Raw genomic sequence first — 60,948 nt, 5'->3', positions numbered from 1 at the left:
TGTTGTGATGTTTGGCTCAGATCTTGTTACGGTGGTTTGGTTTGACTTCGTTTGGTTCAATTCTGTTTGTTTTGTTTGTTTGATTGATTGTATTGCACTTCTTCTGAATGTATTGCACTTCTCCCCCTATTGCACTTCTTCTGATTGTATTGCACCTCTCCCCCTATTGCACTTCTTTTCTAATTGTATTGCACTTCTCCCTCTATTGCACTTCTCTTCTGATTGCATTGCACTTCTCCCTATTGCACTTCTTCTGATTGTATTGCACATCTCCCCCTATTGCACTTCTTTTCTAATTGTATTGCACTTCTCCCCCTATTGCACTTCTTCTGATTGCATTGCACTTCTCCCCCTATTGCACTTCTGATTGCATTGCACTTCTTTTCTGATTGTATTGCACTTCTCCCTATTGCACTTCTTCTGATTGATTGCACTTCTCCCTATTGATTCTTATGATTGGTTTAGTTTGAATTTGTTCGATTGATTTGGTTTTTGGTTAGCTTGGACTGCATTGGATTGGATGTTGGATTAATTTGATTTGGTTCTCCCCTCCTTGATGGTAAATGGCTGCTCTTAGTTGATCGTGATCTTAATTGGGTTGATTTGTTGTCAGGGCTAATTTGTAACAAGCTTAAAGCTTAGTAAGCTTTAGCTTGAGGGGTGATGTTAGAAGTTTATTTTATTTGGTAGTTTATTTTATTTTTGTATTTTGTTTGACAAACTCATAATGCTTCTTGTTGATGCATAATGAGTTTGAGAGTAGGTGTTAGATAATAAAATAATAGTCTATGTTATTGGGCCTATTAGGCCTATTAGTTTAGAGTCCATTAGGTTTTATTATATATTCTCTAGTAACCTTTTTGTAATGTCAAGCAATGCAATAATATTCTATTGAAACCCTAGCCGTCTCTTTCTCTTTTCCTATTTGTGTATCTCTAATTCTAACAAAAATAAGGATTAAAATAACAAAGAGTCAATATGATAACATTAGAAATAGATTTAGTTTATTATTTTCTGATGGTGCACTAAACAACAGATTTAATCCCGGGTTCTCCCGAAATCCGTCATTTTTTATAAAACTCATTAACTACTTAAGCTCAATGACTTAGTTGAGCATCTTGTTTTCAATGTACTAAGAAGAGAAGATAATATATATAGAAACGTACTAGACAAGAAAATAAGTTGTTACCGGAGTTTAAAAAAAAATATTTTAAAATAATTTTTAGTCATCGAAAAGATTATTGGGATGAGTTACAGACTAGATCGTTTTGTTTAAAATATTTTAAATTTAAAATTGTGTAAGCAAACTATCAACCAATCGTCATTTCCGGGATAACAACAACTACTACAATATCAAAATCCTACTGCACTTGTAGGATCGGTTCTAAAAATACACCCTTAAATATGCCATATAACACTTGTTGGACTATTCTAACAAGACACTTGAACCATTCTAATATTTGTGTAAAATTAACTTAATGGTGCATTTTTTTTTTGACACACTCCATAAAACCATAATAATTATAGATAACAAAAATTGTTTGACAAATGTTATAATTAGTGGCAATATTATTGCCAAAAAAAATACCAATAGTCCAAGACTATAGTATAAAACTAGAAAATAATCAGCAGTCATTAATTTGGTATATGTTTGGAACTTGGAAGGGATGAAAAATAAACATGTGACATGTCCAAATACATTATTTATCAATTTCACTCCTCTACTCTACTACACCTATAAATTCGATATTTTTCACCTTGAATATTAGAAAACAAATAAGCAAACATATATGTAGCACTATTATTATGATACATGTTTTGGTGTATGCATGCACTACCATAAGAAATCATGAGATTGAGTTTGAGAGTCATGAAGATCATCATTTGATGGAGTGTGTGCATGTCTTCCTTCATATGTGGTTATTACCATCCTTGGATCCTCCGCTAAGCGCTCCACGCGCTTCTTTACATGACAATTCTCTTGTGTGCAACGGTAATAGCTTCTGCACAATCATTAATATTCACTAATTAATATCGAACTCAAGTGGTTAATTAGCTAGAATGAATTGTTTGAAAAAGAGTTCACATGTAATGTTTTTTTTTCTTTCGGAATAAAACATGTAATGAATTTATATTAACATTGGAAAAGTTTCTTCCTCTCCTTGGAACAAATTTCTTTTTGCATATGCATATGTAAAATTGAGAGGAATCTTCAATTATCCTTACATTATTACTGAGAGAAAGAGAAATTAAAACCTTCCCAAAACCACTAAACTAAAGCCAATTGATTATGATAGGAAAAAAAAAAACAAATAATGAAAGAGGGGTGTGGAGATTGGAGAGAGAATATATGTTGCAAGATTGGGACACAATGAATCAAAGGTTATGATCAAATATTAATTCTTTCAAATTATTACTCAATCTCTACTAAAATAACGATCACATTTGACAATTTCACACAAATTGAAAAAACAATTAAAACTATACATTAAAAATTGAAAAGAGATACTAATTAATGAGTGTAGAAATAATTGCTAAGTAAAACAAAAAGAGAGAACCTTTGAATTATAGTAATATTGTACCTGGGATGTTGTGTGTTCTTGACAACTTTTTGTCCATACTTTCTCCACTTGTAACCATCATCCAACACATCCAAATCAGTACTCAAGGTCTTGAAGCAAAACCTAGGCTCTCTTACCTTCTTTCTTCCCTTCATTTTCTTCATTTTCATGCTAGAAACCCCCAACTTATGATCATGATCTATTCCACTTCTTTTACTACTATCATTCAAGCAATCACTTACTCCTCCCAATATTGCCCTATATATATACATGAAACAAAGTAAACACCCATCAAATAATTGATTATATCTCAATTAGCAAGGTATATAAATAGAAAAGTCAACTAATTTTTTTTTGAAATAATAAAAAAAATTGAGACCCAAAAAGATAAACCTGACCACTAAATTTTGACACCGAAAAAATATGAAATTTGTCATTAATTTCTTCTCTAAGCGTGGTGTCAAATTTAGTGGTCAGATTTATTTATTTCGGTCTCAAATTTTTGTCATTATTTCTACTTTTTCTGGTAGATATATATATAATAAAAAGAATATATATGAGAATTGAATTGTTTTAGTCTCACCATGGATTTACACTTGATCTATGCAAAGATAGGAATTGAGTTCCTCCAAAGCTAGGAGTGAGGTATTCTCTTGATGGTTTTTGAAGATTGGCACTTGAGAGTAGGGTTTGTGTTAGATTTGATGTAGAATCAGCTGATTCAGATGTAAGTGAAGAAGCTATGGAACTTAAAGCTTTCAAAGATTGATTATTACAACCCAAAGAAGGGAAAGTAATTAGGTTTGTTGGGAAAGGAATGAATCCCATTTGTGTAGGAATCTGATTTTGCTCCTCAAATAAATTGTTATTAATAATTTGAGACATAATCACTTCTTCTTATTAATCTCACTTTCTCTCTATCTTTTTTCTACCCAATTTCTGTCTATTAAGAAGTTTGGTGATCTTTCTAGAGCAAGAGGTTAGGTGCAACTTATATATATAAGGGTTTCTCTCGAGCCTTTAGGATAGATTAATACATATACATACATATCATATATACACATGTACTAGGCATTTTAATATGGTACTCAAAACAAATATATTTTTCTTTTAGTAAAATAGTGGATTTATAATAAATAATAAATAAAAAAAGGGGAGGATGCATGTAAAGTTTACTAAGAATATAACTATATATATTCCTTAATTATACTAAAAGGATTGATAGGAAGGCTTCTTTACCAAAGGTAAAATTAACAAAATTTAGTTTCACAAAAAAAAAAAAATAGCAAAATTTAAATTCATTTAAAAATTAATTAAATACAAATAGTAATATGTGGTGTTAATTAATTGAATAATAGGTGTTATATCTAACAAAATTCCATGATATAAGAAGACCTGATTCTATGCAGTTGATTTTTTTGTACAATCGTACAGTCGTGCTATTTATAGTCGTACGATCAAATTTTAAAAATTGTATTTATCGACTACATTTATTTAAATTGTGACTACACAGATTGTACCTAATTATTTACATATAAGAGTTCTAGCAAGTGACCGGAAAGTATTGCAAAAGGAAACCTAAAAATATGCTAAAAGTTAAGGTAAAAAGAGAGGCTTATAATTAGTAACACTATTCAACCAAAGCTGGCGGTTTGCTGCATGTTAAATAGTGATAGTGATGGTACTATTTGTCTAAAAAGCTTATAAATTCCCTCTCATAAATTGTGACAGTGAAATTCCACTAAAAATGAAGGTAGGCTAGGTCAACAATACACGACAAAATGGCTCAACATATATGGTACTAGTAGATATATTTATGGGTTTTGCTTTGCCTAAAATTGTATGAAATCTCATGCAATATCCCAGTTACTATAGATAATAATTACTAATACATGGCTCAAAGTGAAACTTGTTGAGTGCACAATAATAGAAATGTGATAGTAATATAAGTAAAACTTGTTGAGATCATTATATTCATCTATTCAAAACATATAGCACTAGTTTCTTTCTTAAAAAAAAAACATTTTAATACTTATTAACAACATCCTTATTACAAAAAAAGAAAAAAAAATCCTTAAATAAAGTTAAGACTTCATTATACTTTATAAATAGTGACACACAATTTTTTTTGTCAAGTAGTCTAGTGACTATAAATTCCACTATTAAATAAGGTGTCCGGCCTCTGTATATATAATACAATGTCTGTACCAATTGAGTTAAGCACACGAGGACAATAACGACACACTCTTTTATATACAAATTGTAAGAGTATCCGAATAAAGATTAAAGACGTAAAAGATTTCACTCTTTGTAAACCAGCTATTATGCATAGATGATCTATATTTGATCTAAAAGATTTACATTCGAGTAATTAATATGTACGATTGTGTGGAGAATATCCAATTTATTCTGACAAAAAAAATTCCATTCTTTGTAAGCTTTTTTTATGACTTTATTTATTTTCAGTATCAAACTTAATTTGATATTTCCCTCCTACTTTTCTTAAACCATTTTTGTAAAAGGAATATCATAGTCATGATGAATATTGGATACATATCCATCACTACATTTCACCATTGGCGGTGAATTATCATTATGAGTGGTGATTGCTTATTTGACTTTTCACAGCTAAAAAGCTTATTGCCTTTTTTCCATACCCCTTTTGCTCTTTAACCTTTCTAAACTCTAGCTAAACCCTACATACACCAACATTTTTTCTCAAATTCCAAACCAAACTTATAATATTGTTATCATTTCTTGAATTAATTAAGTGTAACAATCATGATTAACTTAGTATTTTCTCATGCCTAAAAATATATGTGGACCAATCTAGCCATCGAAATCATATCTAGTTGATTTATTTACCCGTTTGATAACTTTGTCATTTAGTTGTTTAACTAAACACTAGTACTAGAATGATGATTTCATTTGTAGAAAATTGATGAATCAAGTGAAAAGTATAGCTGCTGAGTATAACAAATCATATGGTAGATTGAGTTGTGTATGACTTATTCAGATTAACTTATTTTTAAACTTATATAAATATTTTACTTAAATAAATATACTTTTATGTATTATTTATAAATTTGTTAAGATAGTTTATAAAAAAACATATTATATTCGTTAGTAAGAACTTATGAAATAATGTAAAACAAAAATTATTTACATTAACTATTTTTTATTAGTTCAAAAATAATTCAATCATGATCCATCATTTTAAGTATGTGGTCCATCATTTTTTTTTAATTGGTGCTTTAAATTATTAATTTTTAAAAATTGGTCTTTTAAATTACATTTTGTTTGCACCGTTAATCTTTTTTCTTCAAATATAAATTTTCTCAAATTTAAAAATCTTATAATCAAAGTAGAGGATTATAAAGATATATAAATAAAATTAAATATACATATAATAGGAGTTCAAGATAATTAAGATGATGTTTTTGCTTACGTTGGGCTAGCGTGGTGATGATGTAAGAGTTGATACGTACCATGGGAATAGTATATAATGCATCATTTACAACAAGATACCTTAGATTATTAAATGATTTATTATCTTTTAAAAATGGCAATGCTTTTCCATTTTTTATTTGAGCCCTAATTAATTAAACTGAATATAAAAGGGCATGGGGTGGCAAACACACATCATTTCTTTTTGTCTCTGCTTGTAGGAGTCCATTATGACATTTCAAATTACCATCTAAATAATCTACACTGTTCTTCAATTCACTTTTACTTTTTTAGTCTCTTAATTTTTTTTTCACCTCATTAGTTTTATTTTTTTGGGTGCATATATATCTCATTAGTTTATTTAAATGGATAAATTTGTATATCATGCAAGACTTCAATTATTTCTCATCACATATTATTTATTTATTTTTATAAAAATTTGATATCCGGCTCTAGGACCGACTAATTCAAGGGAATCAATTTCACCGCTCATTTACGGGGTCTCATTTAAAGTCAGAATTTTTCTCGCCACATATTATGTATGACTTTCTTTAAAGTTGTGAACCAAACGTGTGACTCTTACATGTGAGTGTAATTAGAGACAAAAATAATAGCTCCAAACCATCTATATCCTAAGTTCAATTCAACCTTTTGTTTTATCAAAACTAAGGTGTTTTTAAATTTATTTTCATAAAATTGTATGTAATATTTTTTTAAAAGACCACACAATAAAAATTACTTTGAGCCCCAAATATGTTGGATCTACCCTGTATTTGATTCTATTAAAATATAAAACAAAGAAATAGGAAAATTTCTTTTACCGCTCTATTAATTTTGTCATGCGTCCTACAAAATTACCAAAATACTCTTCTCTGCTACTACTTAAGTAGCAAATCATGTTTGCTATACAAGTAACACATGTTATAAAAATGGAAAATTTGAGAAAAAAAACACCCTCCTAATATAAAAAATTTAAGCTTTTACAATTGGCTTAGATTCAATAACTGCCGATGTCCGCTGCTTAGCCGAAGAGTAAAATACAAAAATAGAAGAGCGCGAGAGAATGGTAGGGTGGAAAAAAAAAATCTCAAGTAATAGTAATGATGAGGAAGGAGTTGTACTGTATATAGGAAATGATTACCCCATGCTCCTGTCCTGACCATAAGTCTCCTCCGGTGTCTTGTGTGCAATTCTTGTCGTCCGTATTCTGTCTGGTCTTCATTATTCTCGCTGCTGTCTTTGCCAGAAAACGCCCCATGCTCTATGCAAGATAACAAAGTTGCTGTGAGTTGTGACAAGACAGTGCCTCCTGTGTGCAATTCTTGTTGTCTCTTTCTAAACTCTGCTACTGTTATCACTCTCGAATGCAATGCAAATTATGCACAAAAATACTAATATTAATATTACCACGAAATGATCAAGGTTTTTTAAGTTTAACGTTTATAATAGAGTTTTCTATAATGTACTATAGATCATTTAGTCTGTGTTTAGTATTACGGGAGAACAGATCCCTTCCTGTCGTGTAGGGAGTGCAGTTCATTGATCCACCATTTGATTTAATTATTTTATTATATAATTATTGTTTATAAATGAATTGGATGGTCAGGATTCTACTTGAGGAAAATTTTACTGGAGATGATCCCCTCTCGTATTACAGTGTATGTGTAAAAAATTAGTGTGGGTTATTGTGATTCTGACATACCAACCGTGATACCAAACATAGACTTATTGAGTTAGGCTAAAGTTTTTAATGTTTTTGGGACTATAAAAATGATTTAAACCAACTTAATGATATACTTTTTTATTTATATATAGCCAAAAAACTATAGTAATAGAGGAAATAAAAATAGGAAAATGCTAAATAGTGTCTCCGGGGCACTAGTTAAGCATGTTAAAATAGAAATTCTGTCTCGAAATGCGTGCATTCAACACCTCAAAAGTATAAAAAGTTGTCTTTTCAATATAAATTTTATTTTTTATTTCCTTTTTAGGTATGCTTAACAAGTGCCCCGGGCGCACTGTTTAGCATGACCCATAAAAATAATAGAAAATGAAGAAGATTCTAATTTTTGAATATGCTAATGCTATACACTTTGGTTGGGAGTTGAGAGGGAATACTAGTTTTGGCAATGCATAATTAATTTGAATTGTAAATAAGAAAAATGGTAATTTGTGTCATCAAGTCGCATTTTTTTAACAACAAATATATTATTATTATTATTATTATTATTATTATTATTATTATTATTATTATTATTATTAATAATAATCAGGTCTCTGCACAAGATATACCGAGACTTGTAAAAGAGGAACTACAATACAAAGACGCCGTATATAAGCGGAATACCAATAAAAATACAAAAACAAACACCACCTAATAGAAGTCTATTTATATTCTCATTCTTAAAAAGACACTCCTCAAATTCCTGAATCAAGTCACATGTTAAAGAATTCAAAATTGAAATATTATCTAAAAAATCGTGCATTATAGGGCGTGTGAGAAAATTAATAGAATGATAAAAGAAATTTTCCTATTTCTTTGTTTTATCTTTTAATCGAATCAAAATAGAAATATTATCTTAAAAAATGTTTTCAATATGAAATTTCTATATTTGAATTTCTTACACATCCTCTAACACTTGCTCTTACGACACACATTAACTAATTGCTTTGTTTTGGTCTTCTGGATTCCAAGAATAGCATGAGAAAATAAAACAGATACCCTCAACAACAAATTAACAACCTGCAGGTCATGTTTTCTAGTACTCCTATCCTACTACTACTACTTGGGGCATATCAGAGAGTAGAGACAGAGAGGTTCACATGCTAAATCTAGCTTAGCTGAAGAAGAATTCAAATCATATCGCACATTCTCTCTGCAACAAAAGAATAAAGTGATGCATAAGAGAATCATGCTAGTTTAACTCTGTGTGTGACTGAAAATGACAGTTCAATACATTGCTGTCTTATTATTAGTGTCAATAATGAAACTTGATAGTATGATTAATCTGGATGTCATCTGATATATATGTCACCAACTCCAAATCATGACTCAAACCTTGTCCTTTTGCTGTCTTTTGAGGGGGAAAAAGTTTGATTTCTACTAAACTTCGGGATACCAAATTCAGTTCTTACTAGTAAAAAAACAAACATAAAAATATTTTAAATATGCGTCTGATATTTTCACAATAATATCATAATACTATTACTTCTTTTTAAATACCTCACTGCATAGATATTTACTACACATTTTAATCAAATGGTATATATAATATGGCAGTAACAGAGAACAATATTAAATGATATACAAATTGGGGGGAAATATTTTCTCTAGAAAAATGTAGCACAAAGTTTCTCATCATCTAGATTAACTGTATCTTCTGAATGCGACATAGTCCATTGACATCGTGTTTCAATTACATATACACATTTACTGGTATAAGACAGCTTCATCATTACCAAACCTATATATTTTGCATACTGTTTCTAGAATAAATATGCTGCTAATCAGAAGAAAAATGAAGTAGATTATAAATAATAAATGGGGCATAAACCTATTAGCTGCCCAAAAAGAACCAAATGAATTGTAATTGAAGACTCATACAATGTAGGTCTGCTTCAAATTTTTCCTCCCTCGCTTTCCTTTTGGATTGGCAGTAATCAAAGCTTTCACAAGATCAGAATCTTCTTCAGTTATCAGTATGTTTGCTTTACTTGGGTCTGCAAGCAGCATCTTTGACACAAGGTATCCTGCAATTGACCATGTCTGATAAAGTTGAGATTGTTTTCCAATGAATCGAGATCTTTTCGTATCATAATATTCTGGCCACTTGTCTCTTGATATACGTCTCTCAGCAATTTCAACAGTTTTTGCAGCAATATGTGGTCTGTTCATCTTTATGCATGCTGCTGTGAGCTGCAATAGACATATTTTATGTTAATTTTTTACAATGCGTTAATCCAAACTTGCAATGCTTAGGTGAATAAACAAGCAAAGCTATGAAACGATTTTGTTTGTGCTTGTTGAAAAAGATTCAACAGAACATATTATGATAAGAGGTGAGGTGAAAAAAGTATGGTAGCTATAAATCAGAACTGTTTTGTCATACACAAACAATATCATTTTTTTGCAAACTAAAAAATAATAATTAGGGATGCAAGTGCCCCAAACTTTGTCATTGTAACAAACCTGCCAAAGCAGTGATGGCCAGGAGCCTCCATTATGATAGGACCAAGGCCTGCAAAAAAAATTAAATAAAATCATTTCATGAAAAATATCATTATAAAGGAAAATATAAGCAGAGGAAAGTTAGATTTGGTACGTGTTCTTAGGATCACTGCCGGTGATTATCTGCCACTCCTGACCTTGAAGAGCGGGATAACAAATTTTGAGTGGCATCTCTGCTACCAAATCTGACCATTTGGCCTCAATAAGATCCAATATGGCATGTGATTGTTCTTCTGTGGCCATACTACTTACCACAGACCACAAGTTTCCCAGTGAAAAAAACCGGAAATCCATGTGAGCTGGTTGTAAGTTACCGATTAAGTAGCCTCCTTTGTTCGGCATCCATTCCACTAACCAAGGAGAAATCTGGTCTGGGTATATGTTGAATTTATTTACTGCATCATATGAGTACTCCTCTGTCTTGTAGCGGTAAATTTCATTCAATCTTTTCATATCAATCCAATAATATTCTCTAATATGAAATGAGAGAGCGACCAGCCGATTGTTCAATGCCCGTATAAGGTCAGCTGATCCATCCTCAGGAGTAAGCATCTCACGTGCACAACGTAAGGCAGAATAAAACAGTGCCTAGAAACAGAAAAATAAAACAAAAAGCAAAAGAAAATACACATTAGATAAGATTATTCAATCGCTAATTCCAACTTTAATTGTAACTTATAAGCATCTCAGGTACACAATGTTTTCTATAAAATAATAAATTTATTTGACAAAAGTGATAGATGCAGGCAAAATTTCGAAACACAGTACATGATGCAGCGCAACATCAAATCTGATCCAGTAACGTTCTTATATGGCTTAACCAAGGCAGTTGAGAAGGAATGGTGAGACATATAAGAGGAAGGTGGAAAATTTTGGTGTATATGTATAAGCACCAATCTATGTAAAGAGATCTGTCCTATTTGTAGTTTCAACAATTCAGTGGTTTAAATGTATAAGCACAAATGCACAATAGTATTCTAAATTTCTAAAATCTATCATACCAATGGGCCAGCTTTGGAATATAGAATGCATTTAGTTTATTTACCACAACTCTTATCCAAAAGTAATACAATCTATTTCAGATATGACTGTTGTTGCTGCCTACTAATATGAATTCACCAGCACTCCAACCTCATCTTCAATCCATTCAAATTCCTAGGGCATAAAGGTTAATGTTTCACCTTTCATGCAAAAAAAGATATCACTAAGTCACTTTCAAATGAGTAAGTACCTAATACCCCAACTCCGTTAACAAAAATAAAAGACAAAGCTCAGTCACTACTAAGAATAAGGAACAGAAATGCTGCTCCTCAATCTAGCACAGGCAAATTTGTTCCTTTTTCTTGCCAAAATGGTGCAGAACCGGGAACCGCAGATAAGTGTATCATTTACCCCGCTATCTAAGCAAATGCACTGTTATGAATAAGTCAATAAGCAGCAAAGTTTATTGTCTAACCTTAATAAGAAATGGTTAATAAATAAATAGCATGCTAATGAAGAAAGACAGGAAATCTTAAACACCTGAATCTCCAAAGGATGCCCATGTATGCCCATCCTTCGATCTATCATGCAAGAACCGTCAGTTACTAATAATGTTGGGAACATGTCAAAACCATCAGCAAGACACAGCTTCAAAATCATCTTAATTCCTGTTTGCACATCAACTCTCTCCTGAACAGACAAATCCCCAGAGCATTTTCCATATGCTCGTAGTAAAATAATCCACCACAACCCTGAGATTACATGTTAAATAAGTTAAGCAATACACGAAGTATTATGGTAAGTTTCTTTTGCTATGTAAATAAGATTTTATATATCCTATCAGTTATTCTACCAGAATCAACAGGAGCAACACGTCCAATGGCTGCCTCTCCAAAGTCAGGATCCAAAACCTCTTCCGTTGCAGAGTCATCACCTTCAAGAGGAACTGTACGAACCTTAAAACTAGCAGGCATCAAACCTTGGCCTGGACTATGGCAATCCATTGTTTTCTCCCAGCTCTGAAATTGGATATGTTTGTTCAATGTATAAGTGTATCAAAATCAACAAAGCTACCACATGAAAATACATATGGATCTTAGCCAAAGAAGTACTAACAATGAAAAATTACTAATGAAAAGTGTTATTTAATGTCCCTTCCTTTAATTATGCATAGCTGATTGGTCTCACCTAGGAGGGACAATTAACATCAATTGTAAATTTCACACAAAAGCTTTTTCAGGATCCTTATAATAGGATCCTTAAATTTGTTGACAATGGTATTTGTTTTACAAGTTTACCCTTCAGAAGAGAAAAAATTAGTTAATGTTTCATCAAAATATTTATTACAGATAGCAGAAGAAGATGTAACATAATTTACAAGCAGATAGAGTTGATTAGTCGGGCTTTGAACTGTAATGACTAATGAATAAAACAAGTTTGTAAATCATAACACAAAGAATAAGCACATCAGTTCAACATCAAAAGAAAAATGAACATACTCATCTCAGACATGTAAACGTGCAAAGTTGTATCAAATTTAGTTCTGTAGCCAAAACATGCTATCAGTAATATAAGACGAAGAGATTACCTGCAACTGAAGTGTATAAAGAATGAAATTACGAACAATATCATACTCTCCCTTCAATAGGAAAGCAATTCCAGAAGGAATGAAATCACGAATAAAGACCTGGTCATAATTCAAAACATTGGTACTGTTTGGATCCTTTGCAGCAATAGTTCCAATAGGATTGCCACAATAATTAACTACAGACTCCCTCAGTAGATCCCATGCTTCTTCCTCAATGGAGTTGTAGCTAATTGAGTCAAAGTTTTTTGTGATAGTTCCATTTGTAACATTAGATGACAAAACCTCCTTTTCCTGTTTCAAAGGTTGAACATCTTTAAACTCTACGGCCGACTTTGCACTGATCGCATTACTTACCAAATTTGATTTTTCAACATCACTCGCAGACCATGATCCATTTCCATCCCCTGAAGTTATGCCACTCACATTTTCAGCCTTTTGGCATTTGCATGTCTGCAACCATGGATGACTATAGGTCTTATAGTCACAGAAACTGACACTGGTCAATGGAAATCGATGAGGTCTTAACTGGCTTTGAAGCATCCTAGAACTCTCGATTAAAAACCTATGCCTTGATGATCTTTTCTTCATATATTTTGTTCGCAACTGGGAAGTGTTCACAAAAGGCTCATTATACCCAGATTGAGGCACAACACTGGACAGAACCTGAAAAACAGCTTTGGAAGTACCCAAAGACATGCTGCGTTTAAAAGAACAAACACTACCCACTAAAATTTTGCCCCCTGTAGAGAAAATTTATATTACAACCAGCGAGAACAACTTAACAAAAATTCCAAAAAATTCGATGATGATAATAACATTGCAATTTCAATCATTAAAATTCTACAAATTGAACCAAAATCAATCCAATTTATTCATAAACACATAATTCAAAGACGAAAACAAAAACAATAACATTAAGGAAAATTCTACACATCGACATGTAAACCAATTAGATAAGTGGTCCACGGTGAACCGGTACAAAAAACCAAACTCCAATGATGACAGACATAGAAGTTCATAGTCCTCCTCGTCCTCATCATTGACACGGTGATCTGATAGGCGTCAGTTCGACAAAAACAGCATAAAACAAATGTGTGCCTAAAAACTCAATTCACATTTGTTTTTCCTTATTTTTGTCGAACAGACGTCAACCAGATCACCGTCTCATTTGTAATTATTGGCTAATATTAATGCTAACTTGTTAAGTAATGCTAACAAAAGCATAACACAATTTAACTGCAATACATGTATAATTAAACAGTGCAATTATTATGACCTAAAATAGTTTATAAAATCTGAAAAAACATAGAAAACTAATCTGAAGTATGAAGCAAAGTGTTTTGTATTGTTTCAATTTGAACGAACCTTTGACCAGAAAAGCAGTCAGATTCTGTGAGATACTAACTGAATATCGTAATTAAACTGACAGAAAATGCGTCGTTATAAAAATCCGCACGATTTTTTTTCGTTCGTTCTTTCTTGTGAAGAGTGATTTATTTTTGTTTCGTTTCGGGTTTGCTTTCATTTTCTTATCTTGGATTGCGTTATTTCCATTTCCAAAATTATCGTTTTTTTTTTTCCTTTCTTGCTTATAGCACGTGACATTATTTTGGCCTCAAAAATATATCAAAGGAAAATAGAGATTTTTGTGTGCCACAAAATGACTTTTTAAAATTTTGGGTATGCTAATCGGTGCCCCAAGCACCAGTTAAGAAACAAAAAAAGAATATTTTAAATTAAAAATAATTTTTTTTAGACTTTCGAGAAGTTGACTGCACAAACTTTAATGTCATATTTTTTTTAGACTTTAGAGCATCCACAATGGAGATACTCATTTTTGAGTACTTAACTGGACCCCACATGTATACATCATTTATTTATAATTTTTTAATGATAGTACCTAATAAGTACTCAATCCCTCCAACCCAAATCTCTTAAAAAGTTCTAAACAAGTCCCACCAATAACACATTCCACCAATAGCTATACATCATTATAAATGGGACCCACAAAAACAAAATAGGTACCACTTCTTATTTTAGAACCAGTACCTATTAGGTACTCTTTGTGTTTTGCTCCAATGGGAGTACCTATTAGGTACTAGTACTTAAAAAAATAAGTACCCACTATTGGAGATAGTCTTAAACAGTGCTTCGGGGCACCATTTAGTATTTTCCTAAAATTTTCCCAACCTAAGGAAGTCTGTATTTCATTTTATTATATTTTATTTTTTATAATAAGTCTGTATTTCTTTATGTTATTCATTCGTCTTATATATTTATTGGATTAACTTTACCTTTAATTTTGTCAAAAAAATAATAATGATTTTAAATTAATGTGTTTTTTGAGAATAAAGTGATGATAACATATCATTGATTAAAAAATGTTCCATAGAATATGAGATTATCTAATAGAATTTGAAGACTAACTAAAAATGAGACGTCACACACCATCATCAAAGAAATAATACTAGTGGAATGATCAAAATGGACTCTCTTTGTTGAAAAAAAAAAAAACTTGAGTAAATAATGCCAAATTTTGAGCATTGATATGATCAAAATCTCCTCATTATTTGCTCAAGTCAAGTGTTTTTTTTCCAATGGCAGAATCGTCATCAATGTTGTTTAATAATGTCAATATCTTGCAATCCACTTCAAAATGTTAAAATTGTACTTTTAAAAAATGCTAGTACATGATTATTATTAAGAGGAGTGCTAGCAACACACTCTTTAACAAACACACTCTAACACACTCTTTTCTATTAGTCAAAATTTATATGGGTCCCATAAAAGTTATATGGGTCCACATTTTTTTATGGGACCCATGTGAATTTCAACCAATAAAAGAGAGTGTGTTGGAGTGTGTTTGTTAAGAGAATGTGTTGCTAGCATTATTTTTATTATTAGTTCTCATTGTCCTAAAGTACTTTTCATTTATCTTCTGATTCTGTTATTTTCTAGCGCCAATTTCTCCTTTTTTCTCCAAGTCCCTTTCGATAAACCCATTTCATTTCGTTCAACTCAATTTCATCCTATACCACCAACCCAAACAAACCTTTAAAGTGATCTAAGTTATGGAACCACAGGTGCAACTTAAGCTAAATTTGTTGCCATACCATTGAAATACAATATTTCAGCAGCAAACATTTGTTATGAAGCCTTAAGAATCAGAGATGATGTTACAACGTACAGACAAGAATTTAACAGCTTCTTACATTACCAACTTTGTAGAATAAAGTTAGGATATGATACACGTGCATGCACAGAGAAGATGCGATTCAATGTTGCAATGAAAAGCAAGGGAGACTCTTGCTTAGAGAACGCTATCAAACTACTGCCTGAATACAAGAGTGGTTGCAATGCTATGTAGTGATAAATAGAGGCGGCATGAGGCTAAATGAATGGGAGAGAAAGAAAGACAGACCAAAAAACTGTCATTGATCGAATTTTTAAATATTTAGAGACTAAGAATTAAATCTCAAGCTAAACCCTGTTCAACTCAATATTGTGTTTGTCCAACTGATCTGTGAGCTCTTTTTTCCACTCCTGAATCAATTGTTCTTGTTTTTTAATCAGCTCGTTTTTTTCGTTAAGCTCATCTTCCATTAGAGCAATCTCCTGCTTAGACAACACATACAGCTGAAGTTTAGATACAAATATTAGAAGGTCTCTGATTCGAGAAAAACATTATTTCAGAGTAGTCAGTATACCTTTCTAAGCATTTCAGCTTTTGTTGGCTTCTCCTCACGTTGCAAACTAATAAAATAAAGTTGAAGTTTCTTGGAAGCCTCCATAAAATCTCTAGCATGTCGATCCACATCGACTGATAGAAAAAACCCAACCAAAGAAAACCACATTAAGATCATTTTACAAATATATTAAAATGTGTTTAGTGTTTGACTGTCCTACTTACATTTTCTATGTTTGCAATAATTTCAAACAAAACTAGAGCAAAGGAGGATTTATTTTCTCATTGTAAATTAAGGACCTGGAAAATAAGCAGACATTAATTCATATGTCATCTTGCAATTGCTGTTAAACTTTATAAGGTCTTCGCAGAGTGACATCATCACCTCCTATTTAACTTCAACCCTAATTTTAGTACTACCATTTTAGTGATGTATTACATATTAAAATAGATCCGTTCCAAAAAAAATAAAAGGAAAATAGATACAAACACTGAACTTCATCTAAATATTAGTACATCCCATTTTCACTCATTTCTGTGGTTAGATTGTATCATGTTAATAATTATTGATTAAAAATATAGTTCATTGGTTCTTTATATATTTACTTATCTATTTCAAAATCATCAATCAGAACCTTTTACCACCCTTCTTTTCTCCCCATGGATGTTTGGTGTGCTCATAACTGCACATTTAACAATGTGTCAACAACTGAATTCCACAAGGGAGGCAATTTTGTTGCAAGGTTGCTCAACATCGACATAAAAAGTTTTGTTAAATCACTTTAACGGTTTAAGTTTAACCTAACAACTCAATTATCACATGGTACATCATATTCATCCATTTATCACACAAAAGGTCTCAAGTTAGCAACACAGATAAACTAGATATAAACTGCAATTATGATTCCTCACAAGCTGAGGGTATCACCACACATACCACATACACCGTGCTTTCACAAGTTCCTTGCGGCCCCTTAAGGAACAACAATTTTATAAAAGAGTATACATACAAGGTTCATCATTTATATTCCCTAAGATTGTATTCAACCACAAAATTATTCCCTAATTGGCACCAAAACCCAATTTCAATAGAGCTTGTTCGAAACTTGATCAATAGTAAGTAACCGCTTGACTACTAGCCTGTATCTAATGACACATGTTGCTTTCACTCAGGAATCATTAACATATTTTATATTAGCATTGATCATTCTCGTTCCTTTAAACTTAAATTATGATTATCATTTGGCTTTGTTAAAACAAGTCAACCTACTTAGTCACAGCTTGTAGCAAGTCATCCTATTGTATACATAAAGAAATATTACATTCACGTTTGAAAACAACTTGATTAAATTATCAATCACTTACATCCCAATTAATAAACTTCAAAAATTTATTATGAGTAAAACAACTTTTCAGTCAGAAACAGAACCATTAACCTAACATGCAATATAATTTCTAATAAATGTCATGAAAATAAGAAATTGGAAAGATTTGAAGAAACTCACTTTGATGGGAAGGATGAGGAGAACGATCTATCGCTTGCAGTTCTCTGGCCGGCAAACAGGGAAGCAAAGCAGCCTCCAAAGCCATAACACACGAAATCATATCATCCTTTGAGGGAGGTGGTGGAGGAGGAGAAGATGGCAGCTGTGGATCAACTATGTGCTGGTTGTCAACTACTTGCCTATCACCCATATGCCCTTTTCAACCTGCTAAATGAAAGATAAGACCATCAACATGAAATAAAATTAAATGAATGCCAGTAATCCAGAGTTCGACTGAGACACGATGTAAGTAAAGTCTGGCCAAAAATTGTTCCCACCAGAATCGAACTCGGGTTCTCCTCGACAATTGGTTATAGAGGGAGCTCATTAACTACTTGAGGCCAATGCCAGTAAAATTGCAAATATCTATCTTAGAAACTTAGTCTTAATTTTCCCTGGTCTTCCTTTACCTCTAACTAGTAACTAATATATATTTTCAAACAAAAATAATGGTAAATCTTAGGAATATGTGAAAAACGAATCACACGAAGGTTTGTGATTCATGAATTGCAAGCTTGTGATGTTTGTGCGGTTTGAATAGCAATCAGAAAGAGAATAGAATAATAGCTATTGGAAACAACAAAGTAACAATAGACTGACCGAGAGGGAGAAGTCAGGATCGAGTGGCAGTGATGGAGAAACAGCGACGACGGACGAAGGACGGCGTACGGCGAGGCGAAAGGGTTGGGTTCGTCGATTTTATTTTGCTCACTCCCTCACTCAACTACTCTCACTTTCAATTATTTTTTTTTAATTTTTTTTAATAAAAACAAAACAAAACGACATCGTTTGAAATAGTCCTAGTCACTCCTAAATTCAAAAGGTAAAAAACACACAGAAAACTAATTTTCTCATTAATCATTCTAAAAGTTTTATGTTTTATTCCGAAAGGAACATTGGACTAATACGGAGAATATGTCTCTAATTAATGCTAGTGCATTGAAATGAAGTATTTGATTTCATTTAATAAGGGTATAACTAGAATTGTTTATTTAATAAAGAATAAATTTAAAGAGTGTTTCTTATAAAAAAAAGACCAAATAAAAATTTTAAAGTGTTCCTTATAAAAAAGACCGGATGAAGTATTATCCTAATGTTGGAAGGAATTGTCTTCAATATCTCACAATAAATTAAAGGAGAATGTTTTTTTTGAACAGACATTAAAGGAGAATGTTAACATGTGCTCTTAGAAGATAAATGTGTAAAAAAAATTATTGAACTTGTGGTATATTCAATTATCTATACATTAAATTTTTTGTATCATTAAATATTATATTTTTATTTTTAGGTATCTTAACATGTGCCCTAAGGACACAAACGACACGAGTTAACATGACAAATGCATAGGAGAAACATAACAGAGACATTCTTGCATAGGCACAACACATTTAGGCACAAACTTAGACACACAAACATCGATCAAAAAAATTAAAAGAAAAATAAAATGGTCACATCAATTAATATAATTTTAATCATATCTTTTTTTTAAAAAAAATCACTTATGTGAGTGTGCCTAAGAATAATTCATTTGGGCTTCTGCCCATGTTAGCATTTCTCAACATAACATAACCATACGGGGGTAGTAGTGGTAATAAAGGAGATAAATTATAGGTAAGACAGTAATAACAAATTAATAGTAGTATAATTCTTGTGTTTCTTTTCTTCTCATTTGGTTTTGTAACATTTGGAATTTCCCAAAAAAAAATTGTCTAGTTGCCAAAATTTTACCGAAAAATTAGTGAAAAATCTCACATTCCCTACGTATTAATGTCTCAGTCAATTGAACTCGAATTTAATCATAGCCAATCAACATTAAAAAAACGTACTACACTACACCTTAAGTTTTGAGGAAAAATATAGTATCAGGCAATCAGGATTAAAAGAAAATTGAGGAAGATTGGATCATCAGTGTAATCTTGTCTGTCTCAGAAATTAGTTATGTAAATATGAATGGAAAAAATAGATGCAGATGGAGCTTCTTTGTGTTATTGTCTTATGAGTTATGAACTATATATATATATATATATATATATATATATATAAAAATAATTGAGCAATTCCTTTTACATCATATAAAGATAATGAACCAGTTGGCCAAATTAACACCTGATTTTTCCAATGTACTTGAGAACAAGTTTCACCTCCCTTTACATTTCCATTTAGTTCTACGCCTTTTTTAAAAAAAATTGTAAGAATCGAACTTGGTACTCCAGAGTTTATTCACACTTCCTCGTCACTGTGACCAGTTTCAGCAGATGCAACTGGTAGTAAATTATACTCTTGTGTTTTGGAGGTAGGAATAGGAATCGACAAGCTACTACGAGACTCTTTCCCTCCTGGCTTAGAAGATGCATTACCATACCAAATCATTCCCATTATAGCGATGATCATGCCTACTATTACTTGTAGATTGAGACCCTCTTTTCCAAATAAAATGAATCCTAATGTAAGGACAAGAATAGTCTTCATATGGCCAAGGACTTGGAATGATACTGCTGTGAACCTTCCAATGCATATGAACTGGCTAAGGTTTGTTCCTACCGCGATCGAGCAAGACAAAACAATGAACAACTGCAGACAAATGGAGAAAAACATCGATAAAACATGTGTTATATATATTTCAGAGATGTATTTGTCAATTCAATATTAAACAACACAGAGAAGTGAGACATACAATGGATGTTAAACCGTAGTTGTAGGCATCAACTCGTTTGTTTGTTAACCAATAGTCAAGAAAGGGGCCAACTAGCAATAAACTTGTTGCCTGTATTGGTGCTGTATGGCCCAACAAATTGAAAGATCCGAGAGAATACTTTTTCTGAAGAAAATGCACATACTGCATAGAATAAAAGTAAAATATCAGCTCAGAAAACTGTTGATCATGACACTCTAATAAAATAGTAGAGTAAGAACACAAGCTAACATATGATGCAAGGCACGAAGTCTCGAACCAGAGCTTTTAACAGAAAAGGAGTATTATAAAAGAAGTTCAGGGCTCGACCCCTGCTACTACTAACAAATCCATGTCCTCCTAACAAATTAACCACTAACAATTTGTCTATCAAAAAGTGTTATACATATGTCTAACTCAGAATATGCATTTGAGAATAGTACTAATGAATAAAGATATAGCTCCTCTAAAGTGAATTGGCAATTAAATTTACATGGTAAAGTAAACAATTTCAACTAGTATTAATGAGAAATTCAATGAAAAATGTTTTCAAATATTCATGATTTGTTATACATGTGTAGGTAACGTCAACCGCTGATTTTCTCATCAACGATTTAAGTTACATAAATTGGCTGGTTTTGTCAATTTAGAGTTATGACAAGCTGAATTACTATGAAGCACGGACACTCCTCGGATTAGGAGTGTCCCAGTGTCGGACACTAACATTTATGATTACATTGAATTATGTCATTTTCTCAAATTTTTATCGGTGTTGAAGTATCATTGTCGTGTTGGATGTTTGTATCTGTGTCCGTGCTTCATAGGAATTAATTCTTACATACATGACAACAGGCGTCAAGCATCTGACAGAACACATCTACCATTTCCAAAACCACCATCATGACAAGTAATTCAAATTTGATCTATAGCAATCTTCCAACTAAAACTCGGAGTTGATATATAATTTTATATTGTAAGAATGTTAGTATGTAACTTACATATTGCTGCAGTGCGGTGCTCCAAACTGCCACTGCAGCAGCTATGAAACCCTTAGCGTTGACACTCACATCAGTGACAGTACATACAGCAACTCCAAGGAGAACCAAAGAAATGCTAAGCTTTGTATCCCTTGAGTATTTCACATTGTCCAAGACAATTTCCAGGAAACAAGATACTGGAATCATACTCAGCTTAGCAATCTGAAATTTGCATCTCAAGGTTAAGAAACAATATACTAAATAGTTGTCTTTATCACATGGAGATATAAATTTAAATTGTGATGATACTTTTACAAAAGCTACCTGATAGAAACCGACAGAGTTCCACATTAAACTAACATTCATTCCCACAATAGAGAAATTTGCAAACATGACATATTTGATAAGATCAGGCAAAGGAAGATGAGTGTCTTGGATATATCCATTCCACTTAAGAAACAATGTCAACAAGGTTGTTGTGGCAAAATGCAGACCAGTTAATGTTGTAGCTGCATCAATAATAGTATATGGTATGAGTTAGAATCAAAGAATCATACTAGAATTAGAAAATCATATGAGTTTGTAATTATTGTATTTATTCTATATGCTACTATAAAAAGAAGTGAGTGTAGTCTGAATTTTATTTTTGGTCTTAATCCTCCCAGACCCTGGGGAAGGAGCCCTGGTAATCCAGAATTCGGCCCGGAGGTATGTAAAGCATGACCAGTGATTGTTTCCGCCAAGGTTCGAACTCAGATTCCCACGAATGATTTGTCCTTAACTGAAGCTGATTAACCACTTTAGCTCAATCACTTATAGTATAGTCCGATTAAGACACGTAATCGCAAATTCAACAATATGCCATGTAAGAACTGAATTATATCAGAAGAAATCATAAATCACATACTCTTTGGTGAACTAGTTATAGAAGATATTTTTAATCAATCATCATCCAGTGCTATTAGTATTAACAGTAATGCTTATCAATCACAAGACTAAAAATAGTTTAGTTAATGACAGTACCAAAAGTGAAACCATGTGTAGCCATCAATGCTTTGTTCACAAGGATTATTCCTACAGATGTGACTACATTGAACATCCATGATGCAAGATCAATTGCAAGCTTCCTATCACCCTTGTTGGTAGAAGCCATTTTGAAAACTAGCTTTCTTATCTGCATGAAAAATATGTCATCAGAAGTACCACAAACTCCAATAACAAATTTCAACCTAACATACAGCTAAAAAAATAATATGTTTGAAAAAATAAGCCATGTCTAATTTCACTATTTGTCAAACCAAAACTCTAAACAAAAACAACCGATTCTTGGTTTCTTACTAGTAAAACCAACATCCTCAAACTCTAAATATAGAAAAGGCTTAAATAGTAATTAACTGGATGAGATGATTCAGGTCTCTTCCAGTTTAACCCATGATCTTGATTTCAAATCGAAGTAGTAGGAATACAGCGACGTTAAAACTCTTGAGAAGATCGCTCAAGAGTCTTAACGCTCATGTAATCCTACTCAACCCGACAAATTAATCTCGACAGAAATACACTCAATTTATAGCCAAGACACATAGAAAAAAGAAAAACCATAAAATCAAAGTGGAATAACAAAATCACCATCAAATTCATCACACCTTTCAATTTATAGCAACAATTAAAAGCAATTTCAATTCTGAGGAACAAAATCATGGAACAACAACATCAACAATAATTCTCAACACAACAAAAACATCATCAACAACAACAACTTATTGAATAAGAAACCATAAAAATCCCTCAAACACAAAAAACAGACAATCTCTTCCTCTTAGATACCTGATGATTAAGAAGAAAGTTGGTAGTGGAATGAAGAAGCAAATAGAGATATAAAAAGAAAACACAGCTGAAAATTTAGTTTCTATTTTTGATAAGTTACAAGTGAATTTATTAAGGGTGTGGTTTATGTAACGTATGAGATTGAGTGTGAAATGAAGTGGGGACAAATGAGTGAGTTTGAGTTTTATGGCGAAAAGAAAAGCAAAACAGAAACGAATGAAAAGTAGTAGTTACTTGTGTTACAGAGTAAACGGAATGTCACGAAGAAGAAGAAGATTTGTCAATTTATCACACCACTATTAATTGAAACTTTTTTTCATTTATGTGCTGCCTAAATTGTAGTACCCTACTAGTATTATGTCAATAATTGTGATAATTTATTTTTACCTAAAATTTATAAATTGTTATTATTGGTAGAAAATGATGGGAATGTGCTCTTAAAATGTTAAACAAAGAAATTTTCGCATCCTAAAAAAGATGTTAAAAGATACTTTTTTAAAAAAAAAAAAAATGATATTGTTTTTGAGAATGATGTTAATTCATCCGTCTCCAGAACGTGGTGACGGATAACCACTAGATTTAGTTCAGCGATGAAGAGTTGGGTAGTATGCTAAAAATCGTAGGGCAGTGCGGTAGAATACGATTGTTTTTTTCGAAAGCGGAGGTGGTGTACCTCAAAGGCTTTTCAACTTAAAAATGAGAATTAAAAAATGTATTTATAAATTATTATTTTTGGGTACATATTTATATGATTTTAATAATAAATAGAAAAATGAAATGACAATATGGTTTCTTCTTAATTTAATTGTTTTCTATTAGAAAGAGAAATTTAAGTCTCGTGAACTTAGTTTGGTTGGCAGGAATATTGCATTATATATGTAGGGATCAAGATTCGAACTCTGGTCATCTCACTTATCCACCTTATGTGTGAAATTTGTAGTCACTAGACCACTTGACCAAAAAGAAATTTAAAAATAATGTTCAATCACTTTAAATTTGAAAATATTTAAGTCACTAGGTTTGGTCTAGTGGTAAGGGGTTTGAATAGTAAGCTATAAGTCATGAGTTCAATACACATTGTAAACCAACAAAAAAAATGATAATATTTTTCTCTTTTTTGGGTATGGGTTGAACTGTACCCTAAAACTATAAAGGGCAAGATGATGTTTTCTCTTCGGGCCCCCCGTGTTTCTTTTATACCCCCCAATATTCCAATTTTGCCCTTGTGAAAAATTCGGTTCGCAGAAACCGAATTTTTTCTAGTGCAAATTCAGAGTAAATTTCGGTTTTTAGAAACCGAAATTTGTTTTCAAGGCAAAAAAAAACTTCGGTTTCTACGAACCGAAGTTTTTTCAAGGGCAAAATTGGAAACTCAGGGGGGATAAAAGATTCATGGGGGGTGGGGAGAGAAAACATCGGGCAAGATTCTATTTCAATTTATTTTGCGTGTGCCATTTTTGTTCGGGTCCATGAGGTGTCTATTAGCAAGAGGATTGTTCTGTCCTTTTTTCCTTTTTGTCCTTAAATCGAAGTGTGAATTTTATGATCATTGAAAAGAAATTTTCGTAGAAGACGGAAAAAGAGTTGTAATGCATCGATCATGTATTGTAAACATCAAGTTTTTCTTATTTCATTTTAAAACATCAACTATCACATGATAAGTTAATGAAAAATGTCTCATGTAGACAATAATTTGATTTTTTACTTAATAAGTAAAAGACAAAATTGGAAGAGTGTCCTATTTTCTCAATTTATATTATGTTCATACTCATTGAAAGTATCAACGAGTTTATCAATGAGACAATGTTAATCTCTCACTCAACAAATTAAAGTTTGGATCTTCATTCATTATAAGAGGTATATACCTCTGTAGAATGGATTCAATTGGATTCTATATTTTAACTATGATAAACCAAAAAATTCATACTAAAAGTGCAACCTATGAACAAACACTCATCAGTTTGATTTTTCCGATATTTTTTTATGAAATCTGAAACCAAATCAAGTCGATGAAGAACAAACTGGTTAAGCACCGATGTACACGTTTTTTTGCTTAAAATGAGAGTTTGGTTCATGTTTATGATTGGTCAAGAAAGCTTCATTACTCTTAAGAATTAGACGGGAGACGACAAAATCTTCCATCTTGTGACTTTTTTTCTAAGGAATTAAAAATCAACCAGAGCAAATAAGACTAGTTTATCACAAACAATCTTAAACCAGTTTTGAGGCTGTTAAACTATCCATACGCAACGCATAATAACTTGGTATCATCTTAAACTAATTTTGAAAGTTGTCACACCCCTTTTAGACAAAATTCTATCAGCCAAGCACAAAATAGAAAATACCAGGTCAAAAGATTAGACGCAATGAGAATTAAGTACCATCCATAAAAGAGTGGTCTCTGAATTCTTGATACACAATTCCAGTTCAAATTTCTTTCTTTCACAAACTTCTACAATCAAACTAAATACCACGTCCAACAGCCAGGGAAAATAGCGATTATATAAATGGTGATCACCTCCGCACTGGTGGTACACCCCTCCCAGGTGGAGCTCCACGGCCAGCAGCTTGAGCCTACACAAGCAACATTTATAATTACACTTTGTAACATTGGTATTTCCTTCCGCTAGCAAGACATTGAACAAGCAATTTTCTAAGGCAAGATGAATATTAATAAATTAGGTAAAATACCTTGGCTCGCATTGCAACTGCTCTGCCTCTACCAACACCAAGTGATGCACCCTTGCCCTTCAAGATATCAAGACAGAGCATTAAATAAAGCACAACAAAACAAATATAGAGTAATTAATTACTTCAAAATAAGAAGGTACCTTGATTCTTGCATCTAAACGCTTAAACATAGGAGCATTCTTCAGCATGTCCGGTATCACCATAAACCTGTCACATTAATATCAATTCAGAGCACTGTCCGTACAGAAAATGCAATAAACAATGCAACCTTACTTGAAATATAAAATCATATATTCACTGAGCAACGTATGATTATATAATACAAGCTTCTTTAGAATATAAAATATATTGCATGACAGATGATTCATACCTGACTTTGCTACCTCGAATAAATACATGCTCAAGTTGTGATGTTTTCCCATCCTGAAGAAGATTTAGGCAATATTAGCAAATATTGTGGATACACTATGAAACTATACAAATACACATGAAATGAGATACTACACACATCATCCAAAAATTAACAAGTTCCATAGGCTCCCCTTATATCAATCACTATAACCTGCCAAATAGAGAGAAAGATGGACTGGCAGCAAATGTACAAATTCAAGGTTAACATTAGGGCATACGTACAGCCACGGCAACCAAAACCTTTTTTCCCACCAAGTGAAACCAACAACATCAGTCAGATAAAATAATGTCATTAATAATAGTTACTATTTTCTAATCATAAAAAGACCATATAACCCCAAATCTCTTTTAATGGCTTAACTTTTAGTTTTCTTTCATTTACATCCATAACTATTATAACATCCTCGATTTAGTCTGCTCTCTTTACCAGTGCTTTTAATCGACCTGACATGTGACTCTACCATTTATTTACAAAAAGGAACTATCCCTACTTTTTCTCAAATGATATTGTCGCTAATCCTATTTCTATCTTATCTTCTATGACCAACAACATCGATCTTCTTCAAATCAATCAACTATCTATGTGGATCCTATGCAGTTTGAAAGCAGCTGCAGCACCTTGCAGTTACGATCCTATGGTCGCCGTATCAAAACTATGTGATGCCGTAACAAATAATATACTGCTTATTTGAGCTTATGAGGCATAACAAAAACATCTATGGAAGTGTTTTGAAGAATTTGTGAGAAATAATAGTTTATGAAAACAACTTAAACTTATACGAAAGCAACTGAACCACATTTTTCCTTCGAATATATAGAAATAATTAATACATAAATTAAGTAATTATTCAATAATAAGTGCAAAATTAAATTGCTTATTATTTGGACAACAATTAGGATAATTTCTAAAACGAAGAAAATGGATGAGCAAATAGATTAAAATGCAATTTGCGGGATCAATAAACCCTAACTCATAGATCCAGCCAGAATTTAGACCTAATTTCTCAACCTTAATCGAACATAAATAGTGGCTATTTTAGGTCTAACAAGTTCAATCAAGTATAATACAAAGAAAATAAGAACGAATCAGAATCAGAATCAGAAATAATGAACTCAAAATGTACCTTAGCAGTGTAAGTGATGCTTTCGAGTTGACAGTTCCAATTATCTTCGCACTCGATCATATTACCTCTGTAGAGTTCACCGCTCTTGAGCTCCACCGTAACGACGTGACCGGAGGCCTCGTGGAGTAGCTTCACCGGAATTCCCAAACTTCTGCTCATCTTTTCGCTTCTTCTTCTTCTCAGACGCTAAAACCCTAATTCACGCTCTCTTTCAATTCTAACAGTTTTTTTTTTATCACTTTAAATGTCTTTTAAACAAAATTACCTCCAACCTTTATTTATAGCTTTTCTATCTACACCCTCGAGTTCCTTGTTAAACCCCTTTTGCACAAAGGCCCAACTATTTTTAGATTTTTTAAAAAATATTTTTGATGTTTTAGATTTAGACTATTTTCAAAAACCATTTTTTATTAACGCATGTAAATATTTTTAGGGTCTTGCTAACGAGTGTCTCTGGGACACTCTTTAAGTATTCCATTAAAAGAAAATTTTTATTCAAAAATTAAACACTTCGATTTCCAATGCGTTGACTTTATGCATTTCCATAATAATTCTATAAAAAACTTACTATTTAAGGGCTTAAAGAGTGCCCCGAGGGCACTATTTAGTATTTGCCATATTTTTATTCCGAAGTTGAATGTAATAGTAAAATACTATGGATCTTAATTTTTTTATGTCAACTAGCCTATTAGCTAGAAAATTCACCTTAAAGGTGAATAAGTAGAGTGTCCCGACTGCACATATAATGTGATGTTCCTACCAACTGAGTTAAGTTTACGGGAACACTAGGATCTTAATTTATTAGTATTGACGTTTTAGTTCGAATAATTATATTGGCCAGGTTGTATTTACATTATAATTGATTCTCAAATTACTAGAGTCCCCCTTTTAGAAAAAGTAAAAGTTTGATACAAAAGAGTTAAGGAGTAAACAAACTATTTTCACATATTGATGAGAGAAAACAAAAATATCAAAGCATCTCCGATAATATTATTATAGAGAGTTTCATAAGTTAATGATTTTTACCTTATTTTTTATCATTGAAGTTTCGTGACGTGGCATAGAGAATATAAAAAATGATGATACGGTGGTACCTTAAGTATTTTTACAACTAATAATATTATAAAAAAGTATTTTTATTTCGATAAACAAATACAAAACAAATTTTTATTATCTAACCAAAAAAAAATTGATAAGAAAACAAATTTTTAATTTTAAATCTAAAATAATTTAGTATAAAATATTTTGTTATAATGTGTGACAAAAAACACTTGAATAGATAGAAAAATCTGGCAAAAAAAAAAAGACACTAGATAAAAAAATAAAGTTATCATATTTTGCAATTCCAGCTATATGTTTTTTTGATAGACATATATGAATTAACAAGTCAATGAAGTCACTACAAATTCACACACAAAATAGAGATATTGAGACATCGATGATCAAATAAACTCTGACATTCGACTTAACAATTCCGATATTTTTATCCGCTGAGTTGAGTTGATGTTTTTATTTACGGAACGATTTTGGTTATATTTTATTCCACCAAAAGGTGATTATTATTAATTTTTGCTAATAATAATTATTTTTTTTTATTTATGAAAGTATATGCACATATTAGGGGTGAGCATGAACCCGAGACCCGACTCGAAACCGATATAACCGGCAACACATTGAAGCATTCGGTCGGGTGCGGGTCGGGTCTCGGGTTAACAAATTGCAAAAAATCGGGCATGAACGGTTGCATACGGGCGGGTGCGGGTCTCTAAAATTCTATCTCTCCATAACTGAAACCGACCGAACAATCATTATATGCAAATTAATTTTTTTCCTTCTCTCCCTTTCAATCTAATATACTCTTCTTTTTGTTATTTTTATCCATCTTTGATATAAGATAAAAATATTATATTTTACAAAGCTTATAATTAATAATATGGTGATAAAGAAGGTGATAAATATATTCTAATATATATTCTAGATCTATTTTAATTTCTACGTCTCTTCTACTTAATATTTTATTGTCTTTAGATCTACATATTGAAAGAAAGTAACTGCATCTTACCCTCTTTGTTTTTTAATTTACTTCGTCTATCTTTTGTTGCACTGTGTACGAGGTATTAAACTATTCGAAAATTAGGAATTTTTGGATAATGGAGGAATTTTATATGTAAACAAAGTTTTGATCTAACCCGTAATAACCGACCCGTTCAACCCGCCACCCGTATGACCCGAATCCGAACAAACCGAAGATATAGACGGTCGGAATTGGGTCCAAATTAAATAGTTGTGGTTTTTATCGATTTAGTGATTTTCGGCCCGAAACCGACCGATGCTCAGGCCTAGCACATATAAATAGAGGAGATATCCCTATTGTTCCAGTCTCTTGCTTCTGTGTCGGGCAAGCACCGTTCCATCTTTCCATGGCGAAAAAGAGAAAATCTGTTGAGTCTCGTCTCGATGAAGTCGATCGCACCATGTACTCCACCTTCTGCACCACCGCCAATTCCCTCTCTCATCTCTATACCCATGCCATGAATCAACAAAAACTCTCTTTTCAAGCCGGTGAACGCCACGCTCTCGTCAGTTCTTTCACCTTCTTCTTTTTTTGCTTTTTCATTATTTTAATTAATTATTTTAATTAATTAAATCAATTCATTAATCAATTATTCATGCACGCATCATTGCTTTGCTTTTAATAATTAATTTATTCATAAACCAAACCAGATTTCAATGTTGCGTTTTTTTCTCAATAGTTTTAGGGTTACCAGATAGGCTATGCTCAGCTGAATTATATTTGATTTCAATTTGAATGATTGAAATTTCATTATTCAAGTAATTTGACAAAATTACAGTCCCTAATTTTGTTCATAATGTTTCATGTTAAGTTAATTACTGGTTTGTTTTGAAATTTTGGCTTATTTTTTGTTTGTTTGATTGATTGATTGAAAAAAAATGCTTTTGTGTTTTTAATTCATTGCAGGAGAAAATGTACCAGTGGATTCTTAGACAACAACAAGAAGGAATGAGAGTCACTACTATTGATATAGTTTCTCATTTGCAGGTTTTGTTTTCTTCTCTCTGCAATGTTAACTGTTTGTTTTCTTTTGGTGTCTTTTTGTACTCATTCAATGGAAAAAAACTACTTTTTTCCATTCAATTGAGCTTATAGGTAGTGTTGATTGCTTTGAATGTGAAATTGTTATTCAATGAGCATCATATTTAAGCTTTTGGTTTCTGGTAAACCAAGGTATTCTTGTGCGCAATTCCAGAGATTAATCCCTTGAGATAACTGAGATTCGTCTATAGTTGTTTCTCAATACACATTGAACAACAGATCAAACTCCTGAACAAAAGGTTAATGGATGCAAATATCTATCACATGTGCTACACCATGTTGGTTAAGCTTTTGGTGTTAGAATAGACATGGATGATGGATGTACCAGACAACCTTATATCTTGTCAGTTTGATGTTTAGTAAACTGAATACTATGGCTGTTTGCCATTTTCCTATCCATATATTTTTTCACACAAGAGTTAGGTATGTGAAAGGGGGCCTTGACGATGCAACAGTGTGACTTAAGTCAAGTTTGGTCTAGCTTCTAACTTATCGGAGCTTTTAGACCGAAATAGGTTTCTCAATAAACACTTGTGACAAAATTATATTAAAAAAATCTTGCAGTAGTTTTAGTTATAAGCATTCAAACAATAGTTTCTAGTATAAGTTGAAATTGGCATCTGCATATCAATTGTTTCATAAGCTCACTTATTTAAATTCTTTATCAACTTAAATAAGCTTATTTAACTTGCAAGGATTTTTTATGCAAGTTAACACGCACAAAAAAAGTTAGGCCTTAATTTATAGCTCGTAAAGAAGTCCTTATAAGTTTTATAGGTGTTTACGGAGAATTAATCGAAAGAGTTCTGAAAAAACAGAGATGTAGAAGTTGATTTCAACTTATAAGAGAAGTCATTAGTTAAAATACTCGTGGTTATTGCAAGATCATGGAGTGGATTTCTTGCAACTACGATGTAAGACTAAAATAAAATAAAAATGAATTACAAACACGAAAAAGCAAACCTTTTATTGGATTTTGCCAGGGCAAAATTTGTATAGCATCATAACATTTTACTCTCATGCTATGTGTCTGTTCGATCTTGATTGCTGAACTATAATTAGATTATTCAACAGATACACCTTTTTTTCGCGTCACTTGCACTGTAGTTTCCCACATATTATCTCCTGCAATTATTATTGCAGAATATCAATACAGAATAAACCTGTCTTCAGTGTATCCTGATAGCTGAATGTAGACATAACTTTTGGCTATGTATTTGCATGTAGAATGAGCTTGAATATGGAGCAGAGGAGTCATCAGTGTCCCCAAGGCAATCAATTCAACCGAACTCCCAGACCGCAATTCAAACTAACTTTGGTGCATCCATACCCTCTAATACATTTGGAAGTGCTGTTGCAGGACAGGGAATACGTACCGGACAAACTGATCAAGTAAAGAACTCAGTATTTGCAAATGCACTTTCTAGCCCCATTCGTCGCAGCCTTCAGTCGTATCATTTAGCACAGGGCAGCAGTCCATCAAGTAATCTCATGTCATCGGGGAATGGAACCAGAAACAATGAAATGACATATCCTAGTGGCCAGAGCAGGGACACAAATTCGTCCAATTCCAGTGATTGCATGGACATGCATGCAGACAGTCCTGGTCATGATTTTTCATACTGATGTGATCATATTTAGAGTGGTAATAGGAATGGGAAGGTCATTTGTGAAAACTATGTTCATAAATGTTTGGTGATAAATTATAAGATTATTGTGGACAGTCAGTCTTCAATGTGTTTGGGTACCATTGTTTTCCTCGGTTTGAAGCTCGGAACATCGGTATACTTTGTTATAAGTTATGAAAAAACATGCTGGCCATTACTACTGATTTTGCGAGGTTTAGGTCTTAAACTACTAAAAATTTATTTTAATATCAGTGTTTGTATGTATAATATGATTGTAATTTGCTTAAAAAAATTTGATTGTAATGATTTAAAATTATACATGAAGGGGGTTTGGAGATCAACAATTGGGGTGGAGTTTAGCTGTTGGGCTTCTGCTAGGTCAGGTGTATTGACTTTGAATTTTTAGGAGACATATTTCTATCTATTTCTAGTAGTTACAAAAAAATGCAATTATTTTAAGTGTCCTACTCCTACTAACAAGTCTCCAAGGGAAATTGTTAAGGTATCAGAAAGGGGAAAAAAAAGGTCTTAAAAAAAATTCAAAATTTAAATTTTTAAAGGTGTCATATACAATTTTTATTTGTCAAAAAATATACAATTTTTAAGACTCTGCATTTAGTTTTTTATCTAGTGTCTTTGAGACACTTATTAGCATTTGTAAGAAGTTAGATTATGGAGGGAACATGTAGAAAACACGATTGTCGATACGTGACATGATACCGATACGATATGATGGCGATATGGGAAAATTTTTAAAATTTTCGATACGATACCGCCGCGATACGTTATTTAAAAATTATATATATATATATATATATATATATATATAAATGCACAATATATAAACATAACTAAAATCGATAATGTTAAAACATTAACATTCAAATTACTCAAATTGAACAAACAAGTGACAATTACATATCTTAAATTAAGTACGTACTACTAGTTGAGCTAAGGGTTAACGAGTTGAAGATCCAGGGTTCAAGTGGGAAAAACTAACGTAACAATATAATATACTAATAACTAGAACATCGACCCGTGCGGTGGACGGGTCTAATTAACCGTAAGATATATAATGATTAAATAAGATATGATAATTTCAATAATGTAAGGTATATGAAAAAAGTTGAGTAACATTAAACGATAGTTCAACAATAATTTTGGATAATTATTCATACAAAGAAAATTATATTATATTACGGAAGACTTCCTTATATACCACATTTGAAGTCTTAATCGTATCTTCACCGTCGTCATCGATGATCAATATTTTTAATCATTTTCTAGAAGTAACTCTTGAAATTGCAACATACAACTGACCATGTGAAAACACTGGCGACGAAAGATATATCCCAACATGCTTTAAAGATCATCGCAAAAGAAATCATTATAGGAAATTGTCTCCGTTGAAATTTAAAAGGAATTCTCACGTCAGATGGTGTCAGAGAAAATATAGGTATGAAAACCTGATCACCAATATTACTTCCTGAAATAATTTTTCCTTCAATAGCACGATTTCTCAATCTCGTAATAATAAGTCTTGTTTCATTGCATAATCCTAATTTTTTATCCAAATTCCTTAATAGCATAACTGGAACTCCAACTTTAAGTCTCAACTTGTGATTTGGAAGTCCCGACGTAGAAATCGTGTTAAAAAATTCGGAAGTATGAACATCATCCACTGTTTGACCGTCAACATTTTGTGTGAGTGGAGTATCATAACTCAAATATGTTTTTTCTTCACCAGAAATTAAATCCAACATATAATCATTTATTGTGTCGACTATTGAATTTTTAGGAGCTAGTATAGCTCTATTTTGGAAATACGTTATATCGTTCATGTTTTGTAAACGTTGGGGATATGTGCTTTCAACGAAAGAAGCAAGAGGATCATCTGAATTTGGAATCAGTAAATCTGATGGAATGTCAAGTTATAAATCATCGTCGTTTTCATCTCCAATTTCTCCATCGCCAACACCCAAAACCCATTCAGAAAACAATCTTCTTTGTTCAACGTCTACACTCGAAACACCATCGAGAAGCCTCATGTTTTTACTTAATGTTAAAACTTCACAAAAAATTCCAAAGAACCGAAGAATTAAGAACAACTTCTGGCCTTGTACCTTTGGGTATTACTGGTAGAATTTGTCTAAAATCTATGCCAAAAACAACAACTTTTCTACCGAAGGGAATGTGTTTAATTTTTTCATCAACAGACTTGAGAATATCTTTTAAAGTTTGATCAACAGTTTCGAACTTAGTAATGTGCATGCATAATATATAAACATAACTAAAATCGATAATGTTAAAACATTAACATTCAAATTACTCAAATTGAACAAACAAGTGACAATTACATATCTTAAATTAAGTACTACTAGTTGAGCTAAGGGTTAACGAGTTGAAGATCCAGGGTTCAAGTGGGAAAAACTAACGTAACAATATAATATACTAATAATTTGCTTATAAAAAAAAATACGTACTACCCAAAAAAGACATAGTTGGTAACATCATATTTTAACATTCAATACTTAAGAGGAAACACGAATTATATCAGTCTCTTTTCCTACGTTTTCATTATCAAAGAACATTAATTGTCGGATACTTTTTCGATATGCATATCAGTTATATTTTTTTTTTTAAAAATAATATTAATTTCCGATACTTCTTCGATACGTGTATCGGAGAGTATCGAACAAGTATCAGTATCGAGTACGTATCGGACACGATACTTCACCATTTTTAGAGTATCGGGGTTTCGGAGACAAGGTTAAATGAGGTGTATATATTTTCTAAAAAGAATAAAAATCTTGGAAAATAATTTTGGCATAAAAGTAGTTCAATTTGAGAAGACATTTATACTTTTAGAGATGGATTGTCTTAGGTGGAAAAATCACCGGGTCTTCAGTTGAGGCATCCACCTTTCGTTTTTTTTTTAAAAAAAATTAAAATTAAAGTTGCTAAAATAAAACAATGGTTAGGATTTAATCGTGTAAATATGTCACGATTCTTCTCCCTATAGTTAAAAGTTCAAGCTTCATTTTTGCCCCATTTTTATCCCTATAATTGAAAAGTTCAAGCTTTGTTTTTGCTCCATTTTTAAATTTAATAATTACAATTACAATTAATTGAGTTATTAATGTAAAAAGAATTTTGTCAAAAAAAATGTATCAAGAATAAAAAAATTTATTAAAAAAAATCAATTATTAGGTTTATTTTTTACATTTTTATAACCAGACAAATGGATAAATTTCTATTAAAATGTGTAAAGAAATACAAAATTCAAAGTTCGAAATCGGCCCTTTAATACTATTTTTGGTAACTAAGTTACACTTATGAATCTAATCGCACTTTAATTCCCTTAATTTAAAATCGAACAATTTATTCCTTAGTTATCATATCATATTTATTGTAACTTTAGTCCAATTCACACTTTTTTAATCTAAAAATAGTGACTTTTAGCTGTAAAAGTTCCATTTTTTATTCATATTTACCCTTAGAGCAATAAATCATCACTATTTGTTGTTGTTGTTGTTATGTGTGTGTCAGTGTGTGACTAAAAACACCATTTTACAGGACCAAAATATAAGCTAGACCTAAATTAAAATTAGGAAAATGTTAATTTGTGCCTTTAAGGGAACATGTTAAGAAGATAAATGTGGAAAACATTTATTAAACTTGTGGTGTATTCAATTATCTAAACATTAAATTATTTGTATAATTAAATGCTATATTTCTATTTTTAGGTAACTTAACATATGCCTTTAAGGCACAAGTTAACATGACCCTTAAAATTAAAATAAGATGATTGTTGCTTTTCTCCTCCACCCCACATACACATTGCTATATTATAAAACACGACCTCCAGAAAAAAATAGAGGAAAAACTATAAAACTCGTTGTATTGAATATAACGAGTAATATTACCATTACAAACGAATAAAGTTGAAATAAAAAATTACATCAAAGTCTATTTATATACATCCACAGACTACTAACCAACCCTCCCAATAACTAGCTAACTATATCTTCAATAGCATCCCACAAAGGATGGTTGAGGATGAACATATATCGGATAACTTATAAACTAACTTTTAACTTGTAATAAATAAGTTAGCTAATTGAATTTGTAGTGTTTGATAAAATCAGTGGTTGAACTAACTTATAATTATGAAATGACATAAAAAAGATATGTTTAATTAATATTTATTTTTTTCAAGTAAGACGATAAGGGTAACATTGCAAGAAAAAATGATAAGCTATAAACTCATAAACTATTTGAAATAATGTTTAAAAAATAAGCTATAAGTTAGTAAAATAAGCTATAAGTTTTTTTTAAAAAAATATTGTTACCAAACAAAGCTTTTAGCTCATAAGCTATGAGCTATAAGCTAACTTATTGGCCTTCCCAAACAAAGGCAAATTCATGGTAAGAGAGTTATTAATATGAGTTTGACTACAATAGTAAACAAATAGGAGGGTTTGTGAGCAATTTATAGGAGAGTAGTGCAAATAAATATGATAATTGAGGAATAAAAAGTTGGATGAAAGAATTGGGCTTTAGCTTGTATGAAGCCCAGCCCACACAAAGGTAAAAAGCGGTTGCCGCTTGAAAATTAGGTGGGTCCTTCATTACTTTTCCTCTTTCCCTCTTCTAACATATTTCAACATTATTTCATTCCCGCGCGCGCACATTGTTTCTCCTTCTTCCTCTTTCTTTCGTCTCTGCGTTCTCTTCCTCTGCGATCCGATTTCACGCTTCTCCCAGGTTCTAATCTCTCTACTTACCCTAATTCCTTCAATTCAACTCGATTCCTTTCTTTTTACGTGTTTATTTACTATTTATTCTAAATTACTACTTGATGATAATTATAACTGATTTCGATTTTCATAGCTTGCATCTCACTATCCATACTTTTCAAATTGTTCTTCTGTTTATAAAATTTCCATACGGATTTTGTTCTCGATGTAACATGCTTGTTTAATTCGGTTTTGACGCAAGTTGATTTCCAATTTTTATGTTGTTCGTAATTTCAATCACGTAACAATCGTCAAATTAGGGTTTGTGCGAATGTGCGAATTAGGGCGTAAGGAAGTTTTATATTTTATTTTATTTTTTTCAATTTTTTTATTATAATTATAGTAAAAGTGAACTAGAGAAGGAAATGGGGGTTACTCGTTGTTAATTTAGGCGATTTTTTCAATATTCTTTACTAATTTGTAGCTGATGCAGAATTCTTATTAAACTAAATTGTGCTCACTTTGCTTAAACGAAAAAATCACTATTTTTTTTTTTATACAAATGTCTACCTCCCTTATTTGTTGAATTAGATTGTTGACTTCTGAGGCGGTGATTGTCACATGATTCAACAAATAAGAGAAAGTGATTCTGTGTCATTTAAACAAATTTAAGGACTATGAAGCCCGGCCACAGACTCAAACACCAAACATGACACCGACACATCGACGCCAATCGTAATTTGAGAAAATGACATAATTTAATGTAATCATATGTGTCGGTGTCGGATAACGACGTGCGACATGGGACACTCCTAATCCGAGGAGTGTTTGTGCTTCATAGTTTAAGGGGAGGGTACTGCAGTTTTCCCTTCTTTTTGATCGTGTACATTGGTGTCTCTGTTTTAATTCCAATGTTTGAGATTTTTGAGGGGTGACAATTATAATAATCTGAAACTACCTGGACCCTTTTACTAGTTTGTTGTTTTGATGTTTTATACTGTTGGTATGATTTTTATTTGGTGAATTTTCTGCTAGCCAATTTTAATTACTCTGTTGTCTTTAAATGTTCATCTAATTTGTTGTTTTTGTGCTTCTTTTTTTTCTGGTCACTTTGTTCTTTGTTAAGAAGCATACCAGCGGAGATAATTTAATCATTAGCACTCTCGGGAAGATTGAACTATCATGAAAGCAGGGAGGTCAAAGGACGACAAAGCTGTTAAGGCTTCTCGAAAATCTGCTCTAAAGATTGGGGCCAATGGAGTAAAAAATTCTTCCATGAAAACAAATAAATTGGATTACAAAGCAAGAGGTGACAATTTTATTGCCAATCTACCATATGTGTTGATTTTATTTAATTGTTTGGTTTCATATCATCCTCCCTCTTGATGTACTTGATTTGTTGTGTTTGTTTCTTAGAAAAAAAATATAGTTCAGATTGGATTTTTCTAGGTTCAATTTGTTTGTTAGTGATGTGTTTGTTAAAGAAATGTTCTTTTTCTTGGATGAAGCATCACTACTTTTGAAATCTATACTGAGATTCATTTCCCACTATTAATTATATGCTATATTTTATTCAATGTAGTTAAACCCTTTTGTCTACAGGATGCAGTGAGGAATTGTTGTCTGACAAAGAGAATCAGCACCCTCCATTTAAGGAACCTAGCGATGATACATTTCTTACGATATTGAGAGAGGTGCTCGAGGTTGATCTTCATCCAGGACAAACACTCTCTTCTGCAAAAATCAAGTTACAACTTTTTCCAGTAAATGAAGTAATTCGAAAAGGACTTGAAAAGGTTGTATGGTGACACATGAAGCATTTTGACAAATTTGTTTGCTTTACATCTGTCCTAGTCTGCATGCATAAATCCGGATGCTTAATTGATTTTCTTTTTCAGGATGGGCATAATCCATATTTAGAACTCACACTAAGTGGTAGAAAGAAAATTTCTTCAGTTCTAAGACATATTGAAAAGAAGTGGGGAAGTTCAAGTACTGCCAAAGGGGAGCCCATGCTTTTTCCATATAACAGACTGAAAAATCTATCTGACCACAAAAGGTGGACAATTAATGATAGTGACACTACAGCTGCCGCTGTGTACGCTGCTGTTGGAAACCCTGCAATTTTCCGGTTGAAGTATGATAACCTATCATTTTCTATCATATGTTTTCTTTACTATATCGAAATTAGGTTGTTAAAGTTGTAACTCATTCTCTCTTTCAAAGGTATGGTTGGTTTAGAATACAAGAACCTACGCCAGTTGGTATTTCCTCCATGCCAATTCCCTGTGGGTCGAGCGTACAGTCAGGAGGAACAGAGACAGGTGGAACTGCTAATTTAGAGTCTTTATGTGATGAACGGGACAAGATTGAGGCAACTGCCGAATACAAAGCAACTGATGTGGGGAATATAACAAGTGAAATTGTGGCTCAGAAAATGGACAATGAATCTGCCGATCCTCTGGTATACTGTTTCTCGAGGAAAATTATAATGGTTTTTGTGATGATTTATTGATTTACTCTTTGACCAACATAATCATATGGAAAGTTTTGGCATGTATTATACGGGCAACACCTTTTTTTTTGGCTAAATAAAATTCTTATTAGTTATTTATCGTACTGTATTACTTGCTTGTTGGAGAAATCAGTTGTTGGTTGGTCCAGAATTTAAAAATGATTTCTGAATACCAGTCTTCTTTCAGTTAAAATCTAGCATGTGTTATAATAAAAAAAACTCAGTTCCAGTACATTCCATAAAAAAATGTTTGGCTTCTAATCATGCGTGTTTCGTTTCTAATTATGCTTGTTTCATTATAACTAGGATAATGAGCCAAAAGAAAGCTGTAGCCTACAACCACCATCAATGCAATGGGTTGATAGTTTAGACAATATAAGCATTGGTGGCCTCCTGTCTGAAGCATCATTCATGGGAAAGTTTGATTCAAAATTCTTCGGCAGCAATGCTACCAATCAAACAAGTCGTTTAATTTCAGATTCATTGGATGCTTTTATTACCTCCCAAATTAGTCATCCTCCAGTTTCTACACCATCCACAATACTCGATGCTGAAGTAGCATGTCATGAATTTGCTCTTCAAAAGTTATCTTCCCCAGCAGATGTGCAGACTACTAGTGGAACAAAAACAGATTATTCTGTGGCCAACAGTCTGGGTGTATCTTCAAACTTATTGAAGCTTCCATGTACAGACAAGGTCAGTTCCTAACAATCTTAATCAAAATCTATTATTATTGAAATGTGAGATAGTTTCATCTACGATTGAGTAATTGGTTTTGAAACAACAGGATTCAAGATTTATAAACCAACCCCCACCCCCATTTTGCATTTGATTAGGTAAATCAACCTTTTTGTTTTACATCCCATATGTTTTGGTCTTCAACTATTGTTTGAAAAAGATTAATTCTTTTAAGAAGACAATGTATAATTGGCTTTTATGAATAGAATGCTTAGGCTCTGATTGGGATTGGGAGTTTGGAGAGGAGGTGAGTAGATGAAAGAACAGAGAGATCTTTCACATTTTTTGACTGAGTTTTTGTAGATAATGATAAATGAATGCTTATGATTAATGTATTTTAAATATTGAGAGTATTATAACAACATGGATTGAATTTGGAGAATTTATCCAAACCCCTCAAAATTCTCCTTCATAATAATTTTTTAGTTTCCCCAAATTGGGGGTTTTGTTTTATGAAGAAAAACAAACACCCCAGAGCTCTCCCTCCCCTCCCTAGTCTCCCCAGAGCTCTCCCTCCCCTCCCTAGTCTCTTCATTCCTTCCACTAACTCCTTTTTTTTTCTTATCCCCAAAGCCCTCCCCTCCAAACTCCCAAACAGACACTTAATGTTTCAAATGAACCTAAGGCTAGAAAAATGCATTGCTAATAAAACAACTTCTAATGTTGCATCGCGATGAAAATCAGAGTTCAAATTGATGCGGGGTTGTAATTATGTTTATGTTTATATTATTTGTAGACTATAAGTTCAGTAGAAACTTTTTTGAAGTCCATCCTTATTCATTAATTTTCACTTTGTCTCTTATGGGTTTTATAAAGGTTGATGATCAAGACGGGTTTTCACAAAATCCCTTGTCCGAGAAGACTCAGACAGACTCGCTGCTTTCTTCACATTTGTTTGATGGTGAAAGAAGTCTTGGGTTAACAGGCATCAAATGGGTATTTAATACTATTTTTAAGCATTTCAGTGTTTGTCTTGTTTTTTCTGCAAATTTTGATTTAACTAATTTACTATCTTAATAATGCAGAATGACTCTTTGGGACCTTTTGATCTTGGCATGCCAATTAAGAAGTGCATTGGCGGAGACAGCGTTAGTATTGGTAAATTTGTTAAATAGAAGCTTAGATGTAAGTTGGAGATTAGTGTGTGTTTGGTGAGGCATATCACAATGTACTTCGAAATAAATTGCTGTTGTGAACTCAACTCGTGTTTCACCTCTTCCAACGCCAATCCAAACACACTATAATAGAAAAGACAGGATTTTTTTTGTACTTATAGAATTACTTGCTGTAGAGAGTCTACAGACCAGGGTTAAAATTAAAATGAAAAGAAAGAAACAAGGGACATAATACTGAGTAGTCAGTTGTAAAAATCATAGTTTGGGGCATACATTATTTATCTCATGTGATTTTGTGTCAGTTCTTATTCAATGTTTCGATTCGCTTGCTTTGCCATATATTAGGTATCCAGTGCTCTTGAGTTGAAATATAATTGAAATCATTCTGCTATTGGTTCCAATCATTCACCTTTTGCACTGCAATAAACTATCATATTGGTGCAAATTGGAAGAAGGCTGAGTAAGAAATGACTTCTATTCGGAAACGGAATTCACTTGTATTTAGTTCAACAATTCACCTGTATTTGTTTAAAGTTTCTTCCAACAGAATACTAATATATAATTTAAATTGATCGTTTATATATTTACATAAAACTTGACTATCTTTTTTGGAAGAACTGTTAAGTGAGGTTATTTGTGCGTAATTAAAAAAAAAGGTAAAAAGTAAATAGTCTTTGCGAGTTAAGAATCTGTAAAATATTGAAGATTGGCCACATAATATGTACCTCAGACATGATTATGATGAAATATGATCCCAACAAGAATGAATGTGTAAAAAAAACAATGAGTAGAAAATAATTCATTTATTCAAATAAAAAAAAGAGAGAATGAATGTGTTGTTTAGTGAGGTGTGTGCTTATGGCAGCATTGCGATGCGAGCTGTGACTGTATTACTACTGTATATGAGGCGTTTTCGTTAAGAACATAGTTGTACTTTTATGATTATGAGTATCTATGAGTATGTATCTAATAATCCAAAAGCATTGGATTTCTATTGTTTCATACTTATAATCGCCAATGACGGACATGTCCAAGGTATAGTGAAGACATTGAAAAAATCCTTTCCTATAATTCCAAGACATCTCTATCCTTAATCATGCCGGCTATCTATATATCAAAGACTAAGGAAGCTTCCATGCACCTTCCTTTTCACTTATCTATAATCTCTTCTTCCACCTGTTTATATTATTACTAATTTATTATTATCCATTTATCTATATATAATAGCAGAATATGCTTAATTATTTCTGAAACTTAGATAGATAGATAGATATCATGGGATGTGTCAATAGCACGTACACTCCTCCTCGAAATCGAACCAGAAACCGAAACCGGAGTCGCCATGTTGATAGGTTGAAAGATCAGTATGCAAACAGTGATTCTGCAATCAAAACAATTATCACCCATAAAAAGAATTATTCATCTAAAGAATCAGAAGTGGAGAGTAAGAAGAGACCTCTGAGTGTGAAGACTACTACTTCAGGTGACAATACCGGAGGAGGAGGAGGAGGAGGAGGAGGAGGAGGAGGAGGAGGAGGAGGGGATGATGAGAAGATAAAGGATGTTGCTAGAGATATTGATGATGATAAGTCTGAAGGGGAGGAAGAAGAGAACAAGAATAATAATATTGCAAGCTATGAAGTTAAAGTGGGGGATGGTGAGTGGCCCAAATGGCTGGTTGATAATATCCCTAAAAATGTTTTGGCTACATTGATTCGCAAGACTGCTGATTCCTATGAGAAATTAGGAAAGGTAAGTACTAACAATATTAACTTATCAATGTTTAAAAAACCAAACTGAATCAAATGATTTAACCCTACATCGACAATGATTACAGGTTGACCATTTGAGCGGTTTGAATCACAGTTGTTTTGTCCGATTCGATTTTTAAAATATTGATATAAAATCACATTTTATTTTCTTCGGCCGATTTATTTTTTGACCGTGGTTGGTTCATACTTTGACATGCATGCACTTATGTTAAGCTGATGGAGGGGTTTTGGCTATTTATTTATATATGTTATAGTGACTTGTTGATTTGGTTATTGTAGGTAGGACGTGGAACATATAGTAATGTATATAAAGCTAGAGATAAGGATAGTGGAAAAATTGTTGCTTTGAAGAAGGTAAGATTTGACACTTCAGATTCTGAAAGTATCAAGTTTATGGCAAGAGAGATTATGATAATACAAACGCTGGATCATCCTAATGTCATCAAACTTGAAGGACTAGCAACATCAAGGATGCAATATAGTCTTTATTTAGTCTTTGAATACATGCAATGTGACCTTACTAGAGTTATCTCTCGTCCTGGAGAAAGACTCTCTGAACCACAGGTTTGATTTTTTTTTTTTTTTTTATCAAATGATTTTAAGTTTAGATGTTTGTAAAAATTGTGATTTCTTAGATGCTACCAAAAGTTATATATATATATATATATGTATGTTGATCACCAAAGGCCAAATGTTGGATCCTATAGGCTTTTCAGGCTTCTCCAATCGAACCTCGATTGTTGGATTAATCTAATGATCGAGGTGTTGGATGCTGAGAGGGAATAATTGGAAATAATGATTAATCTAACGGCTAAATCTCAATCAATGAACTATGTCAAGACTAGTCTTAACTATTAAGTTAACCTAGTTGCTGAGAAATGGTTGGATGGGATATACGAGTTTGAATCACGAAAGTATTAATTAGTAAATGATCTGTTTCATCTTTAAAGGTCTAGTGGTATGATTTGAGACGCTGAAGAAGTATTAAGAATGAAGTCTAGGACTTGATCCATGGGTTTTTTGACCTAAAGTGCCACCTTTTAAAAAACAAGACCAATCAAAGTGTGGCATTTGGGGAAATAATTTTCAAAAGGTGGCAGGTTGAAAATATTGGTTTCAAGAGGTGACACTTGGGTCAAAAAGCCTGATCCATGCTCTAACAAATTTCATCATCCTGTAACATATTAGCCACTGACATTTAACCAATAAAAAAAGTAAATGGTTTGTTTTTTTTAGTTACTCTTGATTATAAGTTTAACAAAAACAATATAGAATTTGCGACTCAAACTTATAGCATGTTTGGATCTTGGTTAAGCACTTTGTGATAATATGATAATGGTGTGGTTTGGCTGTATTTTGTACAGATCAAATGTTACATGCAGCAGCTACTTTTGGGACTCCAGCATTGTCATGAGAGGGGAGTCATGCACAGAGATATTAAAGCTTCTAATTTGTTAATAGATAAAAGAGGGGTGCTAAAAATTGCTGATTTTGGACTTGCTAATTCTTTAAAAATTAAACCTAAAGGACCTCTTACAAATAGGGTTGTGACACTTTGGTATAGAGCTCCTGAACTTCTTTTAGGTTCAACTGATTATGATTATAGCATTGATATATGGAGTGTAGGTTGCTTATTGGGTGAGATGTTTGTTGGAAGACCAATTTTGCCTGGAAGGACAGAGGTAACAATTAATTTGGAGTTTATGAAGTAAAACAATGTAATGAAATGTTTTTCCTTCGACACCATACACATTTGATTATACATCACTTTAAAAATATTCTCTTAAATTTCTGCATTTCTATAAAATATTACTTTATTTAAATTATTAACATGTACCTTAAAGACACATATTAACATTTCCCTAATAAGAAAAATCAAATGTTGATAATTTATAAACTCGTAATTTATTATGCGCATACATATAATATCAACTATTACTTCTTCACAAAAAGAATAATAATATCAACTATTGAATTATTCATATATTACTTTATTACATTTTAAAGTAAATTACTAAGTACTAGGATACTAACATGGTTGTACAAACAAGACTGGGTGTAAAAACTTTAACATGTATCAATAATATTTTACTATTATGTTAGTCTGAGGAGGGGATTCTCTTCATTATTTTTTCCCTCATTTTTTTCCTTAAACTCCTTTCTCCCATTTTTTTTAATTCAAATTTGTGTCTCTTTCTCTCGCCCAACAAATCAAGGGTTAAGATTTGATTGAACACTCATGTAACATGAGAGAATCCTTTCCCCTCATTTTGTTATGACTTCCTAAAATATTTCCACAAATATCTAGTGAAATGTGATTAAATACATGTGTAATTTTTTTCTTACACCGACAGCATATCAATACAAATTCATTTGATTATACTCCTCTTTGAAAAGTTTCAAAATGAGCTTATTTTTTTCTTTTTTAATGTATATAGATTGAACAGATTCATATGATATACAAAATTTGTGGTTCACCTCCAGAGGATTACTTGACAAAAATGAAGCTAAAGACAAGCTTCCGTCCACCACATCGGTATAAAGCTAGTTTTGAAGAAAATTTTAAGGATTTCCCTTCATCTGCCCTTAATCTCTTGACTACACTGCTTGATTTTGACCCCCAACTTCGTGGTACTGCTGCCTCTGCCCTTGAAAGTCAAGTGAGTTCTTATCTTGTTGCTTTCATGTTAATTAACATTGATTTATTTAATTTGATCACTATACTTTGTCACAGAATTAATAAGTTTGAAAAATACACAAGAAAATTTGAATTTTGATCCAATAATAACATTATTTAATTTCCAAAATGCCGTTTCAAATTGCATTATGTTAAGTGTTTATTGCTTGCAGTTCTTCAAATCTCGTCCATTAGCATGCGACATTTCAGAATTACCGGTAATAATCAACAAAGGTGACAATGAACGATCTCAAAATAAGAGACGCAAAAGGTATGCAATCATTTTAGAACTGAAAAACCTTGTTCCCTGCATAATGGTTTGTGTATATGATATTTCTATGTAACCATTGTGAACTTGCTAAATTACATGTTCTTGATAGCCACATTGCAGCATTGAACTAAATTTATTGTTTATTGCTTTTCATGATATAGGCGCAAAGGTTTGAAAAAAGGGCAACTATCTAAAAGAAGTGCAAGCCATTCAAACCTGTCAGGGATGAACCAAGCTGCTGAACAATTCAAGACAGATTCAGAAGTATCAAAAGAGGTCAGTTATACACGTTTCACCAAAATCCTTTAAAAATAGTAATTGCATTATTTCCATCACATAGTCTGCACACACGCACCAGTTGGTGGATTGAGATCAAACGCCTCACTCTAAGATGCATTCGAAAATCTAGAGCTAGCTTAATCAGTCAAATTAATACCAGCATGAATGTATAACCGAACGATCAATGTGTTGGCACTGTTTAGCTAGCTAATTCCCTGGTCCACCTATCAATACAGGCTTAATCTGAATGTAACACCATTGATTACAAATTTATAATCAAGAGAATAACATGTATGCTTTGGTTTTGGCAGGAGAAGAGTATAGGACAAAACATGCTAGGACCAGAGACAGGGAATAGTGGAAGCAGCAGCAAATCATCATCAATATTTACTAGCGAAAGGAGCATGAATGCATCTATATCCCCAGTTTTTCTCTCTAGCAGGAAAATATCCCCCAAAACTGAAGGTCATCCTAACGCTCTTAAGAATATAAAGAACTACACACTCTTACAAGCATCTATACTTGATATGATCAACCCCAAAGAAGGCAACGATTTTGGTCAGTTTCGTAGGTCCTTCTCTACATTGGATTTTCGGCTTGATCCAGAGAAGCTGTCAAGTCTCTATAGAGCAAGTAGTAAGTTGGACAAGGAAGTTTGACTCTTTTTCATAATTTACATGGTCTAAAGTTTCTACATTTTAGTTCTAATACCATAGTAATGGCGGGGGAAATCAAGGGATTGAAAGCAGAGGACCGCCACTCAAATACATGTGCCAATTGATAGTATGGAAGTTGGTTAAAAGTCAAAAGTCCATGGTATCCCCTGCCATATCCATTACGATTACTTTGTACTTCTTTACATAATCATCGAGATTCTTTTCTATATGTTCAAAATGTGATGCAATTGAGAAATGGTAGCTCACACGTTGACACACTTTCTTAAACACGGTTTAAATATATATTAACAGAGCTCCATATGATTGACTAACTCTCAAAGAAATCAGCACCGTTCTCTACATCATCTGTTCTAATGGACCCCTTTTTAGCCATTAGAATTCTATACACCGCTTTGAGCAAACCTCACCCAACCTTCTGTCACCACCAAGCAAACCTTCTGTCATCAAATCTTTAAGTAAAAATTCCTTCTCATGCTCCTGTGGCCAAAAAATTACATTCTTATTTATCTTGTTGCATCTTCTATCATTAAGAAAGACAATAAATAATTCTGGCCATGCCTTATTTCATCAGCAATTGTTTGTAACTAAAGCAACTAAAGATGTCAAACAAACTGCATTTTAGTGTTCAATTTAACTGTGAACTGTGGTCCATATCAGAAAGGTTAAAGCACACAAATGCAATCTTACAACACGTACCGATTTAGTTGGATCCATATAAACACTTAACAGAGACTTCATGGTTGGGTATTTTTTCCAAATAGCAATTGCGAATCGTGGTTGTACCTTGGGGATAGCAACCAAAGCTTTTAACCTACTCATGCAAGCAAAAGTAAGAATAAGTTATAATGTCATATCATCCAATCATCAGATTATAAGGTTTAGTCCTTCAGGTAGAGAGAGAGAGAGAGAGAGAGAGGAAGCGGAACATGTTAGACTTCTTATTATGAAAGCTATTGGCAGTTATTCTGTCAGTTATGTTGTTTAATTTTAGGAATGAATAGAGAAAGGAAAAAAGTAAGTGAATATGGGATGGTTACGAATACTGAGCGGTTAAGGGAGGGAGAGACTAAGACTATCTCTTTCCTTAGTTTATGTGTGCTTTTGCATTCTCTATAGTGTGTAATTCTGTTGTAAACATATTCTACCATCAATTAGAGTTTGTTTACAATTGTATTTTGGTACCAGTTTCTAACAGAATACTCCTTGTAATAATGTTTTTTTGGTTATAATCACACATCATAGAAGAAAACACATTAATTCTTATTTATGCTAATATACTAGACCCTTAATCCCAATTGAATAAGCAAAATAGTAAAATAAATAAGGACATGTGAAAACAGAATTTAAAGATAATAATCTAAGAGTAGCAACATGAAAATACTCACCATATGGATTTCTTTATTAAATTTCGGTCAACACTGTCCTTTGAAGCAAGAGAACCATTTGCATTTACGGATAACCGAGTTAATTTCTTTCTGCAGTAATAAATTAACCAATTTGATGTAATATTAATTAAAATAAGATAAAATCAAACGACTGAATAGGGAACGTATTTACTATTTAGAGTGGTATAAAGTATTTATTGTCTATTGTGTCTTTCAATGTGCTTCGATGCAAATATAAAGAAACAATAAAATACCCGAAAGTTAATGAAAAACAGAGTAGATTTAAAAAGAAATGGTGGATGTATTACTGTAATAGATATAGCAAAAAATCAGTAGACGTATCAAATTTCATCTTTCTTCAACCAACCCTTTAATGGAATTTTTTTTTTTGGGATACAACGGGGCTGAAGCCCATCCTTTTAATGGATTTGGAATAACTGATTTTACATGTATAGCATATAACAATTTTTTTCATCAAAGTTTGACAGTCTAATTCAATACCAATAATAGAAGCATCAAGTACCTAAACTGACAAGACGCCAAACTGCATGTCAAACCAACAACATGTTCAGCCAGTTCAGCTTCATCTACACACTGCCTGGAATGTATTTTGGTGAAATTTGTTGTTAGTTTTGCAAGCACCTACAAGACAATCCTAAACAAATAAGATAAACCTGTTTATAGAAGTAGCTAAATACTTAAAAAACTTGACCTATTCATTGAAATTTGAATATGGAAGGTGCATTATTTAACCTCCTCAACAGGTGGACGTCTCCAACAACTATTGATTTCAGGGTTCTTGTATTTTTCCTGCTCCCTAACAGGTCATAAAAATCAATGTTAAATAGAATAGTTTGGCAAATCTAACCCATTTACTCAAATATATATAATGCAAAAAAATAAAAAGTGCTTTAAACTTGTCTTCGTTCTATTTGTTTCGGGAGGTTTATCGAAACCGGATATTAAGTTATTGGACATGAAGTTTTATAAAAAAAATTATTACATGAGATTGATTGGCAAATATACACAACACAGATATGCTCATACACATAGAATAGCAACATAGCACAATGTACCAAAGCAAAAATATCAGCAATTGCCTAATAGAATTGATATAAATCACTCACCTTTTATTAATGTAAGAAAATAATCTGTTTGTGACGTAACAAACAGTATAAGCTGGATAATGACTTCGAATGCCATTGAGTTGATCAAAAAGGGAATCATTCATGGCGAGGTTACAAAATTTGTCAGCCTCATAAACTAGTAAGACATATGGAATCTCAATTCGTTCAGTGGAAAGCTGCAAATAATAAACGAAATTGGTATCAGTGAAAAACAGAACACTCACAGAAGTATTCATCCACAGAAGGTAAACAAAGAATGTGTAAGATTTATAAATATATTTTCAGTTCGATTACTTTGTAGGTCCCTATAGTTCTAAAATGTTGTAATTAAGTTTTTCACTATCATCATTTTAACTACATGAAATCATGCTTACATGGCATTTGTGATGTGGCATCATCCTCTTTTCCATGCTAATCTTCTTTTTATCTTTGACAACATAATAAAGTAATTGATTAATTATAGAAAGACTAAACTGTTCAACGCTCTTATGATATACGCGTTTGTTGGATTTAGAGTATGTTGTGCCACCAGAAATGCCAAGGTAGGGAGAATTACATGTGCATAATGTTTGCATATAAGTACTGATACAAAAAAGTAAATCGACCTATATATGTCCAATATATGGGTAAATCTGATAATATCTTACAAGGAATGCTAAATCAAGTACAAGACACCTAAGTCCATTATACAAACTCTACTCTCGCAAATATTAAAATTGTTGAATAGGACTGCTAAACCAGATACAAGGCACTTATGCTTATTTTGAAGTCTGAAACCCAATGCTACCAGGACCTTTCTAGAGAAATATTGAATGAGAGTATCACTGAGCTGCTCATTCTTGGATGGTTTACAGTTTACACTAGAAAGAAGAAAGGGCCACATGAAGGAGTGGAATAAGGATACTTACTGAAGTATAAGAGCGAGAAAGATAAGAGTTCATAAAGTTTGTAACTGAGAGAGAGAGAGAGAGAGAGAGAGAGGAACATCAGAATTTTGGAGTTATTTTCAGTCATTGTGGCTTGAGATCTCAGTTCTGGGGATTGACAGATATTTCATAACATTTTTCTTCATTTACTTGTATTTCCTTCTAGTTTCAAAAGGTATCCACTTTTTCTGTAGAAATTCCTTCATTTACTTAAATTTAAAAATTCAGCTGTTTGTGAGGGCCTAGCTAGCTCTATAAACTTCAGCATAAATTACAATCTATTTGCGGAGAAAGGAATTCAAGTGTAAACCATGGCAGTTAATCCAGCTAAAAACAGTAAAAAACATTTATTTTTGACAAAAATAAATGGACATACATGATACAGCAGTAAACAATCGACATGTATATGGAATATACCAAAAAAGATAAAAGAAAATAATATGTATAAAACATTAAGAGAAATTATTAATGAATTTGGTGCTTGAAGATGAACTACAGGCATTTCTTACCTGTGAAATTTGTTCTGGAACTTTCATAGACCATACAATTGACCCTGAGATCGGATTTGATGTAATATGGTATGTAAGACCTTTTTCAGCAAACCTAGTAAGCAAATGGCCTGAAGAAAGGAGTAGCAGTTTTAAGAGAAAACACCCATAATTAAAATTATGTCCAAATTTATCTCATATTCATGAATTCAAATAAGCAATAGAAAATAAGTTTCATGAGGAGCTACTTAGAAATTTATCAAGTGGTTGTAGATTCAGATATCAAGAACCTACCTCCGATTGAACCTGATTCAACTACCTTTGCATCTATTTCTGCCACAATATATTGCATTGCAAATTTCCCCTTTTCCCACTTTTGCCTTTCTTTCTCAATTTTTTTCAGTTCTGCAGCTTCAGCCTTCATAGCTGCTTTTTTTAGTTTCTCTTGCTGAAAAATAAATTTGTAGAAGACTATAAGCTATTATGATCAAAATCATGAATAATATAAAGTATAAACACAAACAATATAAACTGAAACGCACTTCCTTCAGTAGTTTCTTTTCTTCCATCAAACGACTTCTTTCTTCTTTTGTCATCTTTGTCTTTCCAGTTGCCTTGTTTGTACTCTTTGCAGAGACTTTTGAACTTTTCATGTTGTCAATGTTCTCATCAGGATTCTCTTCCTGCTCCATGCTCATATTTTTCTCATTATGATTCTCTTCCTGCTCCAGGCCCATATTTTTCTCATTAGGATAACCATACAACTCATAAAATAACGTGAGGTTTCTCAAATACATGGCACACAATGTAAGAAGTATGCAAGGGAGAAATTGAAAAATATCAAATAAATAAGTAAATATATCTGCATGAAAAAAGAGTACAAAACACTAGAGTCTAATGATTATATCTCCCTCGAACTTTAACTATTAGACTATTCTCTACCTAATCTTGATCTTCTTATGTGTGTGAGCATAAAATCAACACAAAGTAATAATCAGATGACTAACCACTTGTGAGGAGGTTGGCTTTGAAGGACTGTCCCCGGAATATTCAGCTCGAGTAACATTTTCACACGAAACTAGTCTCTCTGAAATTTACAATTACATGAACAAATGAATATAAAGCATTTCAAACAGTTATGTAACAAGTGTAACATGCTAAAACTCAAATAAATTCACCATGAGAATTTCCAGAGCCAGTTGAATCATAAATCCACGCCGAAGACAATAATCCCCTTGCTTCATTCTCATTCCAATTCCTAATTCCAGAAATCTCCGGCTCATCATCTGATTCCAAACATATCATTTGACTAATTCCTAAACAACATTGCAATTACAGATTAATATTCCAATTGCACATGCATAATAACATAATAATCAGGGATTAACATTAATTGATAAAATAACCAATAATGAGCAATATTAGGGTTCAGAAATATGAATAATGAATGACCTGATAAATTTGTAGGAGCAGAATCAGAAGCTTTAGTGCATTTAACGATTGCAATATCGGAATCGAATAACGAAGAGAATGGAGTTTCGGGAATGATAGAAGGTGTAGATGAAGGAACGTGTTGTTGCTTCAGTGGAGTAGGGTCGTCGTCGATGAGGAAAACGGTAGGGTTTGGATCGGGTTGTTCGGTTCGGCGTTTCTTAGAATGGAGTGGGAACGGTGTTGTAGGGTCATCTTCGTCGGAGAGAATGATCGGTTCCATTCTGAGAGAGAGAGAGAGAGAGAGAGAGAGAGAGAGAGAGAGAGAGAGAGAGAGTGGTAGTTTAGATTCCGTCTTCGAATAAGCGCGGGATCATCATTTCAGTCCATTCCATTCCATGGTCACTTCAGTTTTTTGGAAGAAAACTTTTATTCTCACACCCATAATTCCATCTTACACCCTGTTCTCGATTGGGCTTAAGCCCAACTCGGCATTGATCTCGGCTCACTAGGCATCAAGTTCGGCCTAAATAGCGTGTTCGCCCAAAATCACATGTTTCTGTTCAATGGTCAGCTTATGTAACGATCGACATCAGAGTGATTGACATTTGCCTTCAATCGTTACTTTTTAGATGTTATCACAACATATATTAACACCGAGGTCGCACGATTCACCCTCACATTAATGGTTTTGGCTGAAGACTATATATACCCTCTCGTGTAAAAGGAATGAAGGATTGAGTATTCTATTCTTACTCTCTCAAACCTCTCGCTCTGCGCAAGTACCGACTTTGAACGTCAAAGTGTTTTGCAGATACACCCCCTTCACCACCACCATACTGAACAGGATTTTCATCGGCCATGATCAATATGATCAGTTAGATCACACCCCTTTTCATATTTTGAAAGGTTGCTTTGTAAAAAAAAAAAATCATGAGAATTTTAAAAGATTTTGCATGAATATATTAATTTTTAAGACTTTTTTTAAAAGATTTTTTAACAATTAAGATTTTAAATTTTAATAGATTTATAATATAGACTATTAAAATTGTAAAGTACTTTAATGGGTTTATAAGACATACTTTTAAGACTTTTTTTAAAAAATAAATTACAAGAGTGAATGAAAAAAATGATAAATAATAGTGTTTGGTGAGTGATACAGGAAAAACATAACTGTATATTTTTGTAGAAATTAGAAAAAAGTAAATAAAAAAAAAATGATGATATCACTTATGCAGATGTGCATGCATGAGGGAGCCATGGAGAAAAGTTGAAAACGATTTTTAGAGAAACTTGAAATGGAAGTAAATCGAAGCTTCTTTTTTTTTTTTATAACAAAAGTAAGCTATTTTTTTTTTTTGAACAAAAGTAAATTGAAAGTTAAAATGGTATTAGATTGGTAATCTACATAGCCAACTATTTTACTATAATTGGAATAGGAGAGTTTGCTAAGAGAGTGTTTGATGCGAGAGAAAGCGGAAAAATTATGGAATTTCTTCTGTTTAGCACATACAACAAACAGAGATAAGAGACAAGATTGATGTGAGGACCGCATAATTTTTCTTCTCTCCAGAAGAAACATGAAAGAAGTTGCATATGTATTGGTCTTGCCTTTTAAGCCCTCGAGATTAAGATGCAACATGGGTTTATGCATTGTATTTTCAAGTGACACTTTTTTTTTTCTTTTCACAATAGTTTTATTTAGTATAATAATTAACTAAGTTATGTTAAACTATTAAAAATTTATTTCTTTCTCTCTTATTTACGTCAAATTTATTCTATTTTTCTCTTCTCATACTTTTTCTCTCACGTATTTCTTTCTTCTTACTTTGTTCTCACAACCTATTACACCTTTTATGTATTAAACTATAGTTTTAGTCTTTTAGGGCAACAAAGACATGCATGGTGAAAGCTTGAAGCACCCAATAATACGATATATGTATATATTATCACTTCTTTTATAGTTTTAATTTATTTCATAGTTAGTCCACCAGAACAATATATGTAGTCAAAAAGAAAAAAACAATATATGTATTTATCTCACCAGTAAATTATGAATTTGTGTAAGATATAAAAATTCATAATTTATTTGGTGATACGTAAACTGAACTTACATAGTCGTGTTTGATCTTCTGCTTCTTTTTGTTTTTTGTGCGTAAGATGTTAGCCCATTTTACATGTGCTTCCATCAAGTTCTATATAATTGGTTTACATGAAGAATATAATATGTGTTGATCCCTTGATTTATTATCAAACTTTCCAAAAAATATGTTTCTTGATGATTGTTGACAAAATTTTAAAAGTTGTATAACGGTTTAAGGTTTTATGTTTTTAAAAGTTGTAGAATGGTTTAAGGTTTTATGTTTATAATAATAATAATTAATGAAGAACAAAAAACAACACTAACTTCAAATTAAATTGTCAAAATGGACTAGTCCGTAGGAATGACAATTTGACTCATACCCAGTGGGTACCCGCAAAAAATACCCATTACGGGTAGGGTAAAAACCCGCATTTTGGGTACGGGCACGGGTATGTGTAATTACCCGCAAAAATGAACGGGTATGGGTGCGGGTACGGGTACCTTAATACCCACTCTGCCCCATACCCACATAATATATATTTATTTATTTTGTATATATTTTTATATAATAACATATGTATACCAATTTTAAAAAATATAACAACTATTAAATTATTACACATTTTTAATAAAAATATTTATTTATAATATAATACAAACACAATGTGAATATGTCAACAAAGAAATGAACTTTAACATGATATTTTATAATCGATCGATTTATTTTTAGCAAAACTGCGGGTAACGGGTACGGGTATGGGTACTTAGATACCCATAGGGTATGGGGACGGGAACAAAGATTTTTACCCACGCGGGTATGGGGATGGGTACGGGTATTTTTTCAAACTGCGGGCATGGGGATAGGTACTATAGTACCCTACTCATACCCTACCCATTGCCATCCCTAAGTCCGTATGGGTCGGTCCATCAAACCCGCAAAAATGTAGAGCTTGGACCTTGAATTTTCAAGTCAAATTATTTCGGCCTTTTTATCCCGGGGTGGTTAAACTTGTTTTAAGTATGGACTAACCCTTACGGGCTACATGTAGCAATATTAAAGTGATATGAATATTCATGTCTTAGAATTTGTAACATTGACACACAAATCATCGGTTAAATTTGTAGTGGATCAAAGTTGATCTGTCAATCAATATGAACAAGATGAAAAACCAAATAACATCCATCCAAGACGACATACAATGATGCAAATAAACGTCGCACATCACAAAAAAAAAATACAAAAGAAAAATAGAACTATGTGAAAACTACTAATTAATATTAATAATTATAATATAAAATGTGACGCAAAACTATTCTCTCTAGTGGACGAGGGAAGAAAGGAAGCACAAGTAGAAGGAAGGTTGAGAGTAGGCATGGCAATAAAACCCATACCCGCGGGTACCCACCCAAACCATACCCGCTTTGACGGGGAATACCCGAGTTGACTGGGTTTGGGTTCGGGTTTGGGTTTTCCCCGATTTCAAAAGATGGGTTTGGGGCGGGTAATGGGTACATTGATACCCACCCCGAACCCGTCCCCGAACCCGTCCCGCTTATACTAAAAATTAGATTTCACCTCTTTTAAATTAGAAACGCTTAAATAATCTCTTAAATTAGGTTCATATATTTATTTTTTATTTTAATTTGAGTATTAAACAAACCATTTTCTCTATTTTTTTTTCTTTATTTAAAAAAATATTGTTGAGAAAAAATAATTTTGGACATTTAACTTTTTTTTAATAAAAAAATACTAAAATATAATCTAAATTCATGTGAAAAGAGGCGTAATGGGGATACCCGAAACCCGATGGGGATACCCGATCCCCGTTGGGTATGGGTTTGGGATTATCATTTTTATCCCCGCTCGAATTTGGGATGGGTTTGGGGAAACCCGAACTTTATGGGTTTGGGTTTGGGGAGGGCAAAACCCGTCCCCACCCCGCCCCATTGCCATGCCTAGTTGAGAGAGAGAGATTGAGAGGGAGAGAGAGGCGGTCAACTCTAGTTATTTATTCTTGTATTTTCTTTTTTAATAATTTAGTGGTAAAACTCACACACTTAAATATGAATAAGAGTGAAATATCTTGATACCAAACTCAATCATTTGTAAAGAAACTCTTGTAGCTGGCAACCGAATCGTACTTATATGACAAACCCAATTGCTTCTTGGCAACTGACATCCAGACATACTTGCATGGTAAACACCCAAGCCCTTATTTATTAGGTGAGACTTACGTCATCTCTTGATAATTCGAGGGTATTTACCCAACAAGTAATAAAAACAAGATATATAAATAAATTTAGATGTAGTATCCACAACTAACTTTTAACCAATTTTTACTTCACATTCATGTAACATGTTTTCATTAGTTTGTTAGATAAATACTCTTAAATTATCAAGAGATGATGGATAATTTTTTTAATTAATAATTTTGTTAATTTTATTTTAGAATTTTAAATTAAAATGACAAAACTTGTTTAAAGCAAGTAGTGGCATTGGCGTGACTTATATCAAATCTCAGCCCTAATATAGCATCAATGACCACCACACAATCACGTGATCATGTACCCTAGATGGTTACTCCAACAAAATCCTAGAGACCAAGCGTGATTACTTCTCATTCATCATTGACAAACCAAATAAAACCATTATTAATCCAATCTCAATCGTGATTATCTCTTCCTAATCTTCTATCCAAGCCACATGCTAATAAACTACAGTAAATAAAAAATAAGAAAACAATCCTTATGGAAGCACGTGATGGCCCATAGGGTCCAAAAACCTCTATATGTTCATTATGAGACAAAAAATTATGGGGCCATTTTGGTTTTTTCCAAACAAATCCAATGTTAAAAATCCCTCACAAGGGACCTATTGAATGTATGTGTCGGTTTCAATGTGGTTCCCTCCATTCATTCCATTCCACATATTTCGTTATGGCCCCTACCCTAGAAATTGGGATGCATAATGAATCAATAAATGGTTGGGGACAATGTCGCATTCTCTACTGATTCTACCCCCTAGTACAATGGTTTTGAGGTGAAAATGAAAAGGTTGCTTATACACCCAACTTTGTTTGGGATGGGACACTGTCCTTTGTACCTGAAAATCTGATCAATTGTATAATTGTATTGTACCTGAAAATTAATTTATAATGGTTGGAAATCAAATTTTTGATCTGCAGTCGATAAAATATCACATTCGGCACATTTTCAGTTGTTGAATTAAGTGGTTCAAATTTGAATATAAATTTTTATTTAGCAATTTGAACAATTTGATCTTAATCTAACGACTAACAACTTATCTCCTTTAAAATAAATTTTTAAGTAAGAAAAAATGAGAAACGCTATTTTCTTTTGATTTTCAATAGATTTCCACATGACGGTCTCAAATAATTTGAAGACTGAAGTGGATATATTGCACCTCAAATCAAAGAGTTTACATAACAAGTGAGGATGTATCAATAGAATCTAATGTGCTAAAGGTTTGTACCCACATTAACCCAAATTTTGACGCCATGTGTTAAGGGCCTTGTTGCACTTGCACAATGTTGAGGAGTTAAGTTTCACATTGATTAGAAGAATTGTTGTCGAACAATATATAAGTGTAATGACCCATAAATCTAAGGTCTTAAGGTTTTGGGTGTGAATATGTTGTGTCAAAAGTCACTTGTGTGGTTGCTTTTATCCCGATGTGTTGATCAAACCCAGTGACACTTTCCCTCATGGTACCAACAATGGTATCAAAACCCAGTTGGAGGAGCAATAAGAGAGTGTGATGGATCGCGGACGCGGAGAGACTCACACTTGATAGGAGGTGTTGAGATATGTCAAGTGTGAGTTAAGTCTTATATTGGTGGAAGAGTTGATGTTGAGCAACATATAAGTGAGAGATCCCATAAACTTAATCACTAATGTCTTTAAGATTTTGGATGAAGATGTCGTGTGAAAGTCACTTGCGTGGTTGCTCTTAACACAATGTATCGATTCAATCCAGTGAAACTCCCCCTTACGGCCGAACACACAGGGTCAACCCTGAATTTCAAATTATATCATAGACTTGGATAATCGGTGTGAATATATTTCTCAACCGATATTCGAACATTATTCTGTTGTGTTTGTGGGAGTCTAGCTCATTCAGTTAGACCCAGTAATCAAGGGACTTTGTTATTTTAACCAATCATGGATTTGTTGAGTACTATTAAAATCGAATTTGATTTACTAATCACTACTAAAATTGATTGATTTTTTTTTTGTTTTCACCACCAGTCTTCGACTCATTGGACCGTCTAATCTTGTCCGGGGTCAGTTATGTCATCAAGTGATTCCAACACACTCTCAATCGTAGTTGTAGGGAATCGAACCGTCGGTGAAAAGTGAATTGCTTAGATCATATTTATGGAACCATTTAAAGGTATTCATGTGTATGTAATTTATTACACGTACAACTTATAAACCATATATACATTTATTATTCAATGAATTTAAAAAGTAATCATCTCTTATAAAAAAAGACCGAAAATACTAATTGTACGTAATAAATTGTGTTTGAATATTTATCGAAGATTGTATGGCATGATGCCTCATCTTTCCCAAAATAAAAATACGTTTAATATAATTCTTATACCTTTTTTTGTGCCCTTTGAAGTGATTTATATATTAGTATATGCTATGTGTTTTATAATGGAAATTGCTTAGGTATCCGTTAGCATTCTTAATTTATTTAGACTTAATCTTTATTTCCCATCACCTTTGTCATTAATTTGAAACATCAATTAGAGAAATTAATTAAGTGTCCGGTTTATGGGAAATTAAGAGACAAAGAAGTCCCACAATTAGATGGGATCACATGGTATTTCCATACACAAACATTGCTAAAATCCATATCAGAAAATGATCGAAGAAGCCCCATCAATGTCGTGTATCTATTTCACTCATTAATGCATCGTTTCCTTTCTTGCATAATAATCAAATTATTAAAAATAGGTATGATTAGAGGGGTAATCTGTGATGAATCATTGAGTAATAATAAGATAAACTAATTAAATAATATTAGAGGTGTACATATGGATACTATATCGACCATACTCTATAATATATACATGTAGTTGGAGAATAGAAGAGCCATGTGCATGGAAGAGATTTATTCTATATCAAGTCATGTCAAAATGCTCAATTATCAGGTTTTATATGCAAATCAAATTAATTTTACAAATTCTATAGTAGATATTTACATTGTGATGGAGAAATTAATAAATCATGTCTCCAAAAATAGTATATTTTGTTATAAGGTAGTTTAGTGGTTAGAATTCTACTGTTAAGGTAAATAAGTGGAGTGTCTGATGTTCGAACTTCAATTCCTTGCATATTAATATTAAATGTAATGTCGCTACCAACCGAGTTAAACTCGAAGGGACTGGTGTTAAGTATTAGTTTTGGCTTATGTCATTTGACCTTTATGTTTTTAGTCTAGTAATTTCAGGTTTGCTATATATTCTCATTGGAACCCTTAATTTCACAAGGTAGTGTTAATGATATTTTATTAAACCCTGCGGTCTTTATCTTTTTCTATTTTGTATCTCTGAATTTAAGAACTGGTACATAACATACATTTTTCTTATATCACATGCAAGCCTTTTACTTTTGTATGTTCCTCCTAATTTTAATGAGATTAAAAATGGTAGCTGGTGTTAAAATCTTAAGCAATGTTTTTTATATGAGTGCATAATTTTTTTGGGTGAATATATTCGAGTGTGCATAGTTATATATATAATAGAAAGAAAAATAAAAAGTATGCATTTTCAAAATGTTTTTCTAACAAACAAGCTCATTTATCAATATTAGTGAAATTTGAATTCTCCCCAACTTTTTTGACAAAAGATTCTCTTCAATTTAAACATCTTAGCATGTAATGGTTGGATTTGTTGTTATAGACTAATCCAACAAGACATTTGAACTAGAGAGAAATAGAGTCTTTTTATTCACCAAAATATAAATATTAGAAATTTAAGTATCACATACTCACAAGAATTGGACTTTGTGTGTGGTCTCATAAATTGCCTATGTAAGTGAAAAGTCATTAATGTTTTCTCAGTATTTTTACGTAAAATATATTGAAATTCACTTATCCAAGAATATATAGATGAAATGATACGAGTTTCTTTTAACTTAACTAAAATCCTGAGTTTGATTCCTGACTTAGACATCGACAACAATACCCGGCTTGCACGCAAAACAAAAAATATTGAAA

The 60,948-nt window shown here is 32.4% G+C and overlaps 9 protein-coding genes across 12 annotated transcripts; 3 read left to right on the top strand and 6 right to left on the bottom strand.

The window, feature by feature from the left end:
- Positions 1-1,558: 1,558 nt before the first annotated feature.
- LOC123913983 (probable WRKY transcription factor 13) lies at positions 1,559-3,568 on the bottom strand. Its single transcript, XM_045964936.1, has 3 exons — positions 3,145-3,568; positions 2,583-2,819; positions 1,559-2,003 (listed from the first exon to the last, which is right to left on the bottom strand). Exons 1-3 carry the CDS (start codon positions 3,444-3,446, stop codon positions 1,835-1,837), a joined length of 708 nt encoding a protein of 235 aa, XP_045820892.1. The 5' UTR covers positions 3,447-3,568; the 3' UTR covers positions 1,559-1,834.
- A 5,700-nt stretch (positions 3,569-9,268) lies between these two features.
- LOC123913929 (neutral/alkaline invertase 3, chloroplastic) lies at positions 9,269-14,392 on the bottom strand. Its single transcript, XM_045964854.1, has 7 exons — positions 14,171-14,392; positions 12,806-13,545; positions 12,071-12,236; positions 11,758-11,969; positions 10,331-10,824; positions 10,198-10,246; positions 9,269-9,924 (listed from the first exon to the last, which is right to left on the bottom strand). Exons 2-7 carry the CDS (start codon positions 13,499-13,501, stop codon positions 9,607-9,609), a joined length of 1,935 nt encoding a protein of 644 aa, XP_045820810.1. The 5' UTR covers positions 13,502-13,545; positions 14,171-14,392; the 3' UTR covers positions 9,269-9,606.
- A 1,503-nt stretch (positions 14,393-15,895) lies between these two features.
- Positions 15,896-18,781, bottom strand: LOC123919027 (mediator of RNA polymerase II transcription subunit 28). 2 transcript variants are annotated; one of them, XM_045971250.1, is made up of 4 exons: positions 18,655-18,781; positions 17,996-18,199; positions 16,513-16,625; positions 15,896-16,420 (listed from the first exon to the last, which is right to left on the bottom strand). In XM_045971250.1, exons 2-4 carry the CDS (start codon positions 18,183-18,185, stop codon positions 16,286-16,288), a joined length of 438 nt encoding a protein of 145 aa, XP_045827206.1. In that variant the 5' UTR covers positions 18,186-18,199; positions 18,655-18,781; the 3' UTR covers positions 15,896-16,285. The 2 variants fall into 2 exon arrangements, with proteins under 2 accessions (XP_045827206.1, XP_045827205.1); XM_045971249.1 differs by having other exon boundaries at positions 18,635-18,775.
- Positions 18,782-20,070: 1,289 nt separating this feature from the next.
- LOC123918350 (UDP-rhamnose/UDP-galactose transporter 4) lies at positions 20,071-23,829 on the bottom strand. 2 transcript variants are annotated; one of them, XM_045970373.1, is made up of 6 exons: positions 23,741-23,829; positions 22,706-22,856; positions 22,007-22,191; positions 21,704-21,904; positions 20,709-20,870; positions 20,071-20,605 (listed from the first exon to the last, which is right to left on the bottom strand). In XM_045970373.1, exons 2-6 carry the CDS (start codon positions 22,833-22,835, stop codon positions 20,255-20,257), a joined length of 1,029 nt encoding a protein of 342 aa, XP_045826329.1. In that variant the 5' UTR covers positions 22,836-22,856; positions 23,741-23,829; the 3' UTR covers positions 20,071-20,254. The 2 variants fall into 2 exon arrangements, with proteins under 2 accessions (XP_045826329.1, XP_045826328.1); XM_045970372.1 differs by having other exon boundaries at positions 23,507-23,811.
- A 2,026-nt stretch (positions 23,830-25,855) lies between these two features.
- On the bottom strand, positions 25,856-27,991 carry LOC123913941 (small nuclear ribonucleoprotein SmD3b-like). The gene is made up of 5 exons (XM_045964880.1): positions 27,733-27,991; positions 26,568-26,620; positions 26,338-26,404; positions 26,198-26,254; positions 25,856-26,080 (listed from the first exon to the last, which is right to left on the bottom strand). Exons 1-5 carry the CDS (start codon positions 27,889-27,891, stop codon positions 26,021-26,023), a joined length of 396 nt encoding a protein of 131 aa, XP_045820836.1. The 5' UTR covers positions 27,892-27,991; the 3' UTR covers positions 25,856-26,020.
- Positions 27,992-30,115: 2,124 nt separating this feature from the next.
- LOC123913940 lies at positions 30,116-32,948 on the top strand. The gene is made up of 3 exons (XM_045964879.1): positions 30,116-30,311; positions 30,713-30,793; positions 32,075-32,948. The coding sequence occupies exons 1-3, from the start codon at positions 30,153-30,155 to the stop codon at positions 32,471-32,473; spliced, it is 639 nt and encodes a 212-aa protein (XP_045820835.1). The 5' UTR covers positions 30,116-30,152; the 3' UTR covers positions 32,474-32,948.
- A 4,183-nt stretch (positions 32,949-37,131) lies between these two features.
- LOC123913939 (TSL-kinase interacting protein 1) lies at positions 37,132-41,883 on the top strand. Of its 2 annotated transcripts, none has more exons than XM_045964878.1 (8): positions 37,132-37,242; positions 38,341-38,523; positions 38,817-39,010; positions 39,113-39,351; positions 39,441-39,678; positions 40,036-40,425; positions 41,284-41,403; positions 41,493-41,883. In XM_045964878.1, exons 2-8 carry the CDS (start codon positions 38,397-38,399, stop codon positions 41,580-41,582), a joined length of 1,398 nt encoding a protein of 465 aa, XP_045820834.1. In that variant the 5' UTR covers positions 37,132-37,242; positions 38,341-38,396; the 3' UTR covers positions 41,583-41,883. The 2 variants fall into 2 exon arrangements, with proteins under 2 accessions (XP_045820834.1, XP_045820833.1); XM_045964877.1 differs by having other exon boundaries at positions 37,140-37,242; positions 38,344-38,523.
- A 974-nt stretch (positions 41,884-42,857) lies between these two features.
- On the top strand, positions 42,858-47,464 carry LOC123913937 (probable serine/threonine-protein kinase At1g54610). Its single transcript, XM_045964875.1, has 7 exons — positions 42,858-43,334; positions 43,634-43,918; positions 44,719-45,036; positions 45,793-46,014; positions 46,205-46,302; positions 46,464-46,578; positions 46,893-47,464. Exons 1-7 carry the CDS (start codon positions 42,858-42,860, stop codon positions 47,238-47,240), a joined length of 1,863 nt encoding a protein of 620 aa, XP_045820831.1. The 3' UTR covers positions 47,241-47,464.
- On the bottom strand, positions 46,304-53,193 carry LOC123913938 (crossover junction endonuclease EME1B-like). The gene is made up of 12 exons (XM_045964876.1): positions 52,637-53,193; positions 52,363-52,500; positions 52,192-52,271; positions 51,727-51,906; positions 51,479-51,632; positions 51,206-51,315; positions 49,771-49,946; positions 49,397-49,460; positions 49,167-49,285; positions 48,644-48,733; positions 47,955-48,069; positions 46,304-47,735 (listed from the first exon to the last, which is right to left on the bottom strand). Exons 1-12 carry the CDS (start codon positions 52,896-52,898, stop codon positions 47,631-47,633), a joined length of 1,593 nt encoding a protein of 530 aa, XP_045820832.1. The 5' UTR covers positions 52,899-53,193; the 3' UTR covers positions 46,304-47,630.
- Positions 53,194-60,948: the final 7,755 nt, after the last annotated feature.

This window comes from Trifolium pratense, linkage group LG3, assembly GCF_020283565.1.
Source record: "Trifolium pratense cultivar HEN17-A07 linkage group LG3, ARS_RC_1.1, whole genome shotgun sequence".
Classification (NCBI taxonomy): Eukaryota; Viridiplantae; Streptophyta; class Magnoliopsida; order Fabales; family Fabaceae; genus Trifolium; species Trifolium pratense.
Note: the sequence above shows the minus strand (reverse complement) of the source record. Positions and strands in the feature narration are given on the sequence as shown.

Bases quoted from the DNA above. Each gene is read 5' to 3' on its own strand.
- LOC123913983 (XM_045964936.1), bottom strand. From the start codon at position 3,446: ATGTCTCAAATTATTAATAACAATTTATTTGAGGAGCAAAATCAGATT. The intron at 2,820-3,144 runs GTGAGACTAAAA...GTATATATATAG, and splicing joins AGATCAAGTGTAAATCCATG to GGCAATATTGGGAGGAGTAA. The intron at 2,004-2,582 runs GTACAATATTAC...ATGATTGTGCAG, and splicing joins AAGAACACACAACATCCCAG to AAGCTATTACCGTTGCACAC.
- LOC123913929 (XM_045964854.1), bottom strand. From the start codon at position 13,501: ATGTCTTTGGGTACTTCCAAAGCTGTTTTTCAGGTTCTGTCCAGTGTT. The intron at 12,237-12,805 runs GTAATCTCTTCG...ATCCAATTTCAG, and splicing joins TTTATACACTTCAGTTGCAG to AGCTGGGAGAAAACAATGGA. The intron at 9,925-10,197 runs GTTTGTTACAAT...TGTCTATTGCAG, and splicing joins GGCCATCACTGCTTTGGCAG to CTCACAGCAGCATGCATAAA.
- LOC123919027 (XM_045971250.1), bottom strand. From the start codon at position 18,185: ATGGGTGATAGGCAAGTAGTTGACAACCAGCACATAGTTGATCCACAG. The intron at 16,626-17,995 runs GTGAGTTTCTTC...TTTTTCTATCAG, and splicing joins TCCTCATCCTTCCCATCAAA to TCGATGTGGATCGACATGCT. The intron at 16,421-16,512 runs GTATACTGACTA...TTGTCTAAGCAG, and splicing joins AAGCTGAAATGCTTAGAAAG to GAGATTGCTCTAATGGAAGA.
- LOC123918350 (XM_045970373.1), bottom strand. From the start codon at position 22,835: ATGGCTTCTACCAACAAGGGTGATAGGAAGCTTGCAATTGATCTTGCA. The intron at 20,871-21,703 runs GTAAGTTACATA...TATTCTATGCAG, and splicing joins GCACCGCACTGCAGCAATAT to TATGTGCATTTTCTTCAGAA. The intron at 20,606-20,708 runs GTATGTCTCACT...ATTTGTCTGCAG, and splicing joins ACTACGGTTTAACATCCATT to TTGTTCATTGTTTTGTCTTG.
- LOC123913941 (XM_045964880.1), bottom strand. From the start codon at position 27,891: ATGAGCAGAAGTTTGGGAATTCCGGTGAAGCTACTCCACGAGGCCTCC. The intron at 26,405-26,567 runs GTATGAATCATC...TTAATGTGACAG, and splicing joins ATTCGAGGTAGCAAAGTCAG to GTTTATGGTGATACCGGACA. The intron at 26,081-26,197 runs GTATTTTACCTA...TTGCTTGTGTAG, and splicing joins CAGTTGCAATGCGAGCCAAG to GCTCAAGCTGCTGGCCGTGG.
- LOC123913940 (XM_045964879.1), top strand. From the start codon at position 30,153: ATGGCGAAAAAGAGAAAATCTGTTGAGTCTCGTCTCGATGAAGTCGAT. The intron at 30,312-30,712 runs GTCAGTTCTTTC...AATTCATTGCAG, and splicing joins CCGGTGAACGCCACGCTCTC to GAGAAAATGTACCAGTGGAT. The intron at 30,794-32,074 runs GTTTTGTTTTCT...ATTTGCATGTAG, and splicing joins ATATAGTTTCTCATTTGCAG to AATGAGCTTGAATATGGAGC.
- LOC123913939 (XM_045964878.1), top strand. From the start codon at position 38,397: ATGAAAGCAGGGAGGTCAAAGGACGACAAAGCTGTTAAGGCTTCTCGA. The intron at 39,352-39,440 runs GTATGATAACCT...TCTCTTTCAAAG, and splicing joins CCTGCAATTTTCCGGTTGAA to GTATGGTTGGTTTAGAATAC. The intron at 39,679-40,035 runs GTATACTGTTTC...CATTATAACTAG, and splicing joins ATGAATCTGCCGATCCTCTG to GATAATGAGCCAAAAGAAAG.
- LOC123913937 (XM_045964875.1), top strand. From the start codon at position 42,858: ATGGGATGTGTCAATAGCACGTACACTCCTCCTCGAAATCGAACCAGA. The intron at 43,335-43,633 runs GTAAGTACTAAC...TGGTTATTGTAG, and splicing joins CCTATGAGAAATTAGGAAAG to GTAGGACGTGGAACATATAG. The intron at 46,303-46,463 runs GTATGCAATCAT...TTCATGATATAG, and splicing joins CAAAATAAGAGACGCAAAAG to GCGCAAAGGTTTGAAAAAAG.
- LOC123913938 (XM_045964876.1), bottom strand. From the start codon at position 52,898: ATGGAACCGATCATTCTCTCCGACGAAGATGACCCTACAACACCGTTC. The intron at 51,907-52,191 runs GTTAGTCATCTG...GGCCTGGAGCAG, and splicing joins AGCCAACCTCCTCACAAGTG to GAAGAGAATCATAATGAGAA. The intron at 51,633-51,726 runs GTGCGTTTCAGT...TTTATTTTTCAG, and splicing joins AAAAGAAACTACTGAAGGAA to CAAGAGAAACTAAAAAAAGC.